This window comes from Calliphora vicina, chromosome 3 (genome assembly GCF_958450345.1).
Source record: "Calliphora vicina chromosome 3, idCalVici1.1, whole genome shotgun sequence".
NCBI classification, from domain to species: Eukaryota; Metazoa; Arthropoda; class Insecta; order Diptera; family Calliphoridae; genus Calliphora; species Calliphora vicina.
The window spans coordinates 102133720-102194667 of NC_088782.1; the positions used below are offsets into that span (position 1 = coordinate 102133720).

Here is a 60948-nt window from a genome sequence, read left to right on the forward strand (position 1 = left end):
TTCAGTTGTTATACCATCATATTTAGGTGGAGGGTATTTAAGATTCGGCACGGCCGAATATAGTACTCTTACTTGTTTTTAAATATTTGTATATGTTTGCGTTTTTCGGAAGTGGTTCTTATATGAAAGCTATGACCATTTATGGGCCGATCTTCAATAAATATCGTACATCGAATTTTGTGTATATTGGGATTTTTTGTATTGATTTTCAACTTGATAAATATATTTGTAAGAAATTGATGAGTATTTCAGTGATTTTCGGAATTGGACTTTATCGATATTTACAAAATGATACTGATTTTTGATTTTATATGTTCACAATTTTTATTCTTTATGACAAGAGCTACTCAGAGAGTAAAACAAAATTCCGAACGGTTTGCAAGAAATGAGCCTGAGAAAATTATAATTTTTTGCAAAAATTTCACCGAGGCCCCAAATCTTTATGGGCTCATAAAAATAAAGTGCATGACTTGGGGCTAAACTCCGTGTGATGGGCATTAGCACATCAATGCTAATAATAATTGATATCTTCCTTAAATGTTCAATCCATAATGCTCTGAAGACATTGGCATTCGAAAGCTGGTTGCTATAATCACGGCCTATTTAGTTGAAGACGACCAATATAGTACCTACACTGCACAGTGCTTTGTTCAATGGACAAAAATCAAAAACAAGATCATGTCTTTGATGTTAATGAAATTTATATTTTTCAATAGACAACTAAATAACTTATTCCTTTTTTATAAATATCTCTTTTTGACGTCACTAGATGTCGCTAAAGTTAGTACATTTTCAACATAAATTTTATGAAGAAAAATATATTGTTTTTATGGTTAACTAAAATAATTGTTAAAAGTTTGTTTTAAAAGATATAAACACGCGATTGGCTGCAAATGAAAGAATATGAATGTGGAATTATGGAAAATTACTGTTTTTGTCAAAAAAGGTTTAACAGTTTAATCTGCGCAGTTTTTAATAATTAACATTTTTTTTTATTGTAATCCTGAAATTCTAAAACTTTGTTGGAATATTAGTAAAATATATGTTAATTTATTTTGATTAGGTTTTACTATAGAATAGCCTTAAGTATTATCTATAAGAAAATGTAATCATTAGTTATCCTTTCGTATGAAAACTATTAAAATTTTGTTTTTGTTTAAATGTATAAATTAACATTTCGTAAATTATCAATTTGATTGTTTGCGGTAATAGCTCCAGATTTTTGGTTTTTTATAAAATTATACCGTTTCTTTTAAATAACTAAGAAATATTGCTTTATTTAACAAAAGTAGTTTAATGGCATAAAGTGTATGATGTCGTTTTTTTTTCTGAAATCAAAAAAAAATGCCAAAGTTTGACATGTTTATCAATTTTAATTTTTCTTTAATTTTATCTAATGCCTATCTCTTATTTATTATAATGTGAATTCATTATTTGTCCGTTTTGACTAGAACGTTAAAAAAATTTGTTTTTGATGGCACCCATAAATAATACATTTTTACCGTAAATGTAAGTAACTCAATAATTGAATATAACCTACATATTCTTAGGTTGAGATAATAATATGAGCTTCTGCTGATATTAGGAACACTTATAGTATAATCCAGTTTCTAATATTACAGCTGAACCATAAGGCTATCAACATTTGAAAATGTCCGTCCTTCCGAATTTAGAAAATATATACAATATTTCACTATTTTTAAAAAAAAGGATATTTGGCAGTTATGTAAATCCTTGCTAGAATAAAAAATATAAAAATAAAAAACGATTTTTACGAATTTTTTAAAAAAAAAATTAGATGTTATACAGGATATTGAAATCTTGATGTCTTGGAATTATGAATATCCTTCCGATAAAATTTTCATAATTTTGCATCTAATATTATAAGAGAACAATAATTTCTGAATATTAATAATTTTTTTTTCAAGTTTATAGGTTTTTTAAGGAAAAGGATGTATGGCAGCCACCCGAATCCTTGCTGCGATTGTAATAAAAATTTTCACAAGCAACAATATCTTTATTAAAATGATTATAACCAAATTTTAAAATGTTAGGAGTATAACTGTGAATTTTATTCAAAATTATATGTTCAGGATATATGGGACCATCCGTGTTCTTGCACGGATTTTTTCAAGAATTATATTTCTTCTTAATCTTACCAAAAGGTAATATTCTACAAATTTTTATTCGTCTACAATAACTCCTTCTATTTTTGTCCATTGCCTATTTGAAAACAAAGCACTGTGCACTGGTCTCCCATGCAAATAGTTCCAAATTAGTGTCTGTGTTATATTATTTGTTTTAATTTGCAATTCATATTAATGGAACTTTATATCTGATAATAATAAATTTGTGATTTGATAAGGGAGTGTATTCTTTCCATTTGGAATTGCTGCTGAAATATTTATAATCAAAAATTGATACCCATAAATAAAAAAATTTACAATTTTCTTATGAAATTCATCTTTAATTAATAATGTGAAAATGAACAATTATTAATTCAATCACCATCAACAATTATGATTACAAACCTTTTGAACATCTTGCAACACACGAGACAATAAGAATCCCAAAAAATTAAAAACATTTTTTTACAACACAAAGCACATGCCAAACAAAATTAGAAAAATTAAAATGATTGCATTACTAAATTTTTGCACAGTTTGCACACAGCACTCGTTTAGCTACACCTCAGGTAATAATAATCTTGAGCTAAAGCTGCACTAATATTCTTACGCAAGGATAAATACAAGATCAACTCATTTGCAAGATACTATTTTATGGCGCTGTGTTCTGTTCTCTTTTCTAGATGTAATGCAATTTTCCTACTGCAGATGTTTAGCATTGTGCACACTCAAAAGATATGAAGACAATTTGCTGTGATAACAATAGGAAGTAAAGGAAGAAAGAAAGGGATTTTAGAAAACCCACAAACACAACACAATTGCAATTACAAAGAGTTTTAGTTTATCTTAAACAAACGGGCATTCCTTTTTTAAGACAGACTCAGGTAGATATTTTCAAAAAAAATCTTATATAAAATTAGATCATTTTAGCTATACCAGGTATTATCGGCTGCATTTTTGTTTGTTCCTTGCTTATAGTGTTGCTGTCTTCTTGGCTTATTGATCAGCAAAATCATAATTTTTATATATGTAGGTATTGTGGACATATTGGCAAAAAAGTTAAATATGTTTTTAAGATTTTTGGTAAAACATCAATGATTTGTATGATTTTCTTTTTTGTTATTATTTTCCTTGATCCGTTTTGTACACATTGTCATAAAAATTGTACAATGAGTTTTGGGCCTTTTGTATAAAATTGTGTGTAAAATCTTTAAGATGACCATATGGACACTGTTTGCTTTTACTTTCATTGACTATTATCAGCTGCTGGTCGAACTATAAAAATGTTGAGATGTGAACTGTATTAAGGTGGTAAATTGTGATTAGGTTTAGGTTCAATATACACATGATAACGTGTCTCGCGCTAGATTTACACCTCTTGTGTTATCAGATAGCGTTTTAAAAAAATGCATTCATCGTACTTAAGTGGTAGTTATTTCATATAAATCTAAATTTTTCCTTTACGTTATAAATAGCTTTTATGTTGCATTACTGCAAGTAGCTGTTATAGGAGTTTATTAAGTCTATGAGTTTCGTTCCAATAGCAGCGAAATATTGAACATAAAAATACAACATGTTTAAAAAGACCTTAATCGTCAATATGTATGGACGGAACTGGATAAATGGGCGTGGCACCACCTATGCAAAGTAAATAATTATTTTCGAATATCTGAAGTATTATAATTGTGACAGTCTTCAAACTTTATATGAATAAATTTCTTATCAGTGCATGAAGTTTAACGGAACAACGGAAGTGACACCTCCCATAATATTTATTTTCGAATATCTGGAGAACTATAATTGTGGAATGTAGCTATGTCCGTCTGTATGTTGAAATCAATTTTCAGTAGCCCCCAAATAAGTTAAATACATGATTCATACATCGATATATCCGCTATAGATCCGGTCCGGTTGTTATTTATTTATTGCGAGAAAATCGATCCACAAATGGCTGAGATATAAGGAAAAATACAGAACAACCTCGATTTTTACCTATTTTTATAACCTTCATCTTCGTGAGAAGGGTATATACAAGTTTGTCATTCCGTTTGTAATTTTCACAATATAATTTTCCGACCCTATAAAGTATATATATTCTGGATCCTTATAGATAGCGGAGTCGATTTCAACAGACAGACAGACGATCATGGTCTGTCGGTCTGTTGAAATCGATTTTCTGAAGACCCCAGATATCTTCGGGATCCAAATCTTCAATAATTCTGTCTGATATGCTTTCGAGAAGTTTCCTATTTAAAATCAGCAAAATCGGTCCACAAATGGCTGAGATATGAGGAAAAAACCAGGACAACCTCGATTTTTTACCTATTTCTGTATTACTAAGTCATTAATGTAGACAATATGGATATCTAGATATTTCAAAGACCTTTGCAACGACGACCATAGTAAGTTGGAACCCGAATTGTTTTTTTCGCTAAAAATAAAAAAAAAAAATTTAAAAAACAAAAAAAAATTTAAAATTAAAAATATTTAAAATTTTTATTTTGAAGTATAATTTGGTGAAGGGTATATAAGATTCCGCACAGCCGAATATAGCTCTCTTACTTGTTTTTATGACACATTACAATAATTCATGTATTAATTTAATAAGTAATTACATGCCATTACCAAATTTTTGCCGGATTACTAAGTAAACAATTCCAAGCGGTGCACAGTGGTATGAGAAAGAAAAAAGAGGGAAATAAATCTGTAACTTCTAAACCCTTAGTCCGATTTGAATGAAATTACACATGCTCAAAGGGGAAGTGTTGTCGAGTTTAAGTTTTTAATCTGGACCTCATGCGCCCGACATGCGCTGGACCAGGGGGTCCCCAAAGTAGGACACCTCGGGTATGGTAAATTTTTAAAATGATCCTATTTCTTCGTTCTCTTTTCTGAAAAATATTACAAAAAATGATTTTTATTAAGTTTTTGCATAGATACAAATTTTTCAAATTGTAATAAAATTTTTATTTATGAATATTTTTTAATGAAATTTTACAAAATTTCAGCAAAAATTGAGCAAATTTTTTTTTTTTGCAAAATAAACAAGCATAATTTTATTTTTTTTGTTAAACATTATGAAATAAATAGAATTAAAATAATTTCCGTGAAATTTCTTTATATCCTTAAAGAATAAAATTCCTTTGTATTTTCTTCAAAAAGAATGTTAATAACAATTTGTGCATTATCTTGAGACTATGTGGAAGATTTTTAAAAGCTGCAAAAAAAAGAAACAAATGCTTTTAACGTTTGTTCTCTTAAATAGACTTTGACAAAGGACATCCGTTGTTTATATTTTTTGTGTCTAGATTTTATGTGTTACTGCAGTATCATTTTTTAAAATGTATGAAAACTCAGCATAGAGAAAATATGTCATGTGCTAAAAAGCCTAAAGGTTACATGATGATGATGATGGTGTAAGGAACTTTTATTTTATTATAAATATTACTCGTGTTTTCACATACAGTTCTATTTGATGTCTTGCAATTTGTTTGCTTTTTTTTTCGTCCTTACACCAAAAGGTTCATATCACTTTTTGTTTGTTTGCAACATTTATTATAATTTAAACAAACAAAAAATATTTTAGAGGATATTTAGCTTTTTTTGGGGAATATTTTTTTTCAAGATTACATTGTTGTGAAAATTTAAGTAAATGAAAAATATAAGATGAATGTTTTAAAGGATAAAAGAACTTTTTAAATATTTTTCTTTTATTTGTATATGCCTTAGAACTAGTTATATGACTAGTTCTTTGGGGATTCTTTAATAAGGATCGTTTCTATAAATATTTATTGGTACTCAAGCATCTCGAAATTGCAAAATAATGCATTTTTCTTGATGTTCGAAAATTCGAACTTAAGTCCGAAAACTTTTGAAAAGTTTAAAAATATTCTTTGGAACTTAAGGATCACATATACATATATAAATATAAATGGATTTTCCTATGAAATTATTGATTTTTTTTTAAATTCGAACTTAAAAATTTTAATTTTGAAATTGAAATTTTAAAAGGAGATTGTAATCTGTTTGTGCCGAATCTTATACATATACCCTTCACCAAATTATACTTCAAAATAAAATTTTTAAATATTTTTAGGTAAACACAATTAATTTTTTTTCCAAATTTTTTTAAATTTAAAAAATTTTTCTTTTTTAATATTTTTATTATTATTTAGCGAAAAAAAACTTTTAGTGAAAAAAAAAATTGGGTTAAAAAATATTTTTTCCGATTTTGACACATTGTAGGTCCAACTATGGTCTTATATACGTCGTTGCAAAGGTCTTTGAAATATCTATCATTAGATATCCATATTGTCTATATTAATAACTTAGTAATCCAGATATACACACAGCCTCAGAAGTGTGTATACACCAGTGAATTTTTTGATTTTTTTAAGATCATAAAAATCATTATATTCCGACTTAAATCTTTTTTTTCAGAACTGAATCTATTACTAATGAAAATTTAAGAATTTTCATTATCTTAAAAAAAAATCGAATAATTTTTGGTGTTTACTCACTTTTGATGCTCACTGTAGGTCAAAAATCGAGGTTGTTCTGGTTTTTTCCTTATATCTTGCCACTTGTGGACCGATTTTCTCTATTTTAAATAGCAACCGAGCCGAAAGAATTCCGGAGATATTGATGTGTGAATTGTGTATGTACGTTATTTGGGGGCTTCGGAAAGTTGATTTCAACAGACGGACGGACAGACAGACAGACGGACATGGCTAATCGACACCGCTATACATAAGGATCCAGAATATATATACTTTATAGGGTCGGAAAATTATATTGTGGAAATTACAAACGGAATGGCAAACTTATATATACCCTTCTCACGAAGGCAGGGTATAATAATGCATTTATAAGGAAAAATATTGACCAATCTATGCCAAATATTCATGAACTCCATTTGATAAATGTTCATATTGTTTTAAATTGAAATAAAATCTGCACTTTAAACAGAATTTTGTTGTATCTTTATTTCAAATAGAAGAAGAAAAATAAAATAAAACTGATGATATGATTTCCTATGCAAAAGTGAACGCAAAAAAAAATAATAAAATAAAACTGACAAGGCTGATGGAAATTTATGAAATTTTATGCAATGAATTCCAAAAAAAAAAATGCACAAGAGAAGAACGTGTTGAAATAAAAATGTTGCATTTGAATCTGACGATGAGTTGATAAAGCTAAAAATAAAATTTAAACAAGTAAGAGTACTATATTCGGCCGTGCCGAATCTTAAATACCCTCCACCTTAATATGATGGTATAACAACTGAAATAATATAACAATTGTTAGAAATACTAGTTTACGCAAAAGATATTTTATTTCAAATGTACAAAAAATTGTATTTAATTCAGCAATTTATAATTTAAATTCCTATTAGAACGTATGAAATTTAACAATTTATATACATAACTAGCAGACGCGGTGCGCTTCGCCACCCCAATTAGAAGAATGAAATAGTACTATTAAGTCTCCCTTTGTGAATCTAATTGTAAATGTCTAATTTCATATTTCTGGGTCCATTATTATAGAAAATGCAAAAGAAAGTTACCACTAAAGTCACCTTTTGTGAATTCAAATTCATTTAAAATCATGTGTGCCTAAAATTATTATAAAATATTCAAAAAGTACCATTGCAATAAACAAATAGTACCATTGATTATCACTTCTGAATTCGCATTCACTAAACCATAACCCGTCAATTTTGAATTTTAAATTTGTATAGCCTTTCCTATATTATCAACTAATTTTGTTTCTATAACAATTAATATTTAAAAATTATCACAAAACCCAAAAAAAGAACGAAACCGCGGTTTTGAAATTCTTTGGTTTTTTGGAAACGCTAGGTCCATTATTATAGTAAATTCACAAAAGTACGTATGAGAACAAAGAAAAAGTACCAAGCGCCTTGAATTTCCACTCACTTGGGACCATAGACGCCTAATTTCATATTTCTATGTCCATTATTACAGAAAATTCATAAAGTACCATTAGAATATATAAAAAGTCCCAAAAAGCCCCCACTTGTGGTTTTCCACTCACTCCCATATAAGCTTAATTTCATGGTTTTAGGTTAATTGGTGAAGAAATTACAAAAAGTACCATTCGAATAAAGAAAAAGTACCAAAAAGTCTATCCCTAGAATTCTCACTCACTTTAGAACATATACGATTAATATCATGTTTCTAAGTTCATTGTTATAAAAAATTCAAAAAAGTACCATTAGAATAAAGAAAAAGTACCAAAAAGTCTCCCCTGGAATTTTCACTCACTTTAGAACATATACGATTAATTTCATATTTTTATGGCCATTATTACAGAAAATTCAAAAAGTACCGCTACAATATACAAAAAGTACCAAAAATCAGGCACTTGTGGATTCCCACTCATTCCGGTCCATATAAGCTTTACTTCATGTTTCTACGTTCATTGGTGAAGAAATTACAAAAAGTACCATTCGAATAGAGAAAAAGTACCAAAAAGTCTCCCTCTAGAATTCTCACTGACTTAGGACCGTGTATGCTTAATTTCATGTTTCTAAGTCCATTGTTATACAAAATTAAAAAAAGTACCATTATAATAAAGAAAAAGTACCATGAAGTATCCGCTCAATTTTCAATCACATAGGACCATATACGCTTAATTACATATTTCTAGGTCCAAGTACCATTATAATATAGAAAAAGTACCAAAAAGCAGTCACTTGTAGATGCCCACCCACTCTGGCCCATGTAAGCTTTATTTCATGTTTCTAGGTTCATTGGTGAAGAAATTACAAAAAGTACCATTCGATTAAAAAAAAGTACCAAAAATCTCTCCCTAGAATTCTCACTGACTTAGGACCGTGTATGCTTAATTTCATGTTTCTAAGTCCATTGTTATAGAAAATTAAAAAAAGTACCATTATAATAAAAAAAAGTACCATGAAGTATCCGCTTGAATTTTCACTCACATAGGACCATATACGCTTAATTTCATGTTTCTAGGTCCTTTATTGTAGAAAATTCAAAAAGTACCATTATAATATAGAAAAAGTACCAAAAAGCAACCACGTGTGGATTCCCACCCACTCGGGCCCATGTAAGCTTTATTTCATGTTTCTAGGTTCATTGGTGAAGAAATTACAAAAAGTACCATTCGATTAAAGAAAAAGTACCAAAAAGTCTCCACCTAGAATTCTCACTTACTTAGCACCATATATGCTTAATTTCATGTTTCTAAGTTCATTGTTATAGAAAATTCAAAAAAGTACCATTAGAATAAACAAAAAGTACCAAAAACTCTCCCCTTAGAATTCTCACTCACTTAGAACCATATATTCTTAACTTCATATTTCTATGTCCATTATTACAGAAAATTCAAAAAGTACCATTAGAATATAGAAAAAGTACCAAAAAGCAGTCACTTGTAGATTCCCACTCACTCCGGTCCGTATAAGCTTAATTTCATGTTTTTAGGTTCATTGGCGAAGAAATTACAAAAAGTACCATTCGAATAAAGAAAAAGTACCAAAAAGTCTCCCCTAGAATTCTCACTCACTTAGGGCCATATATGCTTAATTTCATGTCTCTAAGTCCATTGTTATAGAAAATTCAAAAAAGTACCATTAGAATATAGAAAAAGTACCAAAAACCCCACAATTGTGGTTTCCCACTCACTCGGTTCCATATAAGCTTTATTTCATGTTTCTAGGTTCATTGGTGAAAAAATTACAAAAAGTACCAATCGAATAAAGAAAAAGTACCAAAAAGTCTCCCCCTAGAATTCTCACTTACTTAGGACCATATATGCTTAATTTCATATTTCTAAGTCCATAGTTATAGAAAATTCAAAAAAGTACCATTAGAATATAGAAAAAGTACCAAAAAACCCACACTTGTGGTTTCCTACTCACTCGGTTTATATATAAGCTTTATTTTATGTTTCTAGGTTCATTGGTGAAGAAATTACAAAAAGTACCATTCCAATAAAGAAAAAGTACCAAAAAGTCTCCCCCTAGAATTCTCACTCACTTAGGACCATATATGTTTAATTTCATGTTTCTAAGTCCATTGTTATAGAAATTTCAAAAAAGTACCATTAGAAGAACAAAAAAGTACCTGTAGTTCTGTTCACACATTTTGGTACCTAAATATTATACCCTATGCCTAACACAAACTTCACTCAGATACAAATCAGCTAACTTTAATGTCGATAAGTGCAATAATTTAAAATATTAAAAAAGTACCATTAGGAGAAAAGTACCAATTTCCCTTTTCTTCCTCGAACACCCCTCAAGTTCGACCTTTAAAAATATTCCATTTTGCCAAAATTGTTTATGCTACAGACATGTCTCAAAATATTAAAATCTGTGTTAATGTGCCCAAGAAAAAATATGTTTTAAAAAAGTACCAAACTGTTTACCCGGATTTGGCCCAATATACACCTTGGCACTCGAGTTCCAATTAACACCCTGTTAGTTAATTTTTGTATGAATCCAGGAACCAGTGTTAAAAAAATTATCAAAATTGGCTTAATAATTTCAATAAAATTTATTTTTCCGATTTTATCCCCTTTTTGGTACCTTTTTTATCCCCATTGCTTTGGTAAAATTTAATTCAAATAAATTTCTGTATCGTGGTGGGAGCTCATAATAAAATATTCATATGTCTATGTCAAATTATAGAAAAACATATTTTATGAAAAAGTACCAAAAATAAACACAATTTTTATCCCTTAAGGGTTCGAATTTCCAAAAAGTACCAAACTTATATTTTTTATTTTTTGAAAAGTAAAGAGTGCGATTTAAAATTTGTTTATATGTTTATTGGTTTAAAAGATACATAGGGTGCAAAAAAAGTACCAAAATACAGTTTTTACCCGTTTTCTCCCCTAAATGTTTCGAATTTCGAAAAAGTACGAAACACCTGTCAGCTTATTTTTTAAATGGAGTAACATGCAACTTTAAGTTTTTTTGTATCTTTATTAGTTTTGAAGATATAAGGTTACCGAATTTACCCGTTTTTACCCTTTTTTACCCCCTAAACGTTCGAATTTCCAAAAATCCCTTCTTATCGGATCGTTTTGGGGAGGGAGGAACCCACAGTTAAAATTTCGTGATTCTAGCTTCAGCCGTTTGGGCTGTGCGATGATGAATCAGTCAGTCAGTCAGTAACGTTACTCTTTTATATATATAGATAATTAGTTAATACGTTTGGATCAACATTTTTCCCTGTTAAACTAAAGTGAAGAAACAGTGTATAAACAAGTAAGAGTACTATATTCGGCCGTGCCGAATCTTAAATACCCTCCACCTAAATATGATGGTATAGCAACTGAAATAATATAACAATTGTTCAAAAGACTAGTTTACGCAGAAGATATTTTATTTCAAATGTACAAAAAATTGTATTTAATTCAGCAATTTATAATTTAAATTCCTATTAGAACGTATGAAATTTAACAATTTATATACTTAATAATTAGTTAATACGTTTGGATCAACATTTTTCCCTGTTAAACTCAAGTGAAGAAACAGAGTATAAACAAGTAAGAAAGTATGGTCGGTCAAGCCCGACCATATAATACCCTACACCAAGTAAATGAGTAAAAATATTTTTCTTTTAAAATATCAATAATTTATATTTTTGAGTGATTTTTGGAAGTGGGCCTTATATGGGAGCTATGACCAATTATGGACCGATCACCACAAAATTAGGTCGTGTGATTTATGTCTATATTAAAGTTAACTATGTTGAATTTTGTGTGTATACCAACATTTTTAAGCGATTTATGCACTTTAAAGTGATTTTCGGCAGCGGGTCTATATGGGAGCTATGACTAATTATGGACCGATCGTAACAAAATTTGGTGACATGAATATTGTATATATAGAACTTATTTGGAGCGAAATTTGTGTAGATACATAGATAAATTAAACATTTATGACCGATAAAGTCCAATTTCGAGGGGACATTTGTATGGGGGCTAGGTGAAATAATGGACCGATTTCAGCCAGCTTCAATAGGCTTGGTCCTTGGGCCGAAAAAGTAATATGTACCAAATTTGATCGAAATATCTTCAAAATTGCGACCTGTACTCTGCGCACAAGGTTTACATGGACAGCCAGCCAGCCAGCCAACCAGACGGACGGACGGACGGACGGACGGACGGACATCGTTTAATCGACTCAGAAAGTGATTCTAAGTCGATCGGTATACTTTAAGGTGGGTGTTAGACTAATATGTTTGGGCGTTACAAACATCTGCACAAACGCATAATACCCTCCCCACTATGGTGGTGTAGGGTATAAAAAGGGTATACAAATATATTTGGTCAAATTTCAAAATATTTGGTTGTGGGAATTATGTGGGAGCTATAACCTATTATGGTTCGATTGTCATAAAATATTTTAACGTTATTTTTAAGTATTTATATGAGAGCTGTGGCCAATTATGGACCAATATTCACAAAATTCAGCATTATGATTTTTGAATCCAAATTACTGATCTGTGTACTATTTTGGTTTAATATATGGATGCTATGACCTATTATGGTCCCAAGTATTTAAAGGCTATTTTTGTAGAATTTCATATAAACAACGCTATTAACAAGAGTGGACCTTATATGGGAGCTATGTCGAATTATGGACCAATATTTAAAAAATCCTGTAGTACGATTCTTGGATACAAATTACTGATCGGTGGAAAATTTTGGTTCAGTATAGATTTTTATGGATATTTGTGCAGGTTAATGTGTTTTCCTGAAGTGGTTCTTATATGGAGGCTACGACCAATTGTGGGTCTATCATCATGAAATTTGGTATATCGATTTTTGTATATATTGAATAAATTTGTTTTGAATATCAACCTGATAACTATATTTGTAAGAAATTTATGAGGATTTTAGTGATTTTCGGGAGTGGACCTGGGAGCTATGGTTAAATATGGATCTATATTCGCAAAATTCGTAAGTATGATTACTGGATACAAATTACTGATCTGTGCGTAATTTAATTTTGATATCGATATGTTTTAAATATTTTTTACGGTTAATATCTTTTTCGGAAATGGGCCTTATAGGGAAGCTATGACCAATTATCGGCCGATCTTCATAAAATTTGGTACAGTGATGTCTATATATATGTATGAGTATAATTTTTGTTGAATTTTAGCATGATAAATGTATTTATAAGAGACTTATGAGTACTTAACTGATTTTTGGAAGTGGACCTTATATGGGAGCTATGGTCAAATATGGACCGATATTCACAAAATCCTGTAGTATGACTTCTAAATATAAACTACGGATGTGTGTGAAATTTTGTTTTGATATTTCTAAGATATTTATGTAGGTTAATGTGTTTTTCGGAAGTGGTCCATATATGGGAGCTATAACCAATTATCAGCCGATCTTCATAGAATTGGGTACAGGGATTTTGGTATATATGGGGATAATTTATGTCAAATTTCAACTTGATAGCGATATTTATAAGACATTTATGCTTATTTAAGAGATTTTCGGAAGTGTACTTTATATGGGGGCTATGGTCAAATATGGGCCGATCCATGAAAAATTTTGTAATATAATTTCTTTTACCACGAAAATTATTTTTGCTGAATTTTATGTGGATATTCCTATTCTGTAGGGGGCTAGGAGAAATCATGGACCGATTCTTATAATTTTCACCAGAGTTACTCCTTTTATCATAAAAGTAACGAGTGCAAAATTTTATGATATTAGCTGCAATATATTTACAAAAAATGTCCAAAAATATGTGAAAATTATCATTTTTTTTTTAGGTTGTCCCACATTTTAATTCATAACTTTGGTTCCACTGTACCGATTTCGCTGATTTTCAATACCAAACTGCTTAGGACAATAATAAACATTTTTCTTGCAACTCTACTAAGTTTGTTTGCGTATTTTGGACGTGAGCGTGTTTTACACAGACGGACATGGCTAAATCGACTTAGAATTTCATAAGGATCAATAATATATATACTTTGTTGGGTCTCAGATGAATATTTCTCAATGTTACACACGGAATGACAAACTTATATATACCCTCATTCACCACTTATGGTGGTGGAGGGTATAACAAAGGGAAGGATAACAAAAGGATGTAATGATTTTTTTAAAGATTTAAAGAATATATGATTTTCATTTATTAAATTTAAATTAGAAATGCACATTAACTAATAACGACTAATTTAAGTTAAGTTAAATATACACATAGAAAACAGATTCGTAGTAGCAACCGAATTTGTTGCCACTCGAATGATTCTACCTTAGTTATCGAATTTTTCAATTGTGGTTACAAAATTTTAGAAGGGGTAACAAAAGTTTGTTTTATTCAACCGAAACTCTTCTTTAGCAACCGATTTTCTGTTGATATAACCGAAAAATTCTGTGTGGGCAACCGAGTCATTCGATTGGCAACAAATTAGGTTGCAATTACGAAACTGTTTTCTCTGTGTACATATTTGTATTGTAGATATCAGTAGACATTAAATATTCAATAATAGTATTAACTTTTTATTTCATCTACTGTTTCGTCTATGCATCATTCTCCTCTCCTTCTGAGCCATTTAGCAATATCTTGCAAATATTAAATGCTCTCTGACTTTTATATATAAAACTAATGCAATTAAGGAGGACGCAAGTATCAGACAAACCAAAAAAAAAGTTTCTTAATAAAATGTATAAGATTTCGTTACAAAAACAAAAAACGCGAAAAAGTCAAGTAGCCGTAACATAGTAAAGAGAATATTCTCCATCATAGAAATAAGTATGTACTTATGTATATGATGGAGAAAAACAAAAAAATTATGAGCACGGAATTGCTGTCCCCCGGTTTTATTATCCTTATGAAGAAATAATTTCCCGTGCAGTCAAGTGTACATTAAATGTAAAACTAAGTGGCATACAAATGTCTAATGAAATAAATGGATAAAACGGGTCTAGTTAGTGCTGTTAAAAAAATATTATTTACAATTTAAATTTGCTGCAACAAAATTTTATATCTGATGAATTAGCGGCTTTTGTTTTTAAGAATATTTTCAAAGATTTTCTTGGATAAATATCAATATAAAATTCAGCACAAATAAGTTTTGTATATACGGACATAATGCCGAAAATTGTATTACAATCGGTCCATAATTGGTTACAGTTTTCATATAGTGCCCACCACGAAGATCACAGATTCCATTATAAATCAATTTCTAATGTCGATATCAATTAGTCTCAAAAATATACACACAGCCTCAAAAGTGAGGCTGTGCGAATTTTTTAATTTGTTTAAGATCATGAAAATCATTATAGTCCGACTTAAATCTTTTTTTTTCACAACCGAATCTATTATTCAACCCAATCTCCAACAAACCGAAACTTTAAAATTTTAATCGATGGATGAATATTAGAATTTTCATTATCATAAAAAAAAAATCAAATAATTTTTGGTGTATACTCACTTTTGAGGCTCACTGTATAAATACTACACCATTTCCAATTGTATTTCAGAAGTTTCTAATTGTATTTCAGAAATTTCCAATTGAATTTCAGAAATTTCTAATTATATTTCAGAAAATTCCAATTCAATTTCAGAAATTTCCATTTATATTTCCGAAATTTCCATTTATATTTCAGAAATTTCCAATTATATTTCAGAAATTTCTAATTATATTTCAGAATTTTCCAATTATATTTCAGAATTTTCCATTTATATTTCAGAAATTTCTAATTGTATTTCAGAAATTTCCTATTGTATTTCAGAATTTTCCAATTGTATTTCAGAAATTTCCATTTGTATTTCAGAATTTTTATTTTATACTTAAAAAGTTTCCATTTGTATTTCAGAATTTTCCAATTGTATTTCAGAAATATCCATTTGTATTTCAGAAAATTCTAATAGCAATACCAATGGATATTTCTGAAATACAAATAGAAAATTCTGAAATACAATTGGAAAATTCTGAAATACAATTAGAAACATTTTAAATATAAATTAAAAATTCTGAAATACAAATGGAAATTTCTGAAATACAATTGGAAAATTCTGAAATACAATTAGAAAATTCTGAAATACAATTAGAAAGTTCTGAAATATAATTGGAATATTCTGAAATATAATTAGAAAATTCTGAAATATAATTAGAAATTTCTGAAATATAATTGGAAATTTCTGAAATATAAATGGAAATTTCTGAAATATAAATGGAAATTTCTGAAATTGAATTGGAATTTTCTGAAATAAAATTAGAAATTTCTGAAATTCAATTGGAAATTTCTGAAATGCAATTGGAAATGGTGTAGTTAAAACGAGTAAGAGAGCTATATTCGGCTGTACCGAATCTTAAATATTTTAAGGTAAACAAATTTAATTTTTTTTCAAAATTGTTTTTCGAAATTTTTTTCCAATTTTTTTTAAAATATTTTAAGGTAAACTAATTTTTTTTTCAAAATTGTTTTTAGAATTTTTTTTAAACATTATTTTAAAAAAATTTATTTTACAATTTTTTAAAAAAAATTTTTTTTTTCGAAAAAAAAAGTATGACAAAAAATTTTTTGATGAAAAAAAAATTCGGATTAAAAATATTTTTCCCGTTTTTGTTCCATGAACTTTGAAATAACTATCATTAGATATCCATATCTATATATATAAAAATGGATGTTTGTATGTGGGTATGTATGTATGTGTGTATGTATGTTCCGAATGAACTCAAAAACGGCTCCACCGATTTTGATGAAATTTTCAGGGAATCTTCAGAATAGCCTGGTGGGTAACACTGTAAAGTCAGATTTGTGATTTTCGGTCTGTAGGCGGAGGGGCGTGGCAATATCAAATTTTTACATTATACCGCTAATACCATATATATATAAAAAACTTCTGGACCGATTTTGATGAAATTTTCAAGGAATCTTCAGAATAACCCAGCTGGTAACACTGTAAAGTCAGATTTTTGATATTCGGTCTGTGGGCGGAGAGGTGTGTAAAAATCTAATTTTTACATTATACCGTTAATGCCATTATATATAAAAACAGATGTGTGTATGTATGTTCCATATGGACTCAAAAACTGCTGGACCGATTTTGATAAAATTTTCACGGAATCTTCAGAAAAGGTAACACTGTAAAGTCATATACATAAATACTTTTTTTTTATTTCCAACGTTCAAACAATGACAATTTTCATTTTGTTGCTTAACATCATTCTAAAAATTAATGATTTGGTGTAAGCGAAAAAAGGAATACATTCCAACACATGTCCGGTACCATAAATGGGCATACTGCATTACTTTTTTACTGCAGTAAGCGTTTCAGTAATCAGTAAATGCTTTTTACTGATTACTGAAAAAAAAAATCAGTATTCAGTAAATTTTACTGATTACTGAAGAAAATTTCAGTAATCAGTAAAGTTTACTGAATACTGAAAAAAAATCAGTAATCAGTAAAATTTACTGATTACTGAAATTATTTTCAGTAATCTGTAAAATTGCAGTATCTAGAGATTTTCACAAAAAATTCAAAAAAAAAAAATTCAATTGATGTCAATATTAACACGGAAATGTCATTGAAGGCAAGTACTTAGTAAGTAATGGTACTTCAAAGGGCCATTCTACGTTGTCGAATGAAAGTGAATGACTGTGTTTACTCTTGCAAATTAGGTGCATGATTAAAAAATTTCCATATGAAATCTATTAAAAAAATAATATTTTGAATAACTCTCCGCATATCACTTTTAATAAAAAATAACGGTAGAGGGAAGAGAACGAGAATCACGGCTTCAGCAAATAAGTCGCAGTGCATCTTCATCGAGTGCTGCAGAAACACCTCAACAGCATATAGTTGTTCGCTCCCGTATGGCTCGATCAAGAGAAAGAATCGATTTAATGTTGCCAGGATTTTATTACAATAAGTATGATGACTACAGGAATCACAGGGATATACTAATGGCGCAATGAACAAACATTACTTACATTACTTACATTGCAGCATTTTGAAGTTCCCTAAGGAATCCCCGGGAATGTGCTGTTCGAACGGTAAAGTTATTCTGCCACCAGTTATTGAGCCATCTGAGCTGCTACTAAGTTACATTTCCGGCGCGAATCCTATTTCCAAACACTTCCTTCAAAATAGCCAAAAGTACAACACATGCTTTCAAATGACGTCGGCTTGATCCCTCCACAAATTAGATTTCATTTCCGGACTTCTGCCAAATGCAAATGAATATTCAAGACGTTGTCGACAAAGTATTCCCAAGTCTTACAACGAACTACAACAATTCGGATTGTCTGTGGGAACATGCAATTTTGGCACCAACAAATTATGATGTTAACAAGATCAATAAGCAAATACAATTGAAACTGCCTGGCAAAACAATAAAATACAAATAGATTGACACAGTAATGAACGAAGAACAAGCCGTCGATTATCCTACTGAATTTTTGAATTCATTGGATCACCGACTTTGTCCGAAACTGTATATTAAAATCGAGATGCAATATAAAACAGATGTTTTCTAAGGGCCAGCAACGCGGATCGGGTTCAGCTAGTTGTCTATATTAATGACTTGGTAATCCAGATATAGATCAAAAATAGGCCAAAAATCGAGGTTGTCCCGGTTTTTGCTTATATCTCAGCCATTTGTGGGCCGATTTTCTCGATTTTAAATAGTAACCAAGCCGGAAGAATTCCCGATATATTGATGTATGAATAATGTACGTAAGTTAATTGCGGTCTACGGAAAGTTGATTTCAACATACAGACGGACAGACGGACATGGCTATATCGAATTCGCTATCTATAACGATTGTGGGGTCGCAAATAAAAAATGTAAAAATTACAAACGGAATGGCAAACTTTTATATACCCTTGCCACTTAAGGCGAAGGGTATAAAAATTATATTTTTTTTCAAAATTGCTCTTCATTCTGTAATCTTCAAGAAAAGATGTTTTTATACCCTTCACCTTCGTGAGAAGGGTACACAGCTGCGAGAGAAAAATAGCGAGTATAAGCGAGAACCTTTTCCACCAAATATGACAAATTTACTCTCATCTGTCCATTAAATATTCTTCCACTTTCGCACTGGCCAATTTTTATGTTCCTTTGGGAACTTCATGCGATTGGCGATATGTCTAGCATTTAAAAGATGGGCCATTCTTGGACTAAATTATGTTCTCTGTAACATGTACGAACTGTTTGTACTGTCGCAGTTATAGTAAGGTACTTTTTTAGATCGGTTACAGCTTTGAAAGGATCGTTTTTGCTCTCGCGGATCAATATTTTGATGAAGCGTGGTCTGAACTGGTGTTCTTCCACGTATTTCAGCCTTTTCTTTATAATTAATTGCGTTGCGAATCATTTTGTTTCTAAACCCAACCAATCGACCAACTTTTCTATAAGATTTTCCACCCGATATTAGTTTATTGAATTTTTCGCGTTTCTCCGCACTGCAGTCTTTTCCACAAACCATTTTATTTAAAATATTTGCTTTTTGTTAAACTTTATGATCGAAATAATAAATATAAAAATCAAATCTTTTAAACTCGTGCTTTTCATTGAAGCAATTTTGCGAAACAAATCTGTATTTATAAAAAATGTTTAGTTTTTCGTATTATTTTTAGTAATTTTTACATTAAATTGCTAAAAAAAAATATTACAGTAACAATTCCAAGAGAAGTACTACATTTTTAATATAGGGGACATGCTATGTATTAAATATCAACACACTAATTATGTGTTTTTAAAAAAATAAAAAAAGAGTCCTAGTGGTGCTATAATTTTTTTCCCAACTGTATATAAGTTTGGCATTCCGTTTGTAATTTCCACAATATAATTTTCCGACCCTATAAAGTATATTCTGGAACCTTAGAGATAGCGGAGTCGATTAAGCCATGTCCGTCTGTCTGTTGAAATCAATTTTATGAAGACACCAGATATCTTCGGGATCCAAATCTTCAATAATTCTGTCAGACATGCTTTCGAGAAGTTTCCTAATTAACGAATATAGCTATCTGTATATACATATAATTCAAAATATTTTTCATATGAAAAATTAATAACTTCAAATAATATTTCAGAATTCATTGTGAGAAGTGAAGTATTAAGATATTCAATCGATTAATAACCGTTAATCGGTTAACCGATTAATTTTGGTCGGTTTACTGTTCGAATAATTTTAAATTGACGATTTTCAAATAACAAATAAACCGATTAATTTGTGTCGATTAACCGAAATTTCTTCTTTTTCCAATTTATATAGAAAAAAAAACACAAATTTTCTTTATTAACTCGTGAAAATTGTCTTCTAGCAATAGTTTTTTAAAACATAGTACGAACACTGAATCTAAGGAATTTGGAAATAACCTTTTTTCTAGAATGTTCTATGATGAACATTGTCCTAATGAGTCGGAGGACGACATGGTAATAGAAGAAACTGAAGACATTACTGATCGTTTATCAGATATTAACGAAACTATTAAAGTATTCAAAATCTAAAAAATCAAAAAAGGACACCAATGGTATGTGGAGGATTTTAAATGCTTAGAAAAAACTAAAAAAATAGTACTGAGAAATTGGATATTCTTTATCATGTCTTACTTTCGACTTCTCCAACATCAAGTCAATTCAAGTTTTATTAGAACTAAAAAAAAATCGTTTAAAAGGAAAGCATTTAAATTCCTTGTTCAAAATATTATATCAGAAAATCTCCATAAAATCCACATTTTTATACCCTTCAGCTTCGTGAGAAGGGTATATATAAGTTTGTCATTCCGTTTGTAATTTCTACATTTTTCATTTCCGACCCTATAAAGTATATATATTCTGGATCCTTATAGATAGCGGAGTCGATTAAGCCATGTCCGTCTGTCTGTCTGTCCGTCTGTCTGTCTGTTGAAATCAATTTTCTGAAGGCCCCAGATATCTCCGGGATCCAAATCTTCAACAATTCTGTCAGACATACTTTCGAGAATTTTGCTATTTAAAATCAGCAAAATCCGTCCATAAATAACGGAGATATGAGCAAAAATCCGAGACAACCTCTGAAAATTTCATCAAAAAACACAATAAGGGTCCTCATGTAAACGCTTAAAAGCCTCGCAAACTGTGCAATCTGTGCATTTTTACACTCTCGCAAATGAAATGTCAAAAAATGTATGGAAATTCGTTTGCACAACTCCGATAAGTTTGCGCGACAATTTAGACTCGCAAACTTGAATTTATTGTGCATTTGATGAATCAGCTGCTTTTGTTTACTTTTATTTATAAGAAATAAAAATCAAATAAAATATAAAAATGTTGTGCATGTGAAAATTGTGTAACTTTGGAACAGAATGATTGTATTAAATGACATTGTGTATGAAAACAATAACCAACAGCTAGAACATAAACAAAGTCCTCCAAACTATGTATACCACCGTTTGTTCCAAAGATTTAACTTTCATTCAACATTTTAAAATTAAAATTTATACAATTTGAAAAAAAATTATTAAAGCTTTTGTTGAATTTATGTATTTTTATTTGACAAATATAAATTTTCTGTATAAACTTGCACAAAATTGAAAAGGTGGGTTCATGAAACATGTCGCGCAAATTTGCCCATTTGCACAAATGGGAAACTTAAGCGTTTAAATGAGTACCCTTAATGTATTGCATGCTTTGACAAAAAAACAACAAAACGTATGGTTGGATGTGCAAGCTTTGCGTATTTTGTTTTTTTTTTGTGTTTTGTTTCTTTTGGCGTTGTTGTTGTTTTTTATACAACTAAACGTTTGTTTGGTTGTGTGTTGGTTTTTTTGACAAAAAAACAACAAATCGTATGTTAGAATGTGCATGCTTTGCGTATTTTGTTTTTCTTTTGTGTTTTGTTTCTTTTGGCGTTGTTGTTGTTTTTTATACAATTAAACGTATGTTTGGATGTGTGTTGGTTTCATTGCCTTGCGTATTTTGTTTTTGTTTTTTCTTTTGGTGTTCTGTTTCGTTTGGCGTTGTTGTTGTTTTTTGTGTTCTTAATAAACTTAGGATGCTGTACGCTGAAAGTGGGCAATGTACATACATATATAATAATTAAAAACAAGTAAGAGTACTATATTCGGCCGTGCCGAATCTTAAATACCCTCCACCTAAATATGATGGTATAAAAACTGAAATAATATAACAATTGTTAGAAAGACTAGTTTACGCAAAAGATATTTTATTTCAAATGTACAAAAAATTATATTTAATTCAGCAATTTATAACTGACTGACTTTTAATTGAGAAATTGTCGTCTAAATTTAATTGTTCTAAATCTTCGTGTAAATTATTATTTTCTTACATAGGTAACCGTTAACAGTTTGTTGGAACTGGGTTAAACGATCTACAATATCTGAGTGTCAAAGTGGCGCACAGTGGTATGAGAAAAAAAGAGGGAAATAAATCTGTAACTTCTAAACCCTTAGTCCGATTTTAATGAAATTTCACATGCGCAAAGGGGAAGTGTTGTCGAGTTTAAGTCTGGACCTCATGAAATGAAATTTAACAATTTATATACTTAATAATTAGTTAATACGTTTGGATCAACATTTTTCCCTTTTAACCTCAAGTGAAGAAACAGAGTATAAAAAAGGGTTTACAAATATATTTAGACAAATTTCAAAATATTTGGTTGTGGGACTTTTGCGGGAGCTATGACCTATTATGATTCGATTGTCATAAAATATTTTTACGTGATTTTTATGTATTTATATGAGAGCTGTGGCCAATTATGGACCAATATTCACAAAATTCAGTATTATGATTTTTGAATACAAATTACTGATCTGTGTACAATTTTGGTTAAATATATGGATGCTATGACCTATTATGATCCTAAGTATTTAAGGGCTTTTTTTGTAGAATTTCATATAAACAACGCTATTAATAAGAGTGGACCTTATGTGGGAGCTATGCCGAATTATGCACCAATATATAAAAAATCTTGTAGTACGATTCTTGGATACAAATTACTGATCGGTGTAAAATTTTGGTTGAGTGTAGATTTTTATGGTAATGCGCAAATGGTAATGTGTTTTCCTGAAGTAGTTCTTATATGGAGGTTATGACCAATTATGGGTCTATCATCATAAAATTTGGTACATCGATTTTTGTATATATTGAATAAATTTGTTTTGAATTTCAACCTGATAACTATATTTGTAAGAAATTTATGAGGATATTAGTGATTTTCGGGAGTGGACCTTATATGGGAGCTATGGTTAAATATGGACCGATATTCACAAAATTCAGAAGTATGATTACTGGATTCAAATTACTGGATCTGTGCGTAATTTCATTTTGATATCGATATGTTTTTAATACTTTTTAAGGTTAATATCTTTTTTCGGAGATGGGCCTTATAGGGGAGCTATGACCAATTATCGGCCAATCTCCATAAAATTTGGAACAGTGATATCTATATATTTGAGTATAATTTGTGTGGAATTTTAGCATGATAAATGTATTTATAAGAGATTTATGAGTACTTAACTGATTTTTGGAAGTGGACCTTATATGGGGGCTATGGTCAAATATGGACCGATATTCACAAAATCCAGTAGTATGATTTCTAAATATAAACTATGGATGTGTGTGAAATTTTGTTTTGATATTGATATTTTTTAGATATTTATGTAGGTTATTGTGTTTTTCGGAAGTGGTCCTTATATGGGAGCTATAACCAATTATCGGCCGATCTTCATAGAATTAGGTACAGCGATTTTGGTATATATGGGGATTATTCATGTCGAATTTCAACTTGATAGCGATATTTATAAGACATTTATGCTTATTTAAGAGATTTTCGGAAGTGTACTTTATATGGGGGCTATGGTCAAATATGGGGCGATCCACGAAAAATTTTGTAATATAATTTCTTTTACCACGAAACTTATTTTTGCTGAATTTCATGTGGATATTCCTATTTTGTAGGCATTTATAGACCATAGAACCATATTTCGGGAAGAAATTTGTATGGGGGCTAGGAGAAATCATGGACCGATTCTTATAATTTTCACCAGAGTTACTCCTTCTATCATAAAAGTAACGAGTGCAAAATTTTATGATATTAGCTGCAATATATTTACAAAAAATGTCCAAAAATATGTGAAAATTATCAATTTTTTTTTGAGGTTGTCCCACATTTTCATTCATAACTTTGGTTCCACTGTACCGATTTCGCTGATTTTCAATACCAAACTGCTTAGGACAATAATAAACATATTTCTTGCAACTCTACTAAGTTTGTTTGCGTATTTTGGACGTGAGCGTGTTTTACACAGACGGACAGACGGACAGACGGACAGACGGACAGACAGACGGACATGGCTCAATCGACTTAGAATTTCATAAGGATCAATAATATATATACTTTGTTGGGTCTCAGATGAATATTTCTCAATGTTACACACGGAATGACAAACTTATATATACCCTCATTCACCACTTATGGTGGTGGAGGGTATAAAAATTAATGCATCCACAACAAAGGTGAAGGGTATATAAGATTCGGCATAGCCGAATATAGCACTCTTACTTGTTATTTATTGTTTTGTTGAATTGTTATGTTTTTTGTTCTTTTTATTAATAAAACGTTATATAAGTACATTTATTTTCAATTTAAAATTAAAAAAAATTATTCGGTTAATCGAATAATTTTAAATTAACCGATTAAATCTAAACACCGATTAATTATTTGCCCGATTAACCGATTAAACCAGAAACTCGATTAAGTGAATACCCTATGAAGTATATTGTTTCCTAAAAGTATGCTATACTTACTTACATTTATATAATTTGAAATTTAACTAATTATAGCAAAACCAATGATGGATTTTATACAATATCAGGTATGAAAAATTTCGATTTTAAAATTTATACCTTCCAAAATAATACTTTTTTTTAGTTGGACTGCCTGACTTACTGGTTATTTGACTCGGAGTTTACATTTTTTTTGGAACTGAAAAATTGGTATAACCTTGAAATATAAAAATAAAATTTTTAAACACTGCCTTCATTATTTTAATACACAGAAAAAAGTTTCAACTTAAATATTATGATTTGATTTCATTGATTTCAATTCATAACATTTATAAATAATTTCTTACATATTAAGATTTTGTTCGTATTTTATGTTTTCAAATTATCTAGAAGGCTTGAAAAATATAATTTCATTTACATATAGGTATTTTTATGTTGTTGAAAAATGTTTGAAATTTTCCTTGGAAAACTTTTTATTTATTTTTATGATTTTCAGCTACAAAATGAGCCAATATGCGCGAAAATGATTAAATTTTTTAAGGGGATGATATGCTTAATGTTTATTTATATTTTATTGTGTTAAATGATACATATTTTTAATTTTCAGATATTGTTGATTCATCTTAAAATATTAGCCAATATATGGCTATTATGCAAATAGTTTTGAATTAATTCATTAGATAATGCAATTATAATGCAATTTATTATAAAATATTATTAAATTTATGCAAAAAAAAACAAAAATTTCCGTCATGAACAATTTTATAATATTTATGAACATGTTCATATTCTGAATGAAAAAAGTTTGGGAAAAAAAAGTCAAGTTCGATTAATAATATTTATTACAAAATTCATTCCAATTATGAATTTCTTTTTTCTGTGTACAATATTTTCTCCCAAATTGTCGGTATTTAAATATTATATGAAATATATATCAATTAAATTAAATATAATAAATTTGTTTCCGTTAAATTTTATGTGGATACCAATATGAAACTTATTTGTATTGAATTTTTTGTAGCTACCGAAATTTTTAAGAGATTTATGCTGGTTAAAGTGATTTTCGGAAGCGGGCCTTATGTGGGAGCAATGTCCAATTATGGATTGATCCAAAAATTTTAAATGTAATTTCCTTTTATATGAGACAAATTTCTAATTCGGAAGGACATTTGTATGGGGGCTATCTGAAAAAATTTAAATTTACCGATTTAATCGAAATATATTTAAAATCCCTACCTGTACTTTGCGCAAACGGTTTACATGGACAGCCAGCCAGGACGGACATTGTTCAATTGGGTAAAATTCACTGCTCACTATATACTAATTGGGCGCTTAATTTTCGCAGCCACTATAGACTACTACATACTAATTAAATTAAAAGAATTAAAGATAATAGCCATCACAGTAAAAGTAAAGTACATATATTGGAGTTTAGGTCTACGATAGACAAGTTAAAGTACACTTTTGACGTTAAAGTCGACTGTAAATATAAAACTAGCTGAAGCTGTTCTTCGCCAAGTAAAAAAGTTCAGTCGCAAAGTAACTCTGACATATTCATGCAATTACCTATATTAATCTTAAACCTCATATATTAGCAACAACTGTATAATTGCTGGAATTCAACTATTTGATCTGGCAGCTCTAAGTGATATTTATACGTTCTAATTTTTAAAACTTCTTCCAGTTGTACACAAATGAAATAATTCCTTTAACAAAATGTTATTTTTAATAATATTAATTGCGATAATGTTCATGGTATTAATACATGGTGCTTTTATAGTTTACAAATTGTCCAATCGGTATGTGATATAGAAAATCATCCAAATAACAACCCTGTCTTACAAACTACCAAAACACAAACAGTGGTGGAAATAATTCAACTCACCACTGCATGAAGAAAAAGGGGAAATACAAGTAATAACCGGCAAGTATGGCAACATTTATTGAAGCGCACAAATTCAAAAATGGGAGAAATGCAAAAGATCACAAAGTTGAGTTTTCAATTGATTTTATGACGGCAACAAGAGAACATCACGAAAGTGATAAGAGAAAAGCGCAGAGTTTTAATTTTGTAAAAAAAAGAGTTGCTAAAAATAAAAACAAATCCAAAGAAAATGTTGTAATTTTATAAAAACTAACAAAAGCGTGAAAATTTAAGCGCTAATACAAAAGAAATATATTAAAAGTAAATTAATTTAAATGTTGATTCAATTAAATTAAACGTGTGTGTATTCGTAAGCGTTTCTTTTGCGTATTGTGCTGAAAAATCGTGTGTGTGTGTGAGGATAAAAAAAACAACATAAAGAAACACAAAATAAAAAATTGCCAGCCAAAGAATTTGTTGAGCAAAACGGGAATTAAATGTAATAAAAGCAATAACAACTTGAAACAAATTTAAATAAAGAGAATAAAAGCAAAAAACAAAGTTATAAAAAACCACCATTTTTTCAACAGGAAAAAAACGGGAATATATAAAAATCTGGAAAAAAAACCTTAATTGAGCTTTTATTCGCTTTTGTAAAGGAACAATTTTTTTGTTAAATTTACAAACATTGATATTTAAATCAAAGTTTGGAAAAATTTTAACAATTAATAAAGAAAATTAAATAATCAATTTGTTTTTTGTAGAAAGCTTCTTTAAAACTAAATATTAAAGCGTGTTTACGTTCAAAAATAGTCTAAATTAAACAACTTGTGAGTTTCTTGTTAGTGACTTTGTGAAAACTTTGAATAAATAACAATGGCGGCTACTCAAACAGCTTTTCAAATTGCTCAAGATTCTGAAAAGGAAAATCCTCGCAACATGAAAACTATGGCTGGAGGAAAATCTCATATTTTACAGCCACTAGGTGCCACCTTAGGTGGCGGTGTTGGTGGTGGCGTCTCTTCGAAACAAGGACGCGCCAATTTTGCCGTACTTAATTCAAATGCCAATGCTCGTGTACACTTAACAGCCGGCAGTGGTGTTATCGCTGCCAACAACAATCACAATAACAAAGTGGTAAGTCTGTAGAAATAATTATCATCAACACTATTAACAAATTATACAAGATATTCTTACAAAAAGGTGGTTGGTATTTTTGTATCTACAAAAAAAATATATTGCGATCACATTTTGTTACTTTGCTTATTCTTTTATTTGCATGTTTCAAATGTGACGTCATTTTATGTTTTATCCTCTTGCACATTTTTATGTTATTTTTCTTTTATGATGTTTTTGTCATTTCTCTTTGTCTCTGTCTCTTTTTTTGCAATGAGCAAAGGGTGAAAATAAAGCTGCCATATTTTAATTGCTTATATTGTCGCTCTTTAGTTGGTTTTCTTTATATTTTTTTTGCAAGGATTTTTGGTAATATTTTAATTAAAATGTTTGAAACAAAGTCTAAAATTTGATTTAAATTAAAATTATTAATTTTTGCAATATTTGTTATTGTTTTAGCAAGTTTTTCATCATTTGCTCTTTATACAAGTTGCCATATTTTCGAAAAAGTAATTGCGCGCCTGCTCAATTTTTATATTTACCTTTTTTTTGTTTAGAGTTTTTTCAGTGATGCAAAATGAAGAAAATGAATGTAAAGTAGAAGGGAGATAATTGCGCATCTACTTTCATATATGCTAAAATTTTACAATTACTATTGGACAAATATGCTTAAAAATGCAATTAGTTCAAAATTAAAGTATTTAACATTCTAAGATTAATGGTGCAATAATTTGTCTTATTGTCAATTGGTCTAGAATCTAGTTATAATGTGGGTTGTAAACTCAGTTTTAGCATCTGCCGGAGTTCAAATTCCCTCCTTCCGACCTATGCTAAACTATTAAACATTTTCCAATGTCTCTTACACCACTATCCGGAGTTAAATACGCTTTCATCTGCAGACCGACGACTATTAATCAATATTTTTGATATTTTCATCACATCTGAATTACAGAAAAAATGTTTGAAAGTATATTTTTAGTTTAGCTTAAGTTCATTTATTATAATTACTTTGTAAAAATGTAAAGAATACCATTGAAAATTAATTTTTAGACAATTGGCAAATGGGAATGCATTTTCTAACCTGCCAAGGGCGTCATCAACAATATTTTGAAATAATGTTTTAAATCAAAAATGATATCACAATTTACAATTCGAATAATTATTTTAGGAGATATTTACAAATTTCACTTCTAAGGGCACTGCTACACGTTCAATATACATATCGCACTTGATCAACAAGAGGGTATTAACTCAAAATTTTGAAAATTTCACTTTTTTCAAGAAATCAACTAACAACATCAATATCTATCTACTGTAAAAATTTCAACGTATTCCGATTACTCTTTCATCTCGAAAACAACATTTGAGACCATTTTCGTGATAATGTAGTTGTATAAAAGTAGTCACTACATTGTAGTGACTACTTTTATACAACAAAAAGGTATTATTTTAAGTTAATACAAAAGTTGAAATAGAAACGCATCGTATATTTTCATAAAAAAGGTATTATTTTGAGTTGAGTCTTTATTCAAGTTAAAAATAATCAAATTGTTTTATTTAAATTTGGTTGTATTTTGAATTGATACTGTTTTGTTGATAAAATTAGTTTTACTTTGTGGTTTTAATTCGAAATGTGACTCTTTTTATAATAAAATTGCTCATATTTTTTCAGAAAAATGGTATTAACTCAAAAAATAGATTTTTTTTGCAATAATTGGAAAAATGTAAAGGAAAAACAATGTAATTATATTTTTAAATGGAATTTAAATAATATGATGTATTCAGATTTTCAAATTCTCTTAAAATGTAACCACAAACAGTTTTTATCCTCTACTGAAAATTTTAAAATTTTGAGTTAATACCCTCTTGTTGTTCAAGTGCGATATGTATATTGTGATATTTGGATCCCGATCCATTGGAATAAATATCACAATATATATTAAACGTGTAGCAGTACCCTAAGGATGTAAATGTAAAAAAGTCAATAGACGATTTCGGCCTTAAAATTATTAGTTTTACCGTTAAAAATGTTAGTACTGATTTAAATACGAAAACAAAAAATAAATGAGAAGTCAAATTGAAAGGATTTTTAAATATGAATTATAACGAACAAAAAAAGAGCTTCAGGAAATACATTAACTGCTATGTTTATAACACCTTAACAAGTTAAAATATTTGCGTACCTATTTCACTATAATGTTAAACATCAAACAAATCTGAGAATAGTTTTTTTTTTTATTATAATTTAAATATTAACTGAAATATTTAAGCTATAATAAATCATAAGTTTAACAAAATTTGTATTCAATTCGCCTGCAAATATTAATCGAAAGTTGCTTTTTTTGCATACAAACAATCTTTTTCTTTCTTCCAAAATATTCTTAAAATATTTAAAGGAAGTTATAAATCACAAAAATAAATGAATAGCATAATAACATAGGTAGTCATTATGTTTAATATTTACTTAAAGTAGGAATAATTTACATATTTTATTAGAACAATCGATAAGTAGAGTAAAAACTTACGATAACTTAAGTTTATTAGCGTCAAATTGATTTCAATTTATATAAAATGTGTTCTATTTAAATATTTATATATTAAATGATGTCATAATAAATATAAACAAATCATAAGCATGATTTTGTACATAGTTGCTGTTATTTCTCCAAAAAAAATCCAAACCAAGATAAGAATTAAACATTAAAAGCCTTACATTGAGTAAATATTAGACCCCATGCGGGTTTTAAATGTCGCGTGATTTGCTTGTGGTGTGGTGAAGTAACAATAATAATATTGAAAGTCACCAGTAATCTAAATTAATTGTAAATAACGAAATACTGAATACAATTAAAGGGGGCACATATTTGGATAAACAGAGAGAGAGAACTAATAAACAGGCTGAAAAGAAACATATCAATAAAGATGTCAACTTTTGCATACACATTTTGTTACAATTATGTTTTTTTAGATTTGTATGTTGTTTTTTTTTTTGTTTGAGTATTAATATTAAAGTATCTGTTGCTTTGTAAAGTGTAAATTTTGATGTAAAATAAAAATCTTAAAAATTAATTTGAAAATAGTGGTTGAATAATGGTAAATTTTTTATATGGCAGTTTTAGTTGTTCCAATAAGAATTTAAAACTAAAGAAGTCAAGTCCATGTAATTATCCGTTTCATCTAGATTTGTCTACAAATCTTGTTATTACAGCTAGAATACTAATGTACTTAAATTTTACATATAGGTACTTACTATTTTCCAAATAGGAAATTGAATTTTATTTAAACTGGAAACGAAATAAACTGAGCCACGCTATGGTGTGCCATCATCGAAAATCGAAGCCAATTGATCCTCACATTATTATTGAAAATTCTAAAAAAAAAACATCGATATAATTTTTAAGATAGGTATTTTTTAAGAACGTTTTTTAACCTCAAAACATAAGTAGTAAAACTTACAATAATCTTGTTTTGAATATATTTATCAAAATTTATAGGTATTTATTTTATTTAACTTATTTTTTAACAATTGTCCTATGTCCAGGAATAAAAAATAATGTTAATATGTACCATTATTTTGCTTCTAGTTGTACTTTAGTTTCTATAATTTTCACAACTAATTAACCCCATTTTAATGCTGTTATCAGCTTTTCAAACTTATAATTTACGCAAAAAGTTTTAATATTTCTTATTTTTTTTCTTCTTTTAATAAAGTAATATTCATTTACTTTCATCTTTATAAACATAATTCACCAAATTAAATATGTATTTTCCTTTGCATTTTTTCCATTTTTCCTTTTGACATCTTTTGTTTGTTTACATTTCATGCAATATTTCCCGCTCATTTTTTCATTTCAATGTTTTTCCTTTGTTTGCTTCTTTGCTGTCAGTTAGAATTCAAAACAAAAACATAATAAATTTTTCTATTTAGACGCTTAAACTAAAATGCACGACCAACGAAGACAGCAACATACATATACAGCTGCATAATACATAATAACAAATGCATACTATCATAGACATAAAATTGCTACTACAAAGTAACAACAAAGAGTACAAAAAGTACACACAAATATCAACTTACATTTTTACAAAACACAGACATCCAAACATATTACATATAACAACAAAAAGAAGTCATTCGTGTGTAACAGGATTTTTCCCATAAGTACAAGAAGACATACAATACAAATGATGATAATGTTACAAACATACATACATATATACTTACATAACTATGTAGTATATATTATTTACTACTAAACACTCTTCTAAACTCAAATGGGCTGATAACAAATACTATACTTTTTTTTCTATATAATAGCAACAAAATATGCACATGTACATAGTTATTGTACCATAAATATACCAATAAGCAGCAACACAATTCAAACAAATACAAAAAGAAACTAAAACTCTATGAAAAGCAACAAAAAATATGCAATCAACAACACAAGCCTAAAAAATAGTGCATAAGGAAAAATTGAAACGAAAATTGTCATATACACTAGGTATTTGAAATTCAAATAGAATACATAAACGTCTACAAATGATAGAATCAAACCAACATCACAACTAGGTATAATAAATGCTAGACATAGATAGAGACAGTGAAAGCAAAGGAAATGTGTGAGATAGGATATTTTTCATTGCAACGATTTGTGTAATATAGATATTTACATTTTAAATTTTTTTTTTATTATCAACAGATCAATAAATATTTTATACAGAAATCTATTTTCCATGGAAATTTTGTACAGTTTCTTGACATGTTTCGTTCTGCCCTTCTGTCGTATAACCTCCCGCAAACAGCTATCGTTAAAAATAAACATTGATTTCAAATATTTCTTCAAAATTGAGAATCTAGTAGAAGAGCAAGATAGAAATCCTTGCCAGGGGCTAGGATATTTTTGTTTAATATAATATTAATATTCGGAGGATACTGCAGGTTTCAAAAACTATGAGCGCAATTTAAAATCCTGTATACAAGTATTCCATTGAAACGATATTTATTCATAATGTACACTACATAGCTTTTTAAACATATGGTCAATTCACAAGGTCTCCTATCATGTCATATTGTCATAATGTCCAAATATTTCACGACTCGCAGGCTCGGTTTAAACGACTCTTAGGCGTTTAAAATCCTGTATACAAGTATTCCATTGAAACGATATTTATTCATAATGTACACTACATAGCTTTTTAAACGATTGGTCAATTCACAATGTCATGTCATATTGTCCTAATATTTCACGACTCGGAGGCTCGGCTTAACCGACTCTTAGGCGTTCGGCGCAGCTCTCTTCTGGTCAGTGTAGTATTATTTTAGGGCATTTTATGCTTGAAAGGCAATAAGAACATTTTTAAACCATTGTGAAATATTAGGATACATGAACAATATGACATGATATTTTTTATATAATGACAGGAAAATTTGCTCACGTTATTCCTATGGTAAATGTAAAAACCTTGTTGAAAATGGTAAGAGATTCGGGTCATGATTTCTCCTAGCCTCCATTTTTTCCCGAATTATGATTCTATGCTACATAAAAACCTATAGAATAGCAGTATCCATATAAAATGCAGTAAAAATATGTTTCGTGTAAAAAGAAAACTCATCTTTATTGTGGATCAGACCATATCTGACCCATGTAAGGTCCACTATAGTAAATCACTTAAATACACATAAATATCTATTTCACAGCTTTTATTATATGGACTATTGCTCTCAGAATCCTTTTAGTTTTGACTTCAAATAAAAACCCTTTATTACTTTTGCTCTCAGAACCCTTTTAGTTTTGACCTCAAATAAAAACCCTTTATTACTTTCTATAAGCTATACTAATTTTGCATCGATTTTTCAGTGCCCTCTACCAATTTACAATTCTTTCCAGTTTGTTGCTAGTACATAAAGTAAAAAGAAATAGTATTTATAAATTAAAGTTCAAAAGTTCCTAACATCTGTACAAAAGATTATAATGTGACAATAACATAAAGTGCAATTTGTTTGGTTTGTGTAATATTCTACTTGTTGTCTATGCTATTTTTACTTTTGCCGCTTTTACTTCACTCTTTCTGTTTGGTTTTTCATTGTTTAATCAAGATTATTATTGTTATTTTCTCCTTGCAGGCTTTTCGTGATGTTGGCAATGTTAAGGGCAACAATAACAACAACAACAACAAAGATGATACAACAGCATTGGCGGCAAAAAAATCAACAATTGTACCAGTGGAACAATTTAAAACATTTTCAGTTTATGAAGATTACAATGAAGTGGAAGAGGTTGTACAGCATCAACAACAGCAGTCAGTGGTGGTAATAACGAAACAAAATGAAACAACTGCAGCTACAGCAACTAGTCATGATGTTGTTGATAAAGAAAATGTTTATCATCAAAAACAACAGCAACATCGTTTCCAACAGCATATTTTAACAGACCGAAGGTAGTTTATAAGAAACATATTTATTATTTATCTTTTAAGATTTTATGAAATAATGAAATATTAATTGGATTTCTGTTTGTTTTGTTTTTATAATTTTATCAGTGAAATCCATAAATATGAAGAGAATGAATATATCTTGGATACCACCCCCATGTCGGTTTCTGATGTCTTATCGCCCATGTCTGTGGATCGTTCAGCATCGGCTTCGCATTTATTCGACGATAGCAATTCTAAATTGGAAATTGCTGATCAATCAGATGATAAAGATGCATTACCACGTAATGATCGTCAACGTTTCTTTGAAGTTGTGGAATACCAGCGTTCGATTCTAGAATATTTTCGCGAAAGTGAGGTAAGTTTGGTTTATGAAGAGAGTTTAAATAATAATTTTAACAAAATTAAAAAAAAACTAATATTTTGTTTTAACTCTTCGCAGTTACCACAATTCCCATACAGCATTATTATTTATTTATGAGTGTCTTTTTTGTTTTGCTGGAAACGATTTAAAATCAAAGTTGTAACAAGGCATAAAAAGCAATTTAAATTTTACTTAAATTCAATCAATTTAAAATTAAATTTTTCATAAGATTAAGATACATTTTTAACAAACTGTATATGTTTTTAACATTCATTTCATAAATTGTTTACATTTCTTAACAATTTCCAGAAAAAAAAACATATTTCATAAATTTCCTTCTATATATCCTTGTACAAATTTACAAAAAATGAGAATGGTTTCTGGTAATGTTGGCTGACTGGAGGCTGGCAGGCAGTATTTTTTATTTGTTTATATAGTAGAACGTTTTAAAGTTAGGTTTTTTCATTCATACGTTCGAAATGTGTACAAAAAAATTGCTTTAAGAGTTTGAGCATACACAGGTCTCTCTCTCTATTTGTTTATCATCATAAAACCTTAACAAAACAAAAGAAAATTTTAAGAAAAATAACAAAAACAAGCCAACAATACATATGTACAACAAGTATGAGTATTTTACCAACAAAATAAATAAAACAAAGAAGAAAAAAATAAACAAATCAACATTTGAATGTACGTGAAAAAAAGGTCTGTCTAACTAACTAACCTCTTAGACCAACTGACAGACCCAATGGTCTTTCAAATTAAAGAAAGATTTATTAAAACTCTGAAAATATAATCAAGGATAACATCAAATACATACAATACAAATTGTAGGTTTTATTTAAAATTTAATTTTATGATTAAGGTAAAATAAAAACAATTTCCAAAGAAAACAACACAAATAAAAGTTTTTCATAGGAATTTTAGGTGTATAAAAAGAGGGTTTGTTGTATTAAATCAAAAATTTAATTTTGTAATTACATATTAAACAAATAAATATTTATTTGATTGCATTTTTGTTAAACTAAAACAAATAACAGAATAATAATAAATTCAAAACAAAAATAAATAATTTATAAAATTTTGAGCTTTGTATATAGAATAATAATTTGTAATATTATTTTATTTCTTAACAAATTGCGGAAATTTTCATTTATAAAGTTATATTGGATTATTTATAAGGATTTGTAAGTTTTAGGATATTTAAATTCGAAATCCTTTGAATAAAATTTGATACAGTATCTTAAAGCAGTTCTCTTGCGTTATGTGTTAATGTAATCATTTACTACGCCTTTTCCTTTAAGGATATTTAGTCAATGACCTTTCAAATACACACATGCATGCATTTCATTTAGGTTCCTTTAATCCCAAGAACCTAGACAAAGTTACACAAAGAACACTACAAACATACATACATATTTAAATTTTGTAAAAGAAAATATTTGTATAGGAATATTTAAGAAAAAGAAACAGCAGGTATAAACAAGTCATTAGAATGTTTTTATAACAACTTGAGGGTAGAAGGAGTTTTTCTTTTTATCTACTTGTTTTTACTTTATTAAATTTTTTGTACTCTCTCTCGAGTTTGAGAGTAGAAGTTAAGAAAAACAATTTCAATTTCAACGGGTGCGTAAAACAGCATGATGCAATATAGCCAAAGGATAAAATGTTTATTAAAGGTTTTCTTAAAATATAATTTCCTAGAAAGGAAATAGTATTCATTCAAAGATACAAAATAGTTCAAAGTCCAAGAATTATAAAAATGAATTATTTTTGAGTATACTATTTGTATTTACTTTTAATTATTTCAATTGGAATTGCTTTTGCTTTCATTTAATTTGAAAACAATTATAATTTTAAAATGTTTTAAATAATATTGTCTTGTATGCTGAAAAGACAGCATTAGTTAAAGAGTAATGAAGTCAAATCTTAACAAAATGCCTATTTTTAAAGTGTTACTTTGCCAATAGGATCCGTTGCAAAAAATATTATTGTTCAAAATACCTACAACTTTGATTAGTTATAGTATTAATTCGAATTAGTTTCCACTTAGTTAATTCAATTTAAGCATATTTCACCAAAATCGTATTACAGAATTAAGATATGTGAGCAATTCATTCCATAAAACCATTCCCAATAAAACAAATAATATAGCTGCATTCAAAGTATTTTAACTGAATAGAATTAATTCATAATAAAATTCCTTTGAATGTTTAAATTGTTGTTACTTTAAATCTAATTCAAATTGCATGAAAAATAGTTTATCTTTGTTTTATTATTAATAACACTGTCCAACAAATTGTGACTTTTTGATTGGAAAAGAATAATTCTGAAAGGGCATGTTTAGTAGATCATTTTTGTAGAATAAATTTATAGTCCAGCTGGTTGAGTTTTTTATTATACACTAATATGAAAAAATTATACTAAATGAAAAAAATGTTGTAAGTTAATGTCTGAGACAATTCTTTGTGTCAGACTTATATTGTGGAATTTTATGGGGATCATTTTTGTGGAAGTTCTTAACCCTCAAGCTCCTCTCTTTAAGGGTCAATTTGTTCCTTTTTCGAGAAAATCAAAAAAAGTCCTTTCAAAAGGGACATTTAAGGCTTAAAATATTCTACGAAATTTTTTGCCGGAAAATTTCAGTGGGGGTCACCAAAGATACTAATGTTGTAAATAATATTATATACTCTTAATTAGCAAAATTAAACGCCACCTTGGGTTTCACATTTTTTTTTAAAAAATCGCCAAAAATCCATTTATGATCCGAATGAACTGAAATTTTAAATATAAATAGTCCTTGAGAAGATCTACAAAAAGCATGCATACATTATAGGGACGCTAATCTATTTCAAAAATGCTGTTGGACAGTGTAATTTACAAATGTTTAAATCCTATTTTTAATTGAACGATTCAACAATTAATTTTGTAAAACAATTAATTTAATACTTCTAAAATACTAAGGCATAAAGGCTTTGAATTAATTCGTAATGAATTCTTTAATATAATGATAAGGATATACAATTTAATTTCGAAAATAGAATTAGGAATTTATTTTGGTTAGACTGTACTTAATTCATCTACATATTTTTTATTTGTTTGTTGGTCATAAATTACAATTTCCTAACAAATTCGAAATTGCATATTTATTGTAAGACACATTGTCGTACAATAAATATGCAATTTTAATTTTTTATAAAAAAACCGACATTTTGTCCTATATGTCACATGTACAAATTATCCTTTTTTGTTTTTCATTACATTATAAATGCAATTGTTATCATTTAATACCCGTACATTATCATGAGTTGCCTCTTTTTTCCTTTTGAAGAAAATTCTATTTCTTTTGTTATTTATTTTTGTTTTTCCTTAAGCCTTTTTAATTGCTTAAGTGTACGTTAGAAGTGTATGCTTTTTTTTAGTATGTTCTTCGTATGTGGTGGTAATAGGTCCTTTGTAGCATAATAATAGTTTTCCCATAACACAGTACAACATTTTTCAGTTCATTGCTTTGGGACTCAATTCTGACAATTGCACGTGAAAGTAGCCCCAAAAATAAGAACTTCTGCATCATTAGTTTTGTCAAGTTGGCTGCCGTTTAATTTAATGGCCATACGATTTTTTTTCCTCAAGGTGGATTTTTATCACTTTTTCTATATTTTAGCACGGTTATATCTCGTATACCGTACGGAATATCTCTTTTGTGGCTGAAGCAAAGTTGTAGATATTGAATAGTAGAAAAAAAGTACGGAACATACCTACTCGAAAAAAGTGCATCCAGTGCCTTAAAAATCGCAAAAATGCCCATTTTTTTAAATTTTTTACCAATTTTTCACCTTTTTTGTTCAATACCTGGATTACAAATGCAATTATGGACTGATCATCATGAAATTAGTGTCTATATAAAAGTTATTTAACATGAATTTTGTATGTATACCATCATTTTTAACAGATTTATTCACTTTAAATTGATTTTCGGAAGCTGGTCTTATATGGGAGCTATGAATAATTATGGACCGATCACAATAAAATTTTTTGACATGAATTTTGTATATATAAAACTTATTTGGAGCGAAATTTGTGTATATACATATATAAATTAAACATTTATGACCGAAAAAGTCCAATTTCGGGAGGACATTTGTATGGGGGCTAGGTGAAATAATGAACCCATTTCAGCCAATTTCAACAGTTTTTGTCCTTGGGCCGAACAAATTATATGTACCGAATTTGTTTATGATCGGTCCATAATTAGTCATAGCTCACATATAAGACACGCTTCCGAAAATCACTTTAAAGTGCATAAATCTGTAAAAAATTATGGTATAAATTTATAAATTTATGATAAATAACTTTTATATAGACACAAATCACACTACCTAATTTCATGGTGATCGGTCCATAACTGGATATGTTATTGAGCAAAAAAGGTGAAAAATTGGTTAAAAAATTTAAAAAATGGTCATTTTGGCGATTTTTAAGGCACTGGATGCATCTTTTTCGGGTGGGTATGTTCCGTACTTTTTTTCTACTATTCAATATCTACAACTTTGCTTCAGCCACAAAAGAGATATTCCGTACGGTATACGAGATATAACCGTGCTGAAATATAGAAAAAGTGATAAAAATCCACCTTGAGGAAAAAAAATGCGTATGGCCATTAAATTAATACGGCAGCCAACTTGACAAAACTAATGATGCAGAAGTTCTTATTTTTGGGGCTACTTTCACGTGCAATTGTCAGAATTGAGTCCCAAAATCATGTGTTGTACTGTGTAAGTATTTCTCTTTCTTGCCATACATTATGATATAATAAGTAGGAAGAAGACATACTGTTCTTTATCAACACTAACGTGCAAGTACCATAGCATTGGTTATGTACAGCAGGGTAATGTTTGCTTTAATATTCCTTGAATGTATGCTTTGCTTATTTCTTAATATTCTATTTTTTTTACAATTTTTTTTTTTTGTAAGAGAAATTTATATAAAAACAGCAACAGCATATGGTTCTTGTAGTTCTTTGTTTTTCGTCAGAACAATGAAAATGAGAATTTTCATTTATGAGCAGATGGTTTTTCTTTTTTTCCCTTCATATTGAGTGTTGTTGAAATGGTATTTTTCTAATTCGTTCGTTGCTTTTTTTTCTAGGTTACTTCTTTACCATCCTTAATTATCCTGCTGTATGATAGTGTAATAGTGAATAAAGAGCTGGGCTCTTGTTTATATGTTAAGGTCGTGTTGTGCATAATTTTAAACACCAGGTTTCGTTTTTTTTTCTCAAGAGATCTAATTGTAGATAGAATAGTATAATCATATGTGTGAGGGCTTAACAGTTTACTACTATTTATTCATTAGTTATGTTAATTCTGTAAAGAAACAAAATAAATATACAAAGAAAATCGTATCCAATAGATATTTTAAAAACACCCTTAAAAGAAACACTTATTTTCAAGATGTAGATGCTAGATCGAATTGGGCAAATGTATGCCATGTAAAGGTGTGGCTGAAGGTACCTGACATTGGAAATTGATAGTACATAAAAATGTTCTTGATTAGGTTAGAAACTAAATACCCTAATGAATAATTGTCCAAAGTGGGCTAGCAAAGGTTCTAAAGAATTAATTCGTAATATACAATTTTCAAAATCAAATCAAATTTGATATTTTAACCATAAAGCATTCATTACGAATTAATTCATAGGCTTAATTCCTTAGTACTTCAAACGTACATGATTTATACCTCATTAAATTCGGTAAAATCGTGGAAACTTCTGAAAAACAATTGGAAATAGAGTAGTTTTCTATCCACAACAGCACTCTTCAGCAGAGTGTTTTGCAGTCCTTCAATATTTCTCATTTAACTACTTTCAAAACTCCCTTTCTCTTCATTTTCTTTAAATATCCTTATGTCTGCAGTTTTTTTGTTTTTAATTTTTGAATTTTCCTTTAGTTTTGAACTTTTTTTTTTCATTTGATTAGTTTTCTTTCTGACCCTGATAGTTTATTTGTCTTAAACAGGGTTGTTTTCCTTGTTTTTCCAGAAAGTCGGTTGTTTTTTTCATGTTACCTTTCTGTCTGTTTCTGTTATTTTCATATCTGTGTGTCCTGTTTAAATGCCATCACTGACAGCTGCTTCTTTTTTATCTCTATTACAAAATTTGCTTTCTTATTTTCTTTACGTCGTTTATTTTCTTCCTTTATGTCTCATTTTATCTTGGTTTTTTTTTGAAGTTGAATTTTAATTGCTTAAAATAATAAATTTTACTCTGTGTTGTTTTGCTCTCGTATTTTCGTTTAACGCATGGTGGTTTATGACATGTGAAACATTATGTATGAATGGAAGGGAAAGGTTTTTCCTAAGGATCTTTTAAAGGTATTACAGTTGAAGAAAACCTTGAAATGGTGCAAATATAACAATTTCAAAAAGATTTTGCCTTAAAATTAAACAAATTTCAAGAATTCCATCTTATTTTAACCACATAACGTACTCTTATCAAATCTCTTTGTATACTGTCAATTTAATTTTTCTGTTTAGAAATCTTGAAAATTAAAACAAAAATTAAAATTATAATTTTCACTCAATAATTTTTATTGAAATTTCCTAAAGAATTTTTAAGATAATTTAAAGTTTATTATGTATAGCTAAATTTGTATGATAAATCAAATTTATTTAACGCGAGCTCCTATTAAACTGATTATAAAACTCTTTCGAAACTGCATTTTTATTCAAAACCCTATTACACAAATCCTTTTGATGTTTTTGCTCTTTGGCCAATTTATCGTTGATTTCCAAAACCTTTTCAAATTCACTTTGTTTTTTCCTTTGCATTTCCATATCTTTCAATTGCAATTCTCGATCCATATTCAATGCATACTGTTCCCACTGTTTATCCATCAACTGCTGTTCCGTTTTTTGTTTCTTGCGATCGATCATTTGCTGCTGCTGATCTTTACGAAACATTTCCAATTCTTCGGGCGTCATGCCTCGATACATGAAGGCAATTTTCTTATTGGGATTTGTTTTAGATTGGGCCACATCTGGATTTTCCGTTAGAATATCACTAGTCAACATATTGTAAATTTCCGCCATGTCATCTTCAGTTTTCTCCTGTTTTTTGCGCAAAGATTCTTGGTGTTTTTGTTTGGCCATTTGGCAATTGTATTGCCTTATGGAATCCACAATTTGATGGCGTACTTTACGCTCAGAATTGGCCATATCTTCTAAACGTTTATCACGTGATTGTATGGATTCTTGTAGCACTTTATCGGCCTGCAATCGAGACTCTTCGGCACGTTTTCTCTCCAATATCTGTTGATCTAACCAGGCTCTTTGTTGTTCTCGCTGTTTTTGCTGACGTTCACGCTGACCCAAATCTTCACCATTGAAAATTTGAGCCGAGGAAATGCCTAAGCTAAAATCGTCATCTGCTAGGCGTACCGGTTGGGATTTTTTAATAGAATCAGGATCATTAAGATCAAATTCACGTCTTTGTTCTTTGCGTTGAAAGCGGCAACGATAGAAGTTAATGTCGCTTTCCACCACACGTTTGCGTTTCTCCAATTCCAATTCTTTGTTGTGCACCACCTTTTGCATCATATCGGCCTGTTGCTCATAGCGACGTTCGTACTCGGTCTCAATTTGTTGCTGTTTCGATTTGTCAGCTATTTGGCGTTCCAAAGTATCCAAGTCGAGCTGAAATTTTTAATAATTTAAACAAAAATACATTTTTAGGTTTAAATTTTTAATTTCCTTATTTTATTTAAATCTTTAAGATAATCTTTTTGAACTCACCCCATATAAACGTTGCTTGGCATTGAATATCCGTTTTTTACGTTCCTCTTCATACTGTTTGCGTTTCTCCAATTTAGCAGCTTCATTTAAATCTGACTGAGTCATAATACCCATATTCATAGCCATTATTCAATTAAGGTCCACTTAAATTATGGTCAGCTTCAAAAGACAATAAATAATTACTAAAATATACGTATTTGTTATGAAAAAATTAAAAATATAATTTTTGACAAACTTCTTTTGTTGTCTAAATACATAGGTACAAAAAAGTTTTCAAAAATACAAATTCCAATTATTGCCTTTGTACACAAATAAAACTCAACTTTAAAATCTTAATGAAATCAATTTTGTGATATTTAAAAACAGCTTAATTTATTTTGAAACTAATTGTTCTGTTGTTGTATTGAAATCTCTTTCTTCCGTCACTTATGATGTTAACTTTCCATTGTTTCTATTTTATTTTTTTTCTTTCGAAATTTTGTTGACATGGAGCAAATATGTTTATTATTTTTTGTGTTTCTTGGGATACAACGTAATGTATCCATTATTTACTCTACACACACATTGAGGGAACGCTTGATTGCCATGTTAACTTACCATACACTATTTAACCATGTTTTGTTTGTTGTTAAAAGTCGTCGACGAGTAGAAGAAGAAGGCTAAAGCAACAACAAAGAAAATACGTTACAAAGTTTCAAATTTAGGTTTTTGTTGTTAAGGAATTCTAAGAAACCCCAAACCGCAACCACAACTACACCACACACCACCGCTTGTTTTTCATGCACTAATCATTTTTAGGTTTAAAATGTTTTCAGTTTAAAAATATGAATGAATCGAGATTAGTTTTGAAAAATAAAATGATTTAAATATGTTTGGGTTTAGGTAGGAGATTATTTAATGGTCAATAAAATCATTATTTCACTTCAGCTTATGGAAACAAGATGAAATGGGTAAAACTAAATTGAATTTTACCCCAAATTCATTAGATTTGTTATATATTTACATAAGATACAGATACATCTTAGTCAAATTTGTAATTTCTAAGAGACTGCTATTAAAGAAGTTTAATAAAAATTTTAAATTTAATTTTTAGTGGAAACTGTTTTAGAAACTATATTCCTTAATTTCAGTTTTTAAAATCATGAACTTTTACCTCTGCAGTTGCTATCATGATAATAGCAGTACCAATATATTTTTAAATATTTTAACTGTGTTTGACAAGCAGAAGATTATGGCCGTCGAATATATTGCCTGCAGCCTGAACTTCCATATAAAATAAGTTAAGACCCGTCAGATCCCAAAATATTACGCCGTTTTCTTGTAGAACAGTTGGCATCTGGCGAACTCCGAACGAGTACCATAATTTATTTAAGTAGTGGCATTGGCCTTGGACTTCGGCTTGACAAATTTGCATCTAGAAGTCTTCTCTTCACAGTCATATCGCTAACTTCTAAATTTAATTCTGTTTTTATTTACCTGGCAGATTTAAATAGATCACATCTGCTGACTCTAACGATATTTCGATTTTCAATATCGTTCAATATAGATTTGCATATCTGGTTATGGTAATATCATCATTTCTTAACTTTAAAATTAATTTTCGTTAAGAAATGGTGCAATGTTTTGCGCGATTAACTAAAACAAGAATTATCGGCAATAAAACATAGTTTTTTATATAAAAAATTATTTTATTTGAGCTCTATGCACTTTGTCCAACCTTTCTCCAATTTTTGCAACCCTTCCATCAAAATACGTTTTTTTTTTTAGATGATTTCATGGTTGGAGTTAAATCTCTTTCCGCCGAGACATTTCTTCAGGTCTGGAAACAAGAAATAGTCACTCGGGGCTAAATCTGAGGAATAGGGCGAAAGCGGGAGAATTTCGTAGCCTCATTCATGGATTTTTGCCATGAAAACTCCTCAGGTATATACCCGATTCTGCGCGAAATTTTAATTTTTTTTTACCAATTTCTCCTCAAGTCCCCGGGTAGTCTGCTATCAATGGCTGACTGTAGAACATAAACTAATTGAATCAGCTTGTTCAAATATTGACAGGAGTCAACTGTCAGATGCCTGTTGACAGGAGCAGTTCAGCCCTTTCAGTAAAGAACCGGGAAATTCAAAAAGTCGTTCGGCATAAAAAAGCCTTTCAATGAAACTTTAGAATTCAGATTTGTCAAGCTTGTTCAAATATTGACAGGAGTCAACTGTCAGATGCCTGTTGACAGGAGCAGTTCTGCCCTTTCAGTTAAGAGCCGGGAAATTCAAAAAGTCGCTCGCATTAAAAAAACCTTTCAATGAACCTATAGAATTTGTTAGGAATGTTTTTTAAGGAATGAATTGCTGAACATTTTCTGTATTCTTCAATTAATTCATTGCTCTGGTTATGAAGAATACCAATAAGCTACTTTTCTAACTGTAGCATACATTTTAATATTTTACCTTATTCCTTACAATTTCACTTGATTTTATAAATTATTTTAACTCTTCTGAGAAATTTATTTTTAAAACACCAAGCACAATAAACTACAATCCCATAGATAAATACACATAGATAGGAAACTGTCTTGTCAAAGACTTATCTCAGTTGTCAAAAACCTATCTGGTATTAGTAAAAAAAAAACTATATAAAAACAAAAACAACACTCGTATGTGTAGTTATTTTGAAACATTTTTCCAGTTTCCGCTCTATGTGTATTTCTCTATGTACATTCCCATATCCTGGCAAATTTTATATACTAGACATTAAATAAACATCTCTTTAGTTTGTATTTGAAGTAATTTCCTTCCTGCTTCAAAAAAAAAACAGAATTGGAATAAAAAAAATCTACAACATTTTGCACATACTTCTCCTGAGGATTTTTATTCATTCTTTTCACTTTTACATATTGTGCACAAAACTAAAATCTTTGGTCCTTTATCCCAAGTATTTTGATTTCATTTTTATTGGCTGTAAAAGAAATTTCATCTCAATAAACTTTAATTCATTTTCTAACTGACATAAACCTAGAATTTCACAGGAGATTTACTTGTGAGAGAAACCATGATGTATGTGAAACAAAAAAAAATTAAAAAGAAAATATAGTCATAAAATAAAATAGATGGCAGACTCTATTATTCGTAATAGTGTTGGTGATTTATTTATTTATTTGTGGCCATTTGACCAGTATTAATCGGGATTGAACGTTAAAAGGGGAGTAGCAATAAAATCCTAAGTAAAATTGTTTATTTTACAAAAATCAAACTTCCACAGGCAAATATTAAAACTGTTGCAAAAATTCTACATCACTACAATATTCTTAAAACTAAACTTCAACCTAAGACTAGTAGTGTTGTAGCATTGTATGTCATAAATATTTTTCGAAACAAAAACAAAACAATAAAAAAATTACGACATACAACGATACAACGCTACGACACCAATTGTGAATTGGGCAATTGTATTTTCAAAAGATACTAAACCACAATACATTAAAACATAACCCTCATTTGGTAATACAACCACAAGAGATGAAAACCAAAAACCAGAAGTGTGACTCTACGGCAACTTCAAAAGTATAACACACCTATTATTTTTGGTTTAAAAACATTGTGACAACATTGAAAACAAGAATCGGAAGACTTATTTGGCGTTTTCATTTCGATATCTTTATTCACTTTATGCACTTTTTTGTTGCCAAAATCTGCTGAAATAATATTTTTTTTCGAATAACCGATTAACCGGAAACTACATATTCTTAGATTCCAATGCATGTTATGTAATCAATCATTCAGTCATACACAAAAAACTCAACCAAAATTTTAATACAATTTGTTGTTGTGTTGATGGATGTTTTGAAAAATCCTACCATGGAATAGAAGCACAAGAACGAACAACTCAAATAAAAGTAATGTTGTTGCTAAAAACCCACAAATATATGATGACAAAACACATTCTTCTGTTTCATTGTAGATAGTTTTGCATATGAATATTTCATATTTGAATTTTAGTTTTTTTTGTATGCAACATCTTGAGTTGGTTTTTTTTGTCCTCGATCTTTGTTGAAGTGAGTATGAATAAACATGAAGCAAATGAATACATATTATTGGTTTAGTGAGCAAATGAGCTAAATCGACTTTTTAGGAAAATTGTGATTTTAATAGAAAATGAAAAAGTAACGAATTTGTTTATAGTTATGCTGTTATAGACTTGTTAATATTGTTAAATATTATAATATTGAAATTTATAGAATTCCAACGAAGCTGTTTTTTTTTCAGGACGAAACCGAACCTAACATTCGGCCGAATGCGAGACAATACGAAAATTTTCAAATTATATTGTTATTCATATCGATTTTAAATACAAATGTGCCAAATATTTATTATTAACAGAGCTTCGAATTAATAATTTCAATTTAAGCTTAATTCACTAAAATCTTAATATTAACTCAAATCTAATAAAAATTTAATGAAAATATTTTTTTCTTCATTAAGTTTTGTTATTGTTTATAAATTATAATAAATAGATTTGAATTGAAGAAAAATTTAATCATTCAATAAATTTTACTAAGCTATTTTATAATGGGTTTGAATTAGTGATGCCAATCCCGGGATTTGTGAAAAAGAATCTTAATTAACAAATCCCGAAATATTATGAGATTTTTGATATTTAGGAAGATTTTTAAAGTACCCAAAATACTTAGAAAGCTAAATTTCAGCATATTTATAATACTAATATCGCTTCAAATCCAAACGCAGCCAGATTTTTTAATTTGAATCAAGGAGCAGCACGTCTCCCTTGCATTAACAGGCTTTTACACAATTTACACTTTTACGAAATTTATGTTCAAGTTATTTTCTGAAGGAGACTAGGGGCAAATGTAGCCCGATTTCGGCAGTACTTTACAGTATAATTTCAGAGTACTTACAACTTATTTTGTGCAAAATTTTATAAGGATTGCCGCATAATCAATATATTTATGACTGCTCAAACAGTACTCCGGGGGACAATTGTATGGAGCTAGGGGAAATCATGGACCATTTTATTTTAATTTAATGCACTAGTTTTTGATTTGTTATATTTTTACTTAAATATATTAATGAAATAATAGTTTTTATTGTTGAATTTGATGTTTTTGACGTTTAACTAAAATCCCGAAGTCCCGAAAAATCCCGGGATTTACATTTCTAAAATCCCGAATCCCGGGATTTGTAAAACCCAGTCCCGTTTGGCATCCCTAGTTTGAATTAAAGAAAACTTAAATGATTCAATATGGAATTAATTATATTAAGAATTAATTCAAGGAATAAATTTGTAATGATTTCTCGACGGCACATTTTGGGATAAAACATTGTTTTAAATCCAACGAGGGAGTTAAAACAATACAAAATATATTAAGAAATGGTATAAGAAAATCACCAAACCACTTCTTTTAAACAATGTATGTATATTTAATTATCAAATTTAAAACAAAAAAAAAAAAAACTATTTTTGTCTCTTTTGTAAATATTATATAAAGGGACTTAGCATGTTTGCACACTAAGCTACCATGTGACGAAAGGTATTTAAAGTTATATTTCTTCCATTTTATGAAAATGTCAAAATAAGTCTTTAAAACATTTCCCAATGTTCGGTAAACCGAATTCGACTAGTTTCTAGTCGTTTTTGAAACCACTCGCTTTGCTTTTTCTTTCATAAGTCGATTACTCCCCTGTTCGTTGAACCGAATCCGAGTAACGATTTCGTTTTCAAACAAATTCACATATTGTAAAACCCAGTCCCGTTTGGCATCCCTAGTTTGAATTAAAGAAAACTTAAATGATTCAATATGGAATTAATTATATTAAGAATTAATTCAAGGAATAAATTTGTAATGATTTCTCGACGGCACATTTTGGGATAAAACATTGTTTTAAATCCAACGAGGGAGTTAAAACAATACAAAATATATTAAGAAATGGTATAAGAAAATCACCAAACCACTTCTTTTAAACAATGTATGTATATTTAATTATCAAATTTAAAACAAAAAAAAAAAAAACTATTTTTGTCTCTTTTGTAAATATTATATAAAGGGACTTAGCATGTTTGCACACTAAGCTACCATGTGACGAAAGGTATTTAAAGTTATATTTCTTCCATTTTATGAAAATGTCAAAATAAGTCTTTAAAACATTTCCCAATGTTCGGTAAACCGAATTCGACTAGTTTCTAGTCGTTTTTGAAACCACTCGCTTTGCTTTTTCTTTCATAAGTCGATTACTCCCCTGTTCGTTGAACCGAATCCGAGTAACGATTTCGTTTTCAAACAAATTCACATATTTTGGTGTTCTGTAAATCGAATCCACATGATTTACTCGTTTTACTTTCGAGTAAAATCGTGCAAACATCAATTTGTCAATTATTCGTTTTTAAAAATCGCTCGTTCTTGAAATCACTCGATTTACATTGAACCGAATCCAACGTTTTCGAATTCAAATATTTTTGTGTTCTTTAAATCGAAACCCCTTGATTGACTCGTTTTATTTTTGAGTAAGCAAATTTCTATCAATGTTATTTGCAGAACAACTATTGATCGTTTATTCGTTTTTGAAATCAAACGATTTATGGAAGAGAGGCGTGAAAGTTTAACCCTTCGTTAGTCGCAATCAGACTAATCGCAATGTATCAAATTGATATCAAATAAAAAAGACGCGTTTGAAAATTATCTCATCACTTTTTATTTCGAAAACATAAAAACAATATTAAATGCAATGTATTTAAAAGAGTAATACAAAAAAAATGTCAGTAAAAATATGATTTTATTAAAAAATAGCTTAAAATTGTTGTTGTTGTTGTTGTAGCAGCATGAACAATTTACAATAATCAATCTGGATGTTCTGGTGGTTCTGCATGTTGTTCAAGTCCAAGAAATTGAGCTACTTCAACAGGATGAGTCCATAAATCCATTGGACTGAGTGAAGTAGGGTTGGCTGAACAGTTAAATATGTGGAGGGTGTCATGAGGACCCTGACCACATGCTGGGCATAAGTTAAGGACGGCACGGTCTATGCGAGACCAAAAGGCATTAAGCCTGTTGCTCCATCCTGATCTAAGTTGTGCCAGAACGACTCTTGTTCCACGCGGCAGAACCTTCTCGGCGTCTGCTATCGGTGGTGGGCGACCTCCAAGTACGACATTCATACGGTATCCTGCTACCGCGGAATTGATGTCGTCTCTGTGAATGTCGTTCAAAGCTGTCATATACGAGCGGCGATCAAATGGATCCTGCACATACCTCTGTATGTTCTCCTCGTATTTCCGAAGGTCCTGTCTGACATGCCTCGGGGGAGATTCCAACTGTGTGATGTTGAAGTTTGGATGACTCCTCCGATGACATCCCAGAAGGAACTGTTGCGTCAACATGACGTTGTGTTCCTTGTGTTCCTTGGCTTAAAATTTAAAAATATTTGCCTGTATCAACCAGATCAGTTGCGAGAAACCGAGGGTTAATTAAACCTTCTACATGAAAATGTCGCAAATATACAAGACTTTTTAAAAGTTTTCATACTTTTATTCGTCTGCCTTGACCTATAAAACCTTCAATTTGAAAACTTGACTTCCACATAAACATTAAAAATTCATAAATTCTGAAGTAAATATGATAAAATCACGAAAAAAAAGTATAATGAGAATGAAACCAAATAAATATGTATATTGGAAAGGGTAGGAGAGGAGCAGAGGTTTTTAATATTAAACCAAAAGTTTAATATTTATAAACGTTTTTATATTTCTTAATTTTTTTAAAAGATTTTTTTTATATACATAACAATGATAACAAAACTAAGCCTTCTTGCTTTGGGCCTACCGACTATGTGTACATATACAATACTTATTTTAAAATTTCTTAGGTGATTTTTGGTAATATTTTACTTTACGCCTTTTTTCCACATCATTTGGGCTTCATTTTTCTTTTCCTACACAACAATTACATGTTGTGCATTTTAAATGACAAAAATGTTTTAAACGAAATATAATAATAGACACGTTCAAATAACCAGCTCATGTTGAAAATGTGTTAAGAATTTCATATGATGAACATTTTTTATAATACGTTGTTGGTTTTTTTATTTAACATTTTTTATTTTGAAGTGGTTCAAAACCCTAACAATTGAAAAGACATAAAATAAATGCCTTTAATGCTGGTGTGAGTTTTTGTTCGACGAATAATTGTTGGCGTTGTGTAAACAAGCTATTAAGTGGCCGTTTAAAAAATAATTTCAATGTTTTTATTTTTATTTTATTCTATTCATTCACATGGGTGGTAAATGAAATGAAATGCCAATTTACAATTATTTATTAACACTAATTGAGCCGTTAAAACTGTTGAATAAAATAGTTAAAGGAATAATAAATAGGTGAGATTTATTGGAAATTTGTTCACACGAATAATTGGATCATAGCAGCTACGTACTTCAATCTCAAATTGCCAACTCTCAGTGTCTTTTTGCAAAAAAATAATGATGTGAGTTTGAAAACACGATCGAAAAAGAAAACTTATTATTAAACCATTTTTATTATAGTGTATGGTTTAACAATGCTTTCAAAATCCTTTAGATCGCAATCATGGATTACATAATTAATTTGCAATACTATTAGTGTATAAGCGTACGCATTGCCAAAGTTCTGATCACTGATCGATATTAAAATATCTCTCTCTTGCGAAAAAGAAAACGTATTAGTTTTTAATATGAAATCATGCTTTCAGAAACCTTTGGATCGCAATCATGGATTACATAATGAATTGCAATCATATTAGTGTATAAGCGTATCCATTGCCAAGGTTCTGATCCCCGATCGATATTGAAAAATCTCTCTCTAATAACATTTGAAGCGATTTTTCTAATAAACATTTGAAGGCCTTTGGAATAACTTGAAAATCATTACCATTTAGACACCTTATGGCTTTAATAGTGTTAAAAACTTCACTAATTCTTTTGTGAACATAAATGATTAAGAGTGTTAAATAAAAGTTGATTTTTTTTGTATTGCATGTTGTTTAAATAATTATAAAAAAATAAAAATTACCAAAATACTCACTCAAAATCATTTAAAACAATAAACAAATACAAACAAACAACCAAATATTCATAATTTCTTTAAATTATTTATTTATTTATTAACACCCTCTACTCGCATACATACACCATATTTAATTCATATGAAACGAACAAACTTCCAAGATATAACATCCATTTATATGGGCGCTTTAATTTAAATGTCTTCTCATTAATTTTAAACAAGTCTTACATACAGTACAAATAGTGTACCTACTACTACAATAATGGGGGTCTGAAAGATGATCACGGCAATAAAGATAACATCACTCTCAATTTTTGTCTTCAAATTATAAGCGTAGCCTATTAAACATACACCAAAAATAGTTTACATGTATGTAGATCTTGCCTCTTACTCTTACGTTTATTATTATTAATATTATTATGAACCCATATTCATAATTTTTTGTTTCCCTTGTAAAGATTTGTTTATTTTTCGTATTTGTGGAATTCGGTATTTGACGTTTGATGTTTCCTTTGGTTTTCTAAGATGGTTTCTATGTTTGTATTTGTTAAATTTTGGTTTTCAAATCAAATTTCTCACATCATATTAATTGTCTTAACATTTATATCTATCTACCTTTAATCATGTCAGTATTTTACGGTTTTTATGAGTTTTATCTTAAAAATCAATCTGATTTTTGTGGTAATTTTTTTTTTTAACAAGCAGCTGCAGCTGTTTAATTTACATAAATTTCGATTATCATAAAAATTGGAGCATCGTATTTGGAGGTTTTTCATGTTAAATAGTTTTGGGCTTTTAGAAATGTTTCAAATATGTAGGAAATGGATTGTGGAAAACAGATGTTCGGTTCTCGTATTAATCAGATTTACATGTTTAGTAAAAGCTGTAATGTGTTATTTTTGAAAAAGCCAATGATTTGAAAATGAAAAAAAGGATAGAAAAATATTTGGCAGCATCATAAAATTGTTTTCAGTTTCGGTCAACAAATTGGAGGAAAATATCAAATGCCGGCATAATTTAGTGCAGTTCTTTTTGAGCTTCCATCATAGGTCTTTATGCAGTTCAATCTTAGCTTCAATCGTAGGTATTTATGTTTCTTAAATTTCAGCTTCAATCGTAGGTCTTCATGTGTCTTAAATTTCAGCTTTAATCGTAGGGGTTTATGTAGTTAAATTTTTGCTTCAATCGCAGGTCTTTAAGTTTTTAAATTTTATATTCAATTGTAGGTCTTTATGTTTCTTAAATTTCAGCTTCAATCGTAGGTCTTTATGTAGTTCAATTTTAGCTTCAAACGTTAGACTTTATCGTAGGACTTTATGTGGTTAAATTTTAGCTTCAATCGCTAGACTTTATGTAGTTCAATTTTAGCTTCAATAGTAGGTCTTTATGTGGTTAAATTTTAGCTTCAATCGCTAGACTTTATGTAGTTCAATTTTAGCTTCAATCGTAGGTCTTTATGTGGTTCAATTTTAGCTCCAATCGTTATACTTTATGTAGTTCAATCGTAGGTCTTTATGTAGTTCAATTTTAGCTTCAAACGTTAGACTTTATCGTAGGACTTTATGTGGTTAAATTTTAGCTTCAATCGCTAGACTTTATGTAGTTCAATTTTAGCTTCAATAGTAGGTCTTTATGTGGTTAAATTTTAGCTTCAATCGCTAGACTTTATGTAGTTCAATTTTAGCTTCAATCGTAGGTTTTATGTGGTTCAATTTTAGTTTCAATCGTTAGATCTTATGTAGTTCAATTTTAGCTTCAATCGTGGGTATAAAATGTCACGAATTACCATCAACAAATTGAAATGTCTTCAATTCAAACGAAAGAACAAAATCCAATAAATATATACTTACGATCTGGATGATCACAACATTAAATATGTTCAAAAAGAGCTAAATCTATCAAATAAGACTGCCAAAGAATGAAGACATCGGCAATGACAAATAATGAAAGACTCGACTAAAAACACTACTGTACAGTACTGACTTTTGCCGGACATAAGTAACAATTTAGCAATTTTCAAAACACAAGTCTATTTATTATCTTTCTTGTCCCGTAAATCAAATCGTTTTCAAAAACATAAACTATATTTTGGTGTTCTGCAAATTGAACGATTTATAACAATAAAACTGGTTTAATTACTCTAAAGTAAAACGAGTAATTCGTGTGGATGAAAAAATGTGATGTTTTTTATTATCAATTCAATATTATCACTTCTACAATATATTTAATTTAAAAATGTCCCCTCTTTTTCCCATTTCAGAAAAAACATCGTCCCAAACCTCACTATATGCGACGTCAAACTGATATCAACTACTCAATGCGCACTATACTCGTAGATTGGCTAGTGGAAGTTTCCGAAGAATACAATTTGGATACTGAAACTTTGTATTTGTCCGTATCCTATATTGATCGTTTCCTCAGTCACATGTCGGTGGTACGCAATAAATTACAATTGGTTGGCACGGCTGCCATGTATATTGCATCGTAAGTATTTTTACTTTAAGTGAACTGAAAATAAAACTATACACATACTAAGTATAGCTCATTTAAATAATTGTATTGTAGTTAATAAGAAAAAGAGAAAATATGCAATATTGAATAGCACTTTACGATATTGTTAAAACAAAAAAAAAATAATACCGAAATGTATTGGCAAATCTTTGGGTGTTGAGCAATTTGTTTGCACACTACTTTCATATAAGGGTTTTCAAAAAAGGGTGTTTGAATAGTAATTGATATTCTAACAAATATTTCTTTACATTTGTTGTATTTATATGAGGCTTTCTCACAAAACTGTTTAGAAATTTAAAGGAAATAATTTGAAAACAATTACAGTATTGGCTAATTTCTCATACATCAAGGGAAAATAAATTTTCGGAGGAAAGCTCAATTACTGCTATCATAATAGCCGAGTCTTTTATTCTTCAAACTACTTCCAATTACCTAATTTTACTCCTCTTCTCAAAACACCCTTTATTTCTATCCTGTTCTGTTTCCACTTTTATTGCTAACAATTTGTTATTATTTATCAAACTGTAGTTGGAGTTGCACAAGAAAAAACCACTATTCCGATGCTGTTGCTCCTTTAAGGAAATAAAATAAATGTTTTTTTGTATTCAGTCAAGAAAGACAATATCATCATTATTGTTCTTCTTGTTATAGTTGCAGCTAAACAACATCTTAAAGCATCTTCTCTTTACAAAAATCTTACAATATTCCACACTTTTATCACTACAACTCTACTTAGCAAGATTTCTACTTTATTTAACTTTATTATTAACGTTGTTGTTTTTTCTCCAACTTCTTTAGATTGACAGCAATTTGTTGTGGTTGTTGTTGAATTGTTGGTAACGATTCCATTTTTTTTTTTGCTTTCTACCCCTACCTCATAAACAATTTATAAACGAGCTGTACAAACTTTTTGGAAATAAAAAACTTTATTTTCCTTTGATTAATATTGCAATTTTTGAATAAAAAAAGGGGGAGCTATTTTTGATAGATTCATTAAGTTTATTTTTTGACAGATTAACAGAAAAATAGCTTTCTTTCTATATTTTTGTAATGTTAAAAAAATTTCAGTGATAACATTTGATTGTCGGGCTAGTAGTAATGGATTTATAATAAGATTTTTAATCTTATGAGAACATATTGAAACTGGAAAATTGAAATCTATTTGCTTTCATAGAAAGTAGAAGGTTTATTTTGATGCTATCAAAATTTCTGTTAACATTATATCCCATACTGCTACCATGTAGGAGTTTATGAAGCTGACTTTTTCCACGATTTCACATAATTTTTTTTATCCCTAAAATAATAATTGCACACCTCAGACTCGATATCCAGTTGATGTATTTGCTAACAATATATTTCTATGTAACCCTTAGTAAAAACCCATTCCTCTTCCAATTCGGCGAAACATCATGAGTAAAAAAATTGAATGTGTTGTATTCGCTTTATGTATCCTTTTTGCGGTTGCTACTTGATGTGTGAGTGGTGGCTGAGAGTTTGAATTGTTCTGTATTCACTGCATTGCTGATACATGTTGCTGCATTATTGATAAACAACAAGTTTTGAAAAATGATTTTTTCAATTTTTCTAGTTTTCTTTGTTTTTTTAGCACTTTCAACAACATAGTTAATACTCGTAGTAGTTGGCAAACAACTTAAATTTTATGGTTTACTTTAACATTTGTTTTTTTTTTGTGTTTGTTTAATTTTAGAAAATATGAAGAAATCTATCCACCAGATGTAGCTGAATTTGTTTTCATAACCGATGATACCTACAATAAGGCTCAAGTTTTACGCATGGAACAGATTATTTTGAAAATTTTAGCTTTTGACTTGTGCACACCCACTGCCTATGTATTCATTAACACCTATTCCGTGCTTGTTGACATACCCGATAAAGTGAAGTTTCTCACTTTGGTAAGTTTTTTTTTTTTAATTAAAATTTTTAATAGATTTTTAAATAATTACTGTTTATTTTATATAATTATTTTAGTACATTGCTGAATTGTCTTTGCTGGAAGCTGATCCCTATTTACGTTTCCATCCTTCACTTATTTCGGCTGCTTCTTTGGCTTTGGCCCGTCATTTATGCAATTTACCCATTTGGTCTGCGGAATTGGAAGAAATCACTACTTACCGTATGGAGGATTTGAAAGAGGTCTTCCTGTGTTTGTGTAAAACTCATAATGCTGCTGCAGCTTTGCCTCAACAGGCTATACAGGAGAAATATAAGGCAGAAAAGTAAGTATTGAACAGGAAAATTGGTTTAAAACAAAACTCTATACTAATATCTGGTATATCTGGTACATATTTGAAACATTTTTTTTTCTATTTTATAGAAAATTTTCTTTGGACAATTTATAAATAAATAACTACAATTTTTTCTAAAAAATATGATTAATAACTTGAATTTTTCATAGAATATTAAACTCTAAATGTATCGATAACTGTAATTTTCTCAAGAAAATATGTCGATAATCAAAATTTTCTCCAAAAATATCATCGAAAATTTAATTTTCTATAGAAAATTTGTCGATAACCCGTTTCTCTTCCAATAGAAATTTCTATAAGACTTGTCGCTATAAAATTAAGAAATCTAGAATTTTCAACAGAAAATTTATTTGTAACTAAACTTTTGAAATACAAATTTCTGTAGACAATTTTGTAACTATTTTTTTTATTATAAAATGTATTGATTCCTATAATTTTCTCCAGAAAATTGATCGACAATTTGAATATTCTATAGAAAATGTATCGATAACTTAAAGTTTTTCTATAGGAATTTTATCGATAACTAGAATTTTCTCTAAAAAAATTATCGAATTTTCTAATAACTTGAAATTTTTATAGAAAATTTATCGATAATTTGATTTATCTCTAGAAATTGTATTAAATAACTTGAAGTTTCTATAGAAAACATATCGATAACTTGAATTATCTGTAGAAAACTTATCGATAACTGGTATTTTCTATAGAAAATTTATCGATAACTTGAATTTTATATAAAAATGTATTCATAACTTGAATTTTCTATAAACAATTTATCGATAACTTGAATTATCTATAGAAAACATATCGATTAATTGTATTTTCTATAGAAAATATATAACTTAAATTTTCTATAAACAATCTATAAAAGTTGAAAAAACTTATCGATAACCTGAGTTTTTATAGATAACTTGAGTTTTCTATAACATAGTTATCGATGACTAGAATTTTCTAAAATTAATTTATCAATAGCAAATATTCCGTACAAAATTTATTTTCTATAATTTTTTGTATTTTTTGTTGAAAATTGAAGATTTGTTAATGAATCAATTCAATTTACCACTGTAGATCTGGCAATATAGAAAAAATATTTATAATATAAACATAAGCATACTTTTAGGCTTGATAAATAATTTCAAACAAAAATTTTAATAAATTTTCTCATATTTTTTAGACACCGTCATGTTTCAACTATAACATCCCAGAATATCTCCGAAGAACAATTTGATGAAATTGTAAAAAAATACAATGAATTGTCTGAAAAAAGTAAAGAACAAATTAATGGCGCAGCTACAGGGTCTAATACAACAACGTCATCTTCGTCAAAAGTTAATTTGTTTTTTAAGTTTTAAGTTAATTTAAATGTTTCATTTCTTTTTGTTTTATGTATTTTTTCGTTTTTTATTATTAAATTTAAGAAAAGAAACAATGAGGAATTTTAGATTTTAGCTAATAATTTTTATATAAAATTAATAATTGATTTTGATGAATTTAATTTCAATTATTATTATTTTATTTTAAACAAAGCAAAACAACAACAAAAACATAAGTAGACCATTTAATTGGGCGCTCAAAATAATTATTATAATTTTGTTGTGTCTCTTTTAAATGTAATTTAAAAATATTTATTAAAAATTAATAAGAATTATTACAAAAAAAAAAAATAATGGCAAATAAAATATCATGCTTTAACAAAAAGAAAAAAAAAAACTTTGAAACTGATATTTGCAGTAATACAAAACGAACAAACAAACCTAGAAAAAAAAACAAAATTTTCTTTTAAAGAAAATTAAAACATTTTTTTTATTAAAATAAATATCTTTTTGGACAAAATTCAAATGTTTTGTCATTTTGAAAAGATTTCATAAACTATAACTATTAGCATTTTATAAAAAAAACAAGCTGTATTTATTTGCCATTATAAACAAATTTTAATTATATTTTGTTAACTTTAAGTCAGTATATTTTAAAAACTATTTCTATGTTTCTACTTTTAAACACAATTTATATACTCCATAAAATTCTTTAAATATATAATTCTATATTTTTATATTTAAAATGTCATGACACCCCTAGAGTCATCTATTATTTATATATTGTAAAAACTAATTGTTTTTGTCACTGTTTCAAGTTCTGTGAACCCAAAAGAAGAAAAATAATCTCAAAATATATACAATAACAATATACATGTCGCAAAGAAATTTTATAACACACAATCTATTTTATGAAAAGCATATATTATCATTAGGGTTCTTTAATCAGTTTAAATTTACATTACTCAACAGTATCTTCAGTGCGTCCTTGATGTTTTTTCACTGTTGCATTTGTCACATTCTCACCATTCTGCTGAAACAGTTTTATTCTCTGCTATAGAAACCATCATTACTTTAAGTTAAACTGAAGACTTTACAAGAATTAGGCTACATTTTAGAAAAATTTTCTTTGCATGTAATTATACCGTTTCTATTTATATTTTGCTTGTACGAATGCTATGAAATTACAATTATATAGTTTTTATGCAAGGCCTTTTAAAATTTCTAATTTTCTCAAAAGCGTTCGAATAAAGGAAATTATCAAGAGAAATTCAATTTAGTTATATTAGGGGATTCAGAAGCCTACCTACAAAGTTAAACTCCCAGCAAATGATATTAATCAGGAGCTACTCCTCTTCTCCATAAATAAATTTTAGATTACATTACACAAGAAAATAAAGATACACCCAGCACTGTATTCAAAATAATAATTCTGTTATATACAACCTTTCACACATTTCGTTCGGAATTTAGTAGTTATTATACCTAACGATTTAATTTTAGCTTCTTCAGATTCCGTTGGACTTAGTTAATTCCCAAAATAACTAATAATTTGACAAAGTTTTGTGTATTAAAACCAACGTTAAGTTTTTGTAAATGAAATTCATTAAACATTTTGGAAACACCAATAATTAGAAACAAATATCAATTCCACTTGGAAAACTGAAAGTGATATCATTTCGAAAAAACTTTTCGTTTTACTTTTCTGAAGGAGCAAAATAATTAATAATTTATACTTTCGATCGGAATGTGGAATTCTGTGACAGTGGGGATAGAAGAGAGAAAAAGCATTTATGGGCCGATTATGGATGGCAACCGAACTTCAGTTGCCTAAATGATATTACAGATGGCAACTGGCAGCATCATTTTCTGTTGCCAAATGGCAACCAGAAATTTGTGGGCAACCACAACGCAACTGAAGTTCGGTTGCCATCCATAATTGAAACAATAGGGAGTTTAACTTTATTTACAATTAAGTATCTGCTTCATGAATTCTAAACAAAGCCGATATTATTAAAAGCTTATTAAATTTAATAAAGGTTTACTACACACTTTGCTTAATAAATCATTATTAACTCTATTAAATATTTGTGTAATATTTTTACATACATTTGAAATACATTTAACCTAAACATAAAACAGATTCAGCAATTTAAATTTAAAAAAAAATACAAGACATTAAGGTTAAGAAAACATAATACATTTTACACTTGATTCAACACATTAATTTATAATAGAATTGTAATAATTCAAATACTAATGGGCTTTGACAACAAACGCTCATTATATCAAAGCTTTCATCAGTTTTGGAAATATTTTCGTATGTATTTTAAGATCTTTGGATAAATAACTAATAAAATATTTATAGATTTCTTTAAAAAAAAAAGACGCTTATTATATTAAAAATAATTTTTTTACTGTCTTACACAAACGTACACTTACTATGCTATTAATTAATTTAATTATTTTATAATCATACATTTATTTTAACAATTATAACAAAAAAAAATGCCATAAGAAATAAAAATTGACAAATTCATTGCTCCAACAATAATGTAATATTTGTTTTCATATTTTTTTTTTGTTTTTGGTCATATGGAGTTGTCGTATTTAGAAGCAGCGCAATGATGTATTTCCGAACAGATATTTTTAATGAAATTTGTAAAAAAAAAAAATTGAGAAAATCAATTCATTCCGAAAAAAACTTTGTTTTACTTTTTCTGAAATAATTTAGGTGGTTGTGGCCAAGGTATAAAGTAAAATAATTAACATAATATTTATATTATGTTCCATTCATTACATAAATACTTGTACAACTATTGTAAAATCGGACAACACAACTTATACAATATTGATTGTGTGTTGAACAATAAAATTAGTTTAAGATTTTTTTTGCAGTAAGCCTTTCGTATTTCCGTATTTCAATTTATACACAATTAAATATTTATGAAATGCGAAAGAGTATTTCATACAACTTTTTCTGTCTTATTGTGAATTTACACATGCATGTGGATGTGTACAAATATCAAACAAATTGAAAGTGACAACAGGTCATCGAGAATTAATTTTAAAATCAAGTACATAATTTAATGTTAACTAAAACGAATTAAAATGTTAAACAGTGAAATAAATATATATCAAAATACCAAATTTTAACTAATTTTATTCACTAAAGGGCAAACATTTTCATGTAATATAACGATACTAATAAGAAGAAATTATTATAACTGGTCTAAAGAAAGGCCTGGGGCCGAATTACCGCATTCGATATCGATTAAGAAATTTAGTACATCATAATAGTGGTTACAGATTTGAATGCATCGTAGAATATCATTTAAATAGACAACCTA

At 28.9% G+C, this 60948-nt stretch overlaps 2 protein-coding genes across 2 annotated transcripts; one reads left to right on the top strand and one right to left on the bottom strand.

Moving 5' to 3' along the window:
- Positions 1 to 27522: 27522 nt before the first annotated feature.
- CycA (cyclin A) lies at positions 27523 to 59391 on the top strand. The gene is made up of 7 exons (XM_065505567.1): positions 27523 to 27899; positions 34009 to 34322; positions 34425 to 34674; positions 53771 to 53994; positions 55730 to 55934; positions 56011 to 56258; positions 57460 to 59391. Exons 1-7 carry the CDS (start codon positions 27639 to 27641, stop codon positions 57635 to 57637), a joined length of 1680 nt encoding a protein of 559 aa, XP_065361639.1. The 5' UTR covers positions 27523 to 27638; the 3' UTR covers positions 57638 to 59391.
- LOC135954876 (RIB43A-like with coiled-coils protein 2) lies at positions 41319 to 42690 on the bottom strand. The gene is made up of 2 exons (XM_065505120.1): positions 42472 to 42690; positions 41319 to 42372 (listed from the first exon to the last, which is right to left on the bottom strand). Exons 1-2 carry the CDS (start codon positions 42595 to 42597, stop codon positions 41350 to 41352), a joined length of 1149 nt encoding a protein of 382 aa, XP_065361192.1. The 5' UTR covers positions 42598 to 42690; the 3' UTR covers positions 41319 to 41349.
- Positions 59392 to 60948: the final 1557 nt, after the last annotated feature.

Excerpts from the sequence above, each read along its gene's own strand:
- CycA (XM_065505567.1), top strand. The coding sequence starts at position 27,639 with ATGGCGGCTACTCAAACAGCTTTTCAAATTGCTCAAGATTCTGAAAAG. Across the intron at positions 27,900-34,008 it reads ACAATCACAATAACAAAGTG|GCTTTTCGTGATGTTGGCAA; the intron begins GTAAGTCTGTAG and ends TTCTCCTTGCAG. Across the intron at positions 56,259-57,459 it reads GAGAAATATAAGGCAGAAAA|ACACCGTCATGTTTCAACTA; the intron begins GTAAGTATTGAA and ends CATATTTTTTAG.
- LOC135954876 (XM_065505120.1), bottom strand. The coding sequence starts at position 42,597 with ATGGCTATGAATATGGGTATTATGACTCAGTCAGATTTAAATGAAGCT. Across the intron at positions 42,373-42,471 it reads CCAAGCAACGTTTATATGGG|CTCGACTTGGATACTTTGGA; the intron begins GTGAGTTCAAAA and ends TAAAAATTTCAG.